The sequence below is a fragment of the Cnephaeus nilssonii genome (genome assembly GCF_951640355.1).
Source record: "Cnephaeus nilssonii genome assembly, chromosome: 2".
In the NCBI taxonomy this organism is placed as follows: domain Eukaryota; kingdom Metazoa; phylum Chordata; class Mammalia; order Chiroptera; family Vespertilionidae; genus Cnephaeus; species Cnephaeus nilssonii.
In genome coordinates, this window is record NC_137073.1 from 91,903,719 (window position 1) to 91,975,807 (window position 72,089).

Below are 72,089 nucleotides of genomic sequence, written 5' to 3' on the forward strand. Positions count from 1 at the left end.
TGATTTTGAGAGCAACTGATCAGGTATTTTCCAGAACATTTCTCAATTGAAACATTTGTGAAAATTTGATCATGAATGGGTATTGGATTTTTCAAATACTTTATCTGCATCAATGAATTTAATCATAAGATTTATTTTCCTTAACCTATTGATATGGTAGAGTACATATATAGAGTTTAAATGTTTTTGTTGTTGTTAATACTTGCCCAAGGATATTTTTTCCATTGATTTTTAGGGAGAATGGAAGAAAGAAAGACAGAGAAATATCAATGTGAGAGAAATACATCGATTGGTTGCCTCCTGCACTAGCCCAGAGCAGGGTCCAACCAGTGAGAGGCCTGCAACCTAGGTACTGGCCCTTGACCAGAATCTTACCCAGGATCCTTTTATCTGCAGGCCAATGATCTATTCACTGAGCCAAACTGGCCAGGGCTAGAGTATAAATGTTGAAACAGCCTTTTATGTTTAGAATAAATCCCACTCTGTCTTGGTAAATAATCCCTTTTATACATTGTCGGATTTGCTGAGGATTTTGCGTGTATTTTCCTAGAGAGTAAGGTCTGTAATCTTTCCTGTAGTATTTGTATCTGATTTTATAATCCAGATTATGCTGGCATCATTTCTTGAAGATATTTTGAACAATGAACTTTATTCCTTCCTTAAATGCTTCATAGAATTAATTAGTGAAATCACCTGTATATGATGCTTTCTTTTTGGAACGTTTTCAATTATTGATTTTATAGATAAAGGGCTTTCTATCCTTGTGTAGTTTCATAAACATGTCATTGGTCTATTACATCTAAATTTTCAAATTTGTATGCATCAAGTTATGTGTAATATTCCCTTATTAACATTTTTATTTCTGATATTTATAAGTTATATATTACTTTTTGTTATTTTTAAATACATTTTTATTGATTGTAGAAAGAAAGGGAGAGGGAGAGAAATATCAATGATGAGAGTCATCAATCAGCTGCCTCCTACACACCCCTTACTGAGGATCAAGACTGCAACCAGGCATGTGCCCTGACTGCAAATCAAACCTTGATCTCATAGTTCATAGGTTGGTGCTCAACCACTGTCATGGCTTTATACGGATTAAGTCAGATGACGCTATACTAACTGTGCCAGCTGCTTCCATTAACTGTTTTTTATTTGGAAGCACAGACATTGACCCACTAATACATAGGAATATAGGAGATCGAAATAAAAGTAAATATTTTTATATATTTGATTTAAAAATCAGTGTCATGAGTAACATTAGTTCTTTTGGTGTACTCTAGCCTGACATTACTTGAATATTTTTGTCCATAGATGTTTTGATAGTTAAAAATGGGCAACTTTCCTTGCTCTGCTTTCCTCAGGAAAAGATTTTTAAACTCATTTCCTTAGCAGCTAATCAATCATATCAGCTATGATTAGTCAAAGTCTTTGAAGATATATGTACACATAGACACACACACATAATTGTTCATAATTATAGGCTTTAATGAAATGATAATAGATGTGTGAGTTGTCTGCAAAGCCTGTAGATTGCAATTCTGTGACTTCTGTTCATTTTCAGTGTTCACAATATAAACGTAATTATAATGTACTGCTATGTGTACATTATGCTTGAGTATAATACTCCCAACAAAACTATCTGCAAAATCAAACCCAATGTATCCATGATTACAATAAGGTATTCTTTAAGAATGACTAGTGCCTCCAAGGAATAAAATGTTTAGGCAAGTGTGTGATTAAAAGGTTACATTCTTTGTGCATTCATTCTCCACAGGGTGCATAACCTAAGAGTAAAACAAATACTTTCTAGAGGTAAAAGGCTTCCATTTTGAAAGAAATGCTTATAATAACAAAGTGTGTTTGTTTTTACCATCATAATTTCTTGACATAGTGAAGAGTCATATTTCCTCATTACATTTCAATAATAAGCTTTTTTTGACTAAAATTACATTTTGTCACTGCAAGATATAATTGAACAGAAATATAAAATATAGAAACATTCTCAAACTAAAATACATGGATATAAAGGATTGAAATTGTCTTTTAACTTAATAGTTTATTTAGCAAATTAAGTAGATCTTAAATACTAGTATTTTTAATTCTAGTAGTTTGTCTTTTGTTGATTAACAGTCTAGATTTAACTCTGATTATCAAATGCATTGTCTCTTTACTATTCTTGTTGTCATTTCTGAAACAAATGTTCCATCTCTAACTTAGAGTATTCAAATAATTTATTAATCATATGCACATACTTTTCTCTCTCACCAAAACCTGTTATCTCTATTACATACACTGTCAGCATTATTATTTTCTTTATGTGGCTAAAGAGGAACACCATATTTGGGAGTATGCATTTCTATTTAATTATGGTTCTTAGAAATGGTTCATTCAATTTATTCACATATCTATTAATGTCAATGCTACATTTTAAATTGCTTTATATACATTTCCTCTGGGATTTCTTTTCTTTTAGCTGAAGTACATTTGTTTATGTTCATTCAACAAGATAGCATGTGTTTTAAGGTTTCAGATATTCTGTATCTTCAAGTACCATTGTTTTGCCGCTATTCATGAATGGTAAACTAGCTGGGTATGAAATTCTGGACTAATTAGCATTGCTCTTCTACATTTAAAATTATCACTTAATAGTCTGGTCTTGTTTCTTTGGAAAAGTTCATAAAGTTATTCATTTGTAGGTATTCTGCAATTTTAGTATTATAAGTGTCATTGTAAATTTTGTGGGCAAGAGTTGATTTTTAGTTATCCTGTTCACTCATTAGTTTGTTTCAAAGGTGAGGATTTGTACTTTTTTATAAATTTGGAAAATTCTAAGCAATATCCTTTTCAAATACTGCTGATGCTGTTTCTCCCACTTAATCTTGTTTCTGGAATTTCTATTAGGTAACTATTGAATTCTCCCATCTATGTTCCAAATTCCTTGTCAGTATTTTGTACACACATATTTGATAATGTGTAGAATTCTGGTGGTGTTGCTCAATATTACCTATTAATTTATTTAGCTTCCCAATTAACCATAATATAATAGATAGTTTATCCATTTTTAAAATTTTTTGAAGCTGTAGAAAACTAAGAACTTTGTTATAGTTGAAAATCACTAGTTTGATTTTGGATATGGAAATAATTATATCATAAATAGTGTCTAAAAATACCTGGACAATTTTGTGAATGCCTATTATGTAAAAATGAGGAGCTGCAATCTTACTGGTTAATGTAGTTATGAGGTGAGTGAGGGGCACAGGGGGAATATGAACCTAAGTATTTTATAAGGAGCCCTGGCAATTTTAACCTCTTCCATTATTTGTTTTTAAAGAATATTTTTCAACTTTATTGAGGTATAACTGAAAAATAGAGTTGTGAGATTTTAATGTGTAAATCATGATGACTTGATATACAACTATATTGTGAAGAATTCCTCCAATTTAGTTAATTAACCTATCTATCACTAAATATATGAACTACACCTTTATCTATTTATTTATTGGACTCAGGTTGTTTTCATATTTTGGCTATTGTGAATAATGGTGCAATAAATCTGGGAGTGCAGATATTTCTTCAATATCCTGTTTTTATTTCCTTTGAATATACCCAGAAGTAGAATTGCTGGATTATATGGTAGATTTATTTTTTTTTAATTTTGTGGAACCTTTATATTGCTTTCCATAGTGACTTAACCAATTTATTATTCCTCCAACGATGTAGAATGGTTCCATTTTCTTCATGTCCTTTCCAATGGTTTTTATCTCTTGTCTTTTTTATGGCAGCCATTTTGACAGCTGTAAGATAATATCTCATTGTATGTTTGATTTGTGTTTCCCTAATGATTAGTGATATGAGCATCTTTTCTTGTACCTGCTTGCCATTTGGATGTCTTCTTTGGAAAAAAAATATTTATTTAGTTTCTCAGTCTATTATTCACACAGCACTTTTTTTGTCATAGAGTTGTATCATTTCTTTAAATATTTTAAATATTAACCCCTTATCTGATATATGATTTCCAAATATTTTCTCCCATTCTATTGGTTCATATCTAGACTATCCAGCTCTGATTGTGATGTGAATTATTATATCCTATGTCAAAAGATGGGTATTTTTTTCTGATTAGGCCTGTTTTTTGTTGTTGTTGTTGTTGTTTTTGTTTTTGTCTTTTTTTTGCTGAGGTGTTGTTTATCAAAGGCATTGTGGGAGAATTGAAGAACTGAATTTGAAGTCAGAATACTTCATAGAAGGTGATGGTTCTTAACCCTGTTTTTAGATAAGAACTACTTCTAAAGCTTTAAATAAATCATAACTCCTAGATCTCACCTCCAGAGTTTCTGATTTAATTAGTCTAGGATAATGACTTGGCATTTTACATATGTAGTGCACTAAAGGTGATTTTAGTGTGCTGGTGGGCATGGGGAATAGTAGAGGCATGGAGAGAACCACGGGTATAAATGCTTGCCCCTAACTGGCAAAATTTAGATCTTGGGACCACACTCCTGCAAAACATGAGTTTCCTAATCTGTGAAATGAAGAAGATCAAAACCTATCTTATTACTTCACCTGATTTTGGTACAAAATAAACTAAATAATGTATTTACAACACATTTTACCAATTAGTACATACAGGCAAATAAGTTATTGTTCTTACATAGTGTCTAGATTCCTTTATCACAAAATATCATCATTTCTCCCAATTATATAATTCTAAAGCAATGAGATGTAATACTCAAAACACTGTCAAAGAAGATCAATACTATACTGGAGCAAGTGAATTTCAGCTCTGTTAGGCATTCCTCCCTATATCTTGGGCATAAAGATTGCAATAGTCCCTGTTGTGGCTCTACTTTTGTAACCTTTTTATTGTGCTTTTTACTGCAGACAAGAGTTGTCTTGCAAGTGTGAAGCTTCCACATATAAAATACAGTATCTGGAAGTAATGGGCAGATAATCGTATAATAGCTTTGTAGTTATTCTTAAACTTATTGCTGTGATTATGTGGAGCAATAATTTTCTAAATGTGACAGAAAATGTCAATGTCATAGTGATTATCACATATATACACTCATCTTTGTCAATGATTGACAATTAGGACACATTGGAGAAAATCGGAAAGGAGCTCTTATCTTTCAAAGATGATACTCTTGACTGGGCGTTTCTTTTATATTTTAAACAAAACATTGTTTTACTTTTAGCATTGCCTTTTTATTCCCTAATTTATGTTTAAGGTAGTTGATAAACAAGTTTTCAATATAGATTAATCAGCAATATATTATTTCCTGTTTCTTGGTCCATTGGACACACTCCTGAATTTTTGAGCAAAAAACAAATCTTTCCACTCATAAGATAATGCAAAAATTTTAATATCTATTTTATTATATATGGATGTACTAGAAATGACTATAAGTGCCCACAGATCTATTTTCTTTTAAGTATAGTGGTCACTTTATCTTCTTTTTAAACTCAAGTTATGGGATGTATCACTTGTAGTGTTTAGAAAGCCACCATCGCAGACGATGGAATTGGTTTTACTTAAATGTAAAGTATGCAGAGATACAATTGTCCATGTCAATATTTTGATAGAAAAGAGATATTTCATGTGTACTTTAGAATTTAAATTATCCAAATTTCTATCTGTATCTGGATCTTTGCATTTTGGGTAGAAGAGTTCACTCTCTTTTCCTCACTTTCTCAAAAATGCATTAGCTGCAAAATTTTGCAGAGCAGTCTAAGAGTGAAATAAGAGCTATCAACAATGTAGCTTCTACATCTGTCACCAGTTCATGCATGTACCAGATCATGTGTGTGCTAGTTCATGTATGTGCTAGTGGCAAACTTTACCACTTTTACCATCACAGCCTTAGTTCTTGATGTTTTGAAGGCTGACCTTTGTTTTTATAGCATAACAATTGCCATTATCAAAGCATATTTTCCTATTTTGGGAAATGCATTTTGTCTTGGTCTGTAGTCATATGCTCTTCCTGGGGTTAACTCAGGAAAAGTCCTTAACAAAATCTGATAGCTTATTGAGCTCATTTTATGAAAGAGGGTCATTCAGTGTGTGAAGTAGATCATACTGCTGGCCAATGGAAATGTGACCTTTGCTTTGCTTTCCTGAGCAAGCCAATGAAGAATGTTTCTGGGTGTTGCTCTTATTTTGTTTTGCTTTATAAAATGTTCTGATCATAACATTTCAGATAAGTAAATCAGTCAGATTTGACTAAATTGCTGTAAAGCAAATGGGAGATGGCAACAAACACATGAACATTTTGTGAACAAGATGCTCCCTGTTTTAAGCTATTTCCTATGTAAATTATTCTTCCTTGGCAGTATGATTCTGTTCAATTTTAAATTATTATGGTACTATGGAATTTTATAGTTGGCAGGGGCCTTTGAAAACCTTATTTTTAACAATAAGAAGCCCAATAGCCAAGAAAGTGAGCATTCAATTCACACACAAAAAATATAGTTTGTTAATAATGAACTCAGGACTAGTATTCAAGTCTTGTTATATTCTGTTTAGTTTCCTGCTTAAACTTTAAATGACCCATTCAGGTAAACTTTTTCAAAGGCCTATGTAAGAACACCTATCTTATAGTGACTGAAATTTCACATTTATTTTCTTGTTGCTGTTGCAAAGCACACATAAAAAAATAAAAATAAAACAAGTCCTGCCAGAGTGGTTCAATGGGTTGAGCATCATCCTGTGCATGGAACGGTTGCAGGTTCAATTCCTGGTCCGAAAACATACCCAGGTTGCAGGTTGTAGGTTCCATCCCTGTTGGGGCATGTGCAGAAGATAGTCAATCCATGTTTCTCTCTCATATCTCTCTCTTTCTCTTTCTCTCTCTCTCTCTGTCTCTCTCTCTCTCTCTCTCTCTCTCTCTTTCTCTCTCTCTCTCTCTTTCCCTTTCTCTGTCTCAGCATGTCCTTGATTGAGGAATAAAAAATAAAACACAAGATCAAATAAAAAAGTATTTTGCTAGCAAATACTGACATTTGGCTTAGGGCAAATGTTTATTATATTCTATTTCATCTAAAATAAACATCAACTTTGCTCTACTTTGTGTAATGGCATGTTTTTAACACATCAATAAAACTTTATTTAATTTATGTGGCACAGCTGTCAACTACATGCAAATCCTGTTAGTGCAGTGATACGGAAACCTTTCCCTGAAATCTCGTTAAAATCACCGCTGGGTATTCACATTTATATTCATTTAAGAGAGTGGATGAACAAAATCTGCCTAACGTAATTGGAGAAAAAAATCAATGAGATTCTCTTATCAACTGTCCTCATTGCTTTCTGGTTATTGTTAGCACCATAAATATAAAGAAGGAACACTTTCTGGTCTTTAATTTGTTCTATTTGTTATTAAAACTATATTTTAGTTCTTTTCAAAAATAAAGACAAATAATCTATGAATTTTAGATACAGGTCCATTACTTCAAGTGTTACTTGAAGGTTAAGTTAGTCAACTTTTTTCTTACACATTAGCCATTTTAAAAGTTATCTTGGTGATAAAATTAACCTATCATTTTATGGGATGCTGGAGGTTAGAGAAAGTAGGTCATTACTCAAGGCTGCTCATTTAGAGAGTAAGACAAAACTTTAACCTAGGGATTGGACAACTCAGTGCACTCTTTCTTTGATGACAAATGTCTTGACTACCTGCATATCTTTGATCCATTCAGAAATATTTTAGTACATAATAAATAATGTGGTTGGCTCAAAGTGAATGCATTTGTTGATGAAAATGGGTAATATATGTATTTTAAATAATTAGAGCTATTTTATAGACTGTGGGCTCTGTTAAATTCCAGTGATATAAAATTAAATTGCTGCTGTTTAAAATTCCGCAAATATTATTTTCTTAGTCAGCCTGGGTTTCTATAATAAAATACCATAAACTGGGTGGCTTATCAACAACAGAAATGTGTTTTTCACACACCTGGAGGCTGGGAATTCCAAGATCAAGGTGCAGGCTGATTTGGTGTCTATGTCCTCACCTGGCAGAAAGCCAGCTAGCTCTCTCACCTCTTCTTATAAGGATACCAATCCTATTCAGAGAGCTCCATTCTCATGACCCAATTATCTCCTTCTAGCCCCATCTCCAAGTACATTCCCACTGGGATCAGCGTTTTAACTTGTACATTGTGGGGGAGACACATTCCGTCTATAACATTATGGATAAAGCTGCAGGTGACATGTGTTCTTTACTGTCCCACTTAAAATAATTTACATGATCATTGAGAGGCACAGACAACATACCTATGGGAGGAATCAAATAGCTCCTCTCAGAAGTGTTGGTTTTCTGGTACTACAAGTCAGGAAGAAGGCACAGTGAGCTGAGCCAAAAGAGCGGGACACATAGTAATTATTTGAACTGAAAAGCAAAATAAATACCACTTATATAATCTAATACCATCTGTAGATGGAAATAACGTATGCTTTAACTATACTAAATTAAAATATTTGGTCCTAGCTGGTTTTGCTCAGTGGATAGAGCATTGGACTGCGGACTGGAAGGTCCTGGGTTCAATTCCGGTCAAGTGCACATGCTAGGGTTGTGGGCTTGATCCACAGTGGGGGGTGTTCAGGAGGCAGCCAATCAATGATGCTCTCTCATCATTGATGTTTCTATCTCTCTCTCTCCCTCTCCTTCCTCTCTAAAATCAATAAAAATATATTTTAAAAATAAATTTAAAAATAATAAAATATTTGAAATATTTAGAATTTTCATTGGCTACATTGAAAATCCCTAACCAAATAATGAGTTCAGTGGTCTATTTAAAATGGAAAGTAGTGCATTTATAATAGCAAACACTGAACTAAAGAAAATTTCAAATTTCAGGCATTAGGATAGGATTTGTAAAGTTTCAGAAGCCTCCAAAGTACTTTGATTCTATATCACTCTGATGCCAAAATAGCCACTAACTTTATTAAATGCAGAATCAAAGTTGATAAGACAGTTTTGATAGCAGGATTATAAAACCATTTACGTGTAGAAAAAAATGTCTTGAACTAATATTGTGAATATTGCTCATTTACAGTCTTTTGATTATAAATACTACTCAATGATTAAAAACAATAACAGCATAATCTTGTAGACAGAAACCTGCAGTGTGCTGTGTCCTGGTGTAATTTCTAGTAGCTTTGCTTACCTAAATTATATACTGCCTTCAAATAAATATATTCCATTTCAAATTACTTAATACAATATCCTTTCAAAAATAATGTAAAAGAACTGATCCTTTTAATGGGTACATAATTTCTGTCAATTAGATTGAAATAGATTATTTTTTTCATGGCAGCAAATACAGTTTTAAAGTTGTAATCCAGAATTGCAAAGTCTTAAATGCATTTCCATTAATTAAAAAAGTTAATGAATGTTGGCCTTTTTTTATGATTCTGCTGATGAGAAGGAAGAAAGTGCAGCTGAGTGATTGTACACTATGGAGGCATAAAATTTCAACTAATCAGTATGCTCAGTCATCTGTTCTCACTCTATGTCTAAAAATGTAAAGGCATTTCTGTAGTACTTCCTTCTCTGTTTAATCTGAAAGTTATATTCAAATTCTTAGCTTTCTAAAAATCAGATAACATCAAAAACTCAGAGGAATATTCTATCCATCACCACCAATATTATCTTCAATAATAACATGTATTTTTTCTAATAAGATATTCATGGGACCAGTTAAATTTACTTTGAATTCAAGATTACCTCAAAACAGAGCAGTAGAATTGAGTCATGCAGATGACTGCACCAAAGAATGAATGAATGATTTGAAGTCAAAGGTGCTATACTATCCTACGTTGCACATTTTAAGCAGAGAGAGAAATGCCATAATTTGTAATTTAATTCAATGAGCTTTTTAAGTAATGGTACATTCGTATTGCTATTTATGTTTCAAGCAATATATGCACAGAATTCTTATTTAACAGTGGTTTGGGTATCATCCCATTTCAGTTTAACAACAGATACACCCCTCTTAAGGAATGAAAACAATGAGGACAGTAGAAATGTTACTTGAGGAAATAATGTGTCAAAAAGCTCTCAAGTTAAAATTGTAAGATTTTATATTTGTTTTGTTTTGCTAAGTGCTATTTTTTAAAATGTTTTCAAGTCTCATAGAGGCAAAGAAGACTTTTAGTACCTAGGCATCCTGTTTAGAACTCCCTGGTTATACCGTGCACATAATGAATTGTCCCCCTTGATGTGATAAATTATGTATTAGAATAATGGACAGATCAATCAGTGGAGCTGTGTAAGTGAAACACACAGCTTTTGGCAAAGCAGAGTCTGCATGTTTACATTTATCACCCAGATGCCTTGACTTTGATGAAGACCTTTGAGAAGCATTTATTAATCATGATTTCATTAAAATTTTTTTGGCAAACTAATGACTTTTATTTGTCAGAAATATTGCTGATGATATACTGCTGGTATCCCAAGTCACTAATCTTCTTTTTGCTACTTCACCTTCTGTGAGATTGTTAAACAATAACTTGCATGAGACATCAAACTCTAGATTACTAGAAAGGTCTTGGTGTCAGAACTAATCAGATTGTGTATCTGCTGCTAGGGAACTCGGTGGATTTGTCAAGTTCAATTCTGGCTGGAGTTCACTTATTGCACCTCATCTGTTGAAGAATGAAAAGTTGTACTCCAGGGGAAAATTAATGCTTTTACTGATAATATGCATGGAATGATTAATGGTGCAAATTAATAGTATTTTAATATATTTCAATGATTATGAAAAACTGGGGTTTGAGTAAATGACTCAAAATAGTCAAGTGTATTTTCCTCTATGACCTCTTTTTAATTCTATATATATAAACATTTATTGTGATATAAACTCTAAGCAAGTTACTCTGTGGAGAAAGAAAATTGATCTTTTCCATAACCCCAAGGAATTTATAATCACTTGGCTAGACAAAAACTGTTACTATAAATGAGAGACTAATAAAAAGCACTATATATTAGTGAAATATCTATAAACAATAAATTGGGAAAAATGGAAAATGAATAATGCAAAAACATAGTAGTGTTCCTTTAAAAAAGGGGGAAATCTTTGTGATTTCTTTCTATAAATTATATTTAATATATACAACTTATAATTAGGCTAATAATTTAAAGTTACCTTGCAAAATCTGTCCTGGTATTTAAAAAATAATTATTGAATTATGTTCTTGAGTCAATGTTAGGGTAAGATATTAACTTTTCAAGCTTGTCCTATTTTTCTAAAAAGCTATAAATTAATATAACCTCTCCTTACTCAAAAGTACTTAGAGAATGATTGACTTAATTTTCTAGGTAAAAAATGTGCTTTGTGTGGTTTTGTTTGCTATTTAAAATCACCCAGGTGAACCAAGGTTCTTAGGCTCCATGTTGCCGATCTGAGAGTCCTCAATGTGATATTGGTAATCAGATATTTTCTGAATAAAAAAAAGTGAACTTGACCCAGTTACAAGACTATGGCTTTCACCACAGAGAGGCAAACCAAACCCTGAGCAACTGATCACTAAAATTCCTCAAAATTCGTCAGCCAGAAAAGAGGTGGAAAGTTTTGTGAGAGCAAAGTCTCTTCCTGGATACTGTCTGTTTTTCTCATTCATTCTCTGATTGTTGGTTTTCATAAAATGGAGTATTTCCTTAACTCAGTTTTCTTGATGTTACACATAGATTTAAACCACAGGGAACTGTTATAAAGTTGTACTGGGTTACCTCTGAAGGCAGGTCTTTGTTTACTTTGTTTACTTTATTAGTGATTTTTTAAAAGTAAATATGTCACTTGAAAAATGCCAGTGGAAGAAAAAGCCACTCAGAGGAAAGGGTACCAGAGGCAGGAATGCGTTTGGTATATTCAGGTAATTGTGGTGGGGTGAGGAAGTGATCACTGGAGCATTAAAAATGGAGACGAGATTACTAGTAAAAGGTGGAGCAATTAAATAATAGAAGACTATAAAAAGACTCTTGCAAGCAAAGTATATTTCTGCTTCAAGGTTGCTCTTCGAAATCAGTTATCTGGAGATGACTGGCTACCCCCATGTTCAATACACACTCAACATATATCTGACCCAATTGATTGCAAAGGCCATGTGAGAAAAATTATTATATATTTCATCTTTTTCCTAGGTCTTCCCTGTCCTAGCAAAGGATCTTAAGCATAGTAAATCCACAGAATATGTTTTGTTTTCTTTTTGTTAATTGGAGATTGCAGTGGCCTTAGTTTGTAGTTGCAACCCATAATTTTATAATCAAAAGCAGATGAAAGTAAGTAGTTAAAACACATCTCATTCAATAGAGCCAGGATTATAATTTATGATTCTAATCTCCTAATGCAGAGTTGCAACCTTACCTGAAATTGTTATTATAAGAGTCAAAGGGTAAAACCAAACTCTTCCTAATAAGGCACATACATTTTGGAAGGTCCAAGGAAATGTTAAAGCTCAGTAAGGGCTAAATGTAATATTAGAATTATTTTTATAATATAGATTAAAAACAGAAGGTTTTTTTTAAGTTAATTTAAAGATTATCAAATGAGAATCAGAGAAAGATGTGTTTTCCACTCAAATGAAATACATATCATCTTGACCCCATAATTCTAGTTTCCTTAAATTAATTTTGTATGTTTTGTGATGAAATATAAACTTGACAAGAAATTAAATAAAAGAAGCATTATAAAAAAAGATGCACAGATGGGGGTTCATTTGCCTTATTTGTCAAATTTTAGAAATAAGCTTATTGTAATATATATGAAGAAAAAATACATGTTTAAACATTGTAAGTGTTAAATTTCAGTGTATATACTATTTAACATTTTTACATAATCCTGTGTATAAATTTCAATCAAATGAATTTTAAAATAGTATTTTTTAACATTACCTCCATACTTGCCTCATGTACCCTACAGTGAAATTAATCACTCTACTGAGAAACATCTTCCTAACTAAATATCAAGTTTCCTTTAAGTGTAATGGTATAAGGATTATGAAATTAAATTGTTATAGGATAGCTTATATAAACTGTCTTCATGGAAAAATAATTAACATAGATTTGAACTATGCCTCAATAAGCTTCACATTATTTGAAAGAAAGTGATTTTCCTGAGGCAGAAAATGCACTTTATCACATCTCCAAGAAGCCTACATAATATTTATTTTTGGGACATCTCCCTAAAGAACCCTCTTTTGCTTCTGTTCCATTTTCTTAGTTTGATTTAATTGAAAAAAAAAGTTTCCCTTTTCAACACAGGTACTAATTTAACAACTCTCTTTAATATTTAGGAAGAGAAAAACAAACATCAGTTCAACTTGCTCTATGGCTTCTGTGGGGGAGAGATGAGCCTGTTAAAAATTCTTACAGTGATACCAAACATATATTTATTGTCAGGTGTTAGGGCAAGAGAAGGAAAGAAGACTGTATCTATAATGTGACAGTTGGCCATTAGATGAGGAGTCATATCATTATCAACCACATATTGTTGAAAGTGGAGATCTTGAGGATGAAGCCAGAACTTCTTTAGTATTGAAGCTGCCATAGAAATTGAACAGTAGAATCCCTCATTTTATAAGTAAGAAAATTGATGACCAGATTATGTATTTTTAACTGATGATTGTGCAAAGTAGTATACAACTCTGAATTTATAGAAACTTACCGTAAGCCCATTGCTCTTTCCTATTATCCATCAAATCACTTAAAATTTAAATGGCATTAATTAATCATGCATCTACTTTGTGGCATTAATTTCCTTGTTGAAAATATGACAATGAGCCACAAAAGACCGCATTCCTATAACAGAACTTACATTGTGTGAATTATTTTGATAGATACTTGTGTAGCTGCTATTAAATATGATTTACCATAGGATTTTCAAAAAAGGAACAGTTGTGTTTCATACACTTTAAAATACCATGGATTTTTTTGTTGTTGTTCAACCAGATGGCACACTAAATCATCAATAGTGGGAAACTCATTTATCCATTTTCTTCTAACCCTTAAGCTTCTTGAAAAGCAAACCTTTTGATAAAATTATGCTATTATATTTCAAGTTTTAAATTCTAAAAACTTCCATTTCTCAAGTAAGTTCAGGACTGTCTTCTAGTCAAATCATTATTAAAACCAATATAATAACTGGGGAATTGGTAAATGCCTTGACTTTATGGAAGTGTTTTCCCCATTGAGCATTAGACTCCCTTGCATAGAAGACAAAATTATAAGAAATGAGTAATAACATCTTTCTTTGGAGGATGTTGCAATGCTTGAGAGAAAATAGCACAAATTAAAGCACGACTCAATTTAAATTTCAAAAATTATGGTGGTGGGCACTAATTTCCTGGTTCCAAACAATGAAAATTTGGTCACTGTGACTCAAAAGAGGAATCAAAATATCCAAAGCTGCATTTTTAGTTAGGCAATTTTGTCGTTAAATGGTTCAAATTACATAGAAAGAATAATCTGAGTTGAAAGCCATGATTTTGTTGTGAATTTCTTTAATATTTAACTTAATTTTCTGTTCTACTTGTCCTCTAAAGATAGTTACAATGAACTTATTTTTTTGTCTACCCCTACTCTATTCTCACCACAAGAGAATATTGTCTTTTAACACTTTTTGTATTGTCTTATAACACTTTTTAACAGAAACCAAGCAAAGATTAATGACCCTAAGGAATGGTTTGTGTATAGCAATGGAAGGAACAGAAGCTTGAATTAGTTTCCCACTTTCCATTAACACGTTAGCCCAATGATACTGACCTCAGTTCAGATACCGGGTATGGCTTTGAATGTTCTGCTTTTGCGTATATTCTTAGACAATTAAACTAGGCTATTCCAAATGCTCCAAAGGAATACTCAGTAACATATTTATAGCATGTAGCCTGGATAATAATGTGAGCTTCTGAATAAGACAATGTCAAAGAATGATGCTATTATTGTAGACAAAAAATAGAGTTGATCATGGTCAGAACCAATGGATACTGCTAGAGAAGAGCCAGAGAAGTATGAAATGTGTGCCATGCTTTATTTCCTGTTGATGAGCATATATTATATAGGAACAAACTATTCGTTTTAATATTGCTTAGGCATTTTGGGTATTTCATTGAAAAAACAAGGAATTGCTTTGTATTGTCTTATAACACTTTTTAAAAATAATGTAAAAGATAAAATGTGTTAGTCATAAGATTAATTCTACACCTATGAAATATTATTTCACTTAAAAATCTTTAAACATCCTAGAGTGTAATGAACAGTGAACAATGATCTTCTTTAGTGTGCACCATTCACAGTATTGTTATGACCAATTTGCTAATATTATCCCAACAGCATATATCAGATGTGATCTACCAGATAACAATTAATAATATTTGGAATGCTTTTTAATGGCAAGGTTAATGAAAATGTTAAAATAGAGAACAACAGAGGTTATAATATGGAATACAATGTATATAAATTTTCCATAAATTGAGAAAAAAATCCCAACCTAAGAGTAATGGTAGGATCTAGATATTTTAATAAATCAATTACATAAGCACAAAAATTTAAATGATAGGCTATGTGGGTTGAAATATTACAATTTAATTTCCTCCTAACTATGGCATTTTAAAACTCAGCACTACTCACTCTGTTTCTCTTTTGTTTTGAATTTATCTTCTGTTACTGATCTTCTGTGCCCAATTCATGCTATTCATGTTCACATCCTCATGTTCTTGGCCGACCATACTCTTTAATTAGTATCCACATTACTATGTACAGAGAATTCTAAATCTCTAAATATTCAGAGTTTACAGTAATTACATATATTTATCGTACTTTTCAAAAAAGATTATTTTGCTCTAAACACCAGTAAAAAAAAATACTGTCACCAGTATTTGTGCTGTTAATTGGGATAATTCATAACAATTGCTCTAATAAACCCCCAAAAGCTCAGTGCCTTAAAACCATTTCTTGTTAACGGCATAGTTTAATGAGGGTCAGATGCCTCTCCTGGGCATCTGTTCCATCTCAGTTTTGGGATATTGCATTTCATCTCTCTTTCTCTATCATGATATGCCCTAACTTTTAAGAGTGACAATACAAAGTTTTATCATCCAATCTCCATAGATCAAATCCAGAAGCTCAGTTTAATCTGTATCATATAGTTCTCTTTTCAGGAAGGTGATCTACGAATAATTATAGATTATTTCAAACACACACACACACACACACACACACACACACACACACACACACACATCTTAAATATGCAATGATGGAACAGGAGAAAAAAAAAACAGGAATAAAATATCCTACTTGGAAAAGAGTAGAACAAAAGACATGCAAAGTATCTGCTCCATCTGATTCTTGAAATCTGCAGAATCAGAAGCAAAGCAAAGAATCTATTTGATTGGCTGTAAGTGAAATAGTTGCCTTATTTGGGAAAGTCTGGTCTTCTGTTTATGATTGGTTGTTCTCAAATTTCATTTTCCCCACTAAAGTGCATATACAGAATTGACTCTAGTTTAGGTTTTGATTTGGCATTATAGCCACCTCATTCTAATGTCCTCTTTGTTTAATTGGGCAAGGATCTAGGCACAATGTTAAAAAAATGAAATGAGCTCTTAATATTATTAAGTTGGTGCATATAATCACTGTGCTCACTATTTATGTCTAGTTCCTGAAACATTTAAATAATTATGATACCTTCTAAAATGCACACTCTTCTATATTAAAATGTAAAAATGAATAAGTATAATCTACTGAACCAAGAATAATTTATCCTTAAACAACAGACCAGGGGTCATTACTTGATGTCATTCAATTATATGCATTGTCTAACAGCTTTTTCTGAATTGAGCAGTTGTCCCATTTTTGAAGTAAGGAGTGTCAGGTTTGTTAATTGCTTTAAAAAATAAACACAACAAAGTAACAATAAGATGTCATTCGTATACCTAATTTGAGGTTAGAATTTTGGAGGATGCAATGTTTTCATTAAATTGTGTTCGGTATTCGGAACATAGACTCACAATTCTTAATGCTATGATAAAATTATCCACAGGGCTTTGAATGAAACACTTTGCTAAAAACACTGAACTAAAAATAAACCTCTAAATGATATAGTATTTAGATAGTGAAATAATAGCAAGGATAAGAAAGTTAAATTTACTTCTTTCTTTGTATCAATCCATCTGAACATTGTTTAAAATTCACATCTAATGTCCAACAGACAACCTCCACCAATTCTGAGTATCTCACTGAGCAAATATAAACTCTGGTAATAGCATGCGACAAATCGATTGTCTTAACTCACCATTTGAATAATATGGCCTTGAAATTTCTATACTTAAAAAATAGATCACCTATGATATTTATATACTTTCTATTTAGAAGTTTACAGTTTTATTTGAAGGAAATTAACTCAATAGTTAGCCTTATCCATTTTTTTACTTATTAAATCTATTTAGTCCCTAGAAAATTTAGTATTATAAAATTTGTTATTTAAAAATCTTTGTTTCAAGAAATAAAATTATCCATTAGACAAAGGAGGACAATATAAGGGATGGGACCAAGAAGGATGACACACTTGCTTTTGCATACACACACATGTGCACACACAAACATACATGTGCACACTTTCCTTTCTCAGTCAATAAAGGAACTTTTTCTACTTCCCAGTATGCACAATATACAAAAGACAACTCAAACCCTCACTATACATCAAATTAAAATAGAAAGAAAACAGTCACTTTAGTTTTCTATGGAAAGCTTGAAGAGCACTGTCAAAAGCATATCTAATTTTAGTCTTCAATCCTCCTTTCTCATAATACAAACTTTAGTTAAAAAGACTGCATGGATTTATTTATAGCTACACACATATGCAATCTTACATAGAAGCACACATACATGTCAGTTTTACTGGTTCTAGTTGAGAAGAGCTTTGAAGGAATTTTCCTGAGTGAGAAATAGAAAGTTTAGTTGGAATTAAAATGAAATAAAAGCAATGGATTAAATATATTCTGGGCATTTTCTTAGAAGTAGATTATGTATTTTATTGAAAAATGTCACATTGTAGCTCAACAGATTGTTTTCTGTTAATCTACCATATTATTTCAACTGAGGTACTGGTTTCAAAAAGTATTTCTCCATTTAAATGCTAATGTAGATACTGCTCCGGAATGGGTTCTGAATACTCTAATTTTAAAACAGTTGGCCTTTATAGATAAAATTTCTCTACTTCAGTTAAAAAGCTGTTTCTATAAAAGGAAAATGACTTTGTCACTTCCTTGGTTCCTAATATTTTTAAATATTTATTAAGATTCAACAGTACACTAAGCATTTATAAAGTAAGAATAGAATAATATTTACTTTAATTAACCTAGTATTTGAATACTTTTAAGGACATAAATGTGTAGTACTCAATACTCAATCTATTGCTTTTATGCGCATAGATTGGATTTAGCCTCCGTAGCTGAGATCTGTTGCCTTTTAATTTTATGGAATTAGGAAAAAAAGACACTTAAAATTTTTCTAAGTCCATGATAGTAAGCTTCTTAAAATGAAGATGGATATATCTTTGAGATTGCCCTTACTACTTAAGCATTTTTTATAATTTTGATTTTGATATTTATTCTACTAAATAATTTTGTTGTAAAAAATGATCAAAAACAGTATACATACTAAGGGTTCATATAAAGATGCTATAATTTTCCTGTAATACATTGAATCATGATTCTTTGTGCTTCATGAGACTTCTAGGGTACACTTATTCACTCACTTTGCCAGTAAAAACTTTAAATTCTCTTGCCAGAGAAATTAAGTCCTGTTGACAATCCAATACTTTTATCACCCTATCAATCATGGGGACAGACAGACCTTCAAACAGTTAAATTAGAGAGCTGTGCATCCAGCAAGATACAAAGGAGATATTATGAACTAGAAATAAAAGCCACTGTATTCAATAGCTGCAGGTAAATACGGTCCCTGATTGTAGAACTGTGGTTATCATGGTACTTTGTGTTTGATGAAAATAATGGTTCTAAGGCATTTTCTTTAGACTGGGCAAAAACCTCCCTCAAAATGGAGTCCTTCATGGTAAAGAGAAGATTTCATATATTTGTAGACAACACTTTGTCCCCCCCTCTCTCTACTGTATAGAGCAAGAAGAAGAAAACTCCTTTCTTGACAAGTGATTCTCCTCCTATTATTGAAATATTTCTTATATTTATATGGTATATAGCTCTACCTTTACTTTTTATTTTTATTTTTTTAATCCTCACTGGAGGATATTTTTTCCATTGATTTTTAGAAAAAGGGAAAGACAGAGAAATATCAGTGTAAGAGGAACACACTGATTGGTTGCCTCCTGCAAGCTCCCCAACAGGGCCTGGGCAAGGGAAGAGCCTGTAACCGAGGTACCTTCCCTTGACTGGAATCAGAATCAAACTCAGGACCCTTCAGTTCACAGGCCAATGCTCTGTCCACTGAGCTAAACTGGCTAGGGCAGCTCTGCCTCTAAAGTAGAACATTTCTCATTGAATTTTCAGGATTAAATGCTACTATTTTAATGTAAATAATACAAAAATACATGCATACAAAAGGCTAGGCATATATTCCAATGCTTAATATTTTAATCAAATAAGGGGAGTGTGGGAGTGACTCCTCAGTCTACCTGTGCCAAGAGGTGACTCAGTACTCTCCCAGCAGTCTTCTCTTTGAATTGCTATGAAGTCTTCAATGGTGCAATGGAGCATGATAGCATTTAGCTTCCACATGACAGAGAAGGATTATTTGCTTATTAAGTTAGCCTCTGTTCTTTTCTTATTAGCCTGTGACATACCCAGTGGGGCTACTTGCTATCCAAAGGCAAATACAGAGACTGAAATCACCTGTTATACTATTGTTGTGGTGGTGGTGGTAGTGATAATGATGATGATGACGATGATGATGATGGAGGTGTTAGTGGGAATGATGATCACTATGGACATGATTATTATATTTAACACTAGAGGCCCAGTGCATGATTGAATCATGCACGTGTAGGGTCCCCTACACGCTTTCGCTTTTCGCGGTGGAGTTGGGTGCCTGTCCACTGGTGCACCAGGCCTTTCAGAAGCCTCCGGCTCGGCGAAGGCTTCTGAAAGGCCTGGTGCAGGAGCAGACAGGCACCCAGCTCCCACGCTTTTGATGGTCCACGGCCACTGAGGGGGGCTACCCTGCTGTTGAGAGGCGCAGGGGGCAGGACTCCTGCCCCCTGCGCCTCTCAACGGCCGCTGAGGGGGGCTGCCCGCGGACACCTGGCTACCCTGCCGATGAGAGGCGCAGCTGGGTGTCCACGGCAGGCCCCCTCAGTGGCCGCGGATCTGGCCGTTGAGAGGCACAGGGGGCGGGAGTCCCGCCCCCTGCGCCTCTCAACAGCAGGGTAGCCCCCCTCAGTGGCAGCGGATCCGTGCCTCTCAATGGCCGGATAGGCCACCCCGAGTCCCGCCCCCCAGCCTCCCGCCGCCCAATCGTGGGCGTAGCAGAGTGATGGTAATTTACATGTTACTCAATTATTAGATAGGATTGTTCTAGGACCTTCTATATGCTAAGCATTGTTCTTATCACTTTAAATGTATTATCTCATTTCTTTACCACAGTAATCCTATGAAATAGGTAAAATGGTCATTCTCATTTTTAAATAAGAAAATTCATATATAGAGAGGTGGAGGTACCCATACTAATACCCTGCACATCACATTGTAACATCTTAGATCAATACATTTATAGAGTGTATACTCATATTTATTAATACTCTCATTAATATAATTGACATATTTTATTTTTATATATTTTATCTAGGTCATGTTTATTTACAAGATTTTACAATTAACCAGAACAACTCAAAAAATAGGTTATTGAATTTCAGTTTAAGATTCATCTCCATTTTTATATCATTGGTAGAGTATTTTATATACTGTCTTAAAGTGTTCACTCTGGATCATGTGTAGATGGTTCTCAAAAACTGTTTTTATGTGTCATAGGAGAAATCATTCTGTTTAATATAATATATCATGACTGCTCTAATTTCTTTATGCAAAGTAAGAAATAAAAGTCATGGTGAAATTTCCAATAATTTACACTTTCAGTCATTTTCTTTATTAGAAACATTACATTCACATGTTGAATTGTTTTGACTTAGTTCAGTTACTCAATCCATTTCACAATGTTAGAAAAAAATAGTTGTCTAAAATCCATATAAAAGTATATATTAATGTAACTGACGTGACCATCAGGCCATATTAAAATAGGAGGTTATTTGGAAATTTTCTAACATTTGTGTAGCTACGGTGAGTTGCACTTTATTTTTAAGGTAGCCTAAAATGAAAATTTGACATAGGGGGACTTAGGTATTTCAGGTTGTTCAAAGAGACAAGTTCAATGATTCAAACAACCATCTTTTCTCTTCTCCCCAGCAGGTGCATATACTTGCTCTAAATAAAAATCATGTTGCTTCTATTATGGATTTAATGTCTGTGCCCGTTTCAAATTTATATGATGAAGCCTTAACCCCCATTTTGGCTGAATTTTGCAATGGTGTTTCTAAGGAAGGTTAAATGAAGTCAGAAGGGTGGTTCCCCTATCGATGTGATTAGTGTCCTTTAAAGAAGAAATACCAGAGTTCCAGCTCTCACTCTCCTGCCTGCGCTTATCTCTCTCTCTACCCAACTCCAGTGTCCAAAGGAGACCATGTGAGGACACAAAAAGATGGCAGCTTCTGGGAAAGACCAGAAACTGATCATGCTGATGCCTTGATCTTGGACTTCCTGCCTTCAGAACTGTGAACAAAGTTCAGTTGTTTAAGCCATCCAGTCTGTAGCATTGTGTTGCCTCAGCCTGAGCAGACCAATGCAGTTCCTAAATATGATTTTTCCATATCCCTTTTCATATCATTGTACACCAAAGTATTTTTGTACTGAAATTATTGGGGCAGCGTGATACCTTGGGTTACACTTACATGCTGTCTTTAGGCATTTTAATTTAGCATCCAGTGTTATTACGTTTGACCTCAGCATCATTTTCAGGGGATGCAGGCATTGGCTGCAGCCTGAGAGTTGTACTTGGAGACACTGGTCTTTCTTTCTAGAACCTTGACTTATTTTTTAGTTGTTTGATCAAATCTTATCTAAGTCAAATGTGAGAAGTCGACTAACACTTAATTGTCCCCCAACCCTTGTAATAGAAAAATATGAATGAGAGATTTTTTACTTCCAGGCTTAAAATGGGATTTGAGATACTCAGAATTATTGGGTTATCTTTTCTAACAAATCAAATGCTTGAATGAATATCACTATCCCATGATTAATTTAGATAGTAAGATATTCTTAAATTCATTTATACCGCCACCTCTTCAGCTCCACTTTGAATTTTATTATTGTACTAGAGGCCCAGTGCACGAAATTAGTGCACTTAGGGGGGGTGGGTCTCTCAGCACAGCCTGCGCCCTATTGCAGTCTGGGAGCCCTGAAGGGATATCCGACTAATGGCTCAGCGGGCCTAAGCCGGCAGGAGAGGCTCCTGCCACCGCCACTGTGCTCTCCAACCGTGAGCCTGGCTCAGGGCTTCTGGCTGAGTAGTGCACCCCCTGTGGAAGCACACTGACCACCATGGGGCAGCTCCTGCATTGAGCATCTGCCCTCTGGTGGTCAGTGCACATCATAGCGACCAGTTGTTCTGCTGTTCGGTCGATTTGCATAGTAACCTTTTATTATATAGGATGTGGTCAACTAAGAACTTAATGCAGATCTCATCTGGCAAAGTTGCCTATTGGTTGTGAAACTAAATGTTAGACATTTCAATTAGAACATCCTATATAATAAAGATGTAATATGAAAATGGTCATTATGCCATGAAGCATAACAACCGACCACGTAACAACCGGATTACAGATCAGCAGGAGGGTGAGGCAGCAAGCTACAAGCGGGCGGCAGAGAGCTACAGGAGAGGGCAGGGAAGCAAGCTATGGGGGTGTGCCGGGGAGAGGGGGTTGGGGGGAGCTATAAGAGGGTGGGGCAGCGGGCAGAGAGCTACTGGAGGGCGGCAGTAAGCTACTGGTGAGCTACTGGTGCATGGATTCGTGCGCAGAGCTACTAGTAGTTTTATATTGTTACTGCTTAAGAAACAATTACTAAAAATATGTTCTATCTCTGAAGTAGTCTCATTTAAATATGAAGGAAGTAGGTCTTTGCTCTCACTAAGACACTGGCAAATATTAAGCAACCTAAATAATCTTGATAATCTATATGAATAATCTTCTTTAAGAATACCAATTTAGAGAGATTACAGTATTAAAAAGTTCCTAAAGAGGGTCATTAGATTATTAACCTATACTAGACAGAAAGCTGAGATAAGATTTCAATACATTGATTGGAGACTTCTAGGCTGTAAGTACCAATACTATAGCTGCAGTATTCAATGAGACCTTACTCTCTGTATTCATTGTTCTACTATTATTAGTACAGCTTACCATTAGAGGAGTAAGGATTGATTTACAAAGCAGGCTATGCACATGCTTTGTAAATAAACAATCACTTATTTATAGGTGTAGTTAATGTGATATTGATTCGCTAGCTCATTGTGGATCCAGTGTCAAGTCCTGACATTAGGCAAGTAAAGATTCTCTTCCTCAAGGATACAGCCGGAATTAGTGAATGGCTTCATGTTTTCTGATTTTGTACAAAACTACTTTTACAGAGTTTGAAGGATAATAATTTAGATTAAGCTGTATTTTAATGGATTCTGGAGGTGGAATTTTTTCATCTGTGGTTGAGGTTCTCTCTGGAAGTATCTGCCTCTGGAGAAATTAGTTTCCATTAACCGTCTGATTCATTTAACCTCCTGCAATTCTCAGAAAGCAAACAACACTGGCTGTCACCGGAGGCTTTCTGTTTGAAGAAGAGACCACTTTGGTCTTATAAGCTTGTGGATTCTTTTTCATCTGCTCAGTGTGCTAAGGTAAACGGTATCTAACTATTTACTCTGAGCCATAGGAGGACTGTAAAAATGCTTCCACTTTTTGGAACTTATTCTAATTAAAGAACTAAAGTTTTCATAGAAGTATAACTGACTTCAGTCAGCTCTGTCCCCACTACCTCTATGTTTTCTAAATTGTTCTCCATTCTAGATATGTTTTTATTCTCTGAAATACCTGTCTCCTTTAGGCATGCCATTACTTAGTGGTCATTTATTTTACCTGCCTGTCAAACACCACAGAGATAGGGTATGTACTCTCATTGCAACTTGCATAGGCAAATTTGGAGACTTTACAACTACGGTTGTGCACTTATTGAATACTCCCTGGCCTTCTGCATTTGCATATAGAAACTGCATGCTATATTCTATCCCCTAAAATAACTCAGCTTGGAGGGGGGAAGAAAAACAGATGCTGAATCGATACTAGCAACTTCAATGTATATTTCCTATCATTCCCAGTGAAGTCATTCTAAAAGTTTTCTAAAATTTCAAGGATTCTCAGAACTTTATGCAGGCATGTGGAGAAATGTTCCAGGTCCTTCTTGGTACCTTCTGCTTTCTGCTCTAAGTCAAAGGTGAAGAATATTAAAACATACACACACACACACACACACACACACACACACACACACACACACACATTGCTAAGAAAACAATTACCTATGTAAGAGTAACTTATGGAGTTGATCCAAATGAACTTTGTTCATTTATATTTGGTGAATTTCCACTAAAATTCTATTTTTATTGTTGAAAGTATTATTACAGCTGTCCCCTCTTGCCCCCCACTGGCCCCCTCTACACCCCTCCTGTCCCCTCCCCATGCCTTCCCCTCACTATTGTCTGTCCATGGGATATGCATATATGCATACAAGCTCATTGGTTAATCTTTTCTCATCCATGCTACTCCTTCCCTCTGAAATAAGTCAGTCTGTTACATGCTATGGATCTTTTTGTTCATCAGATTCCACATATAAATGAGATCGTGTGATGCTTGTCTTTCTCTGATTGGTTATTTTGCTTAGCATAATACTCTCCAGGTCCCTCCATTCTGTCTCAAAGGGTAAGATATTCTTCTTTTTATAGCTGCATAGTATTCCATAGTATAAATGTACCAGAGTTGTTTAATCCATTCATCTACTGATGGGCAATTGGGCAGTTTCCAGATCTTAGCTATTGTAAATTGCTCTGCTATGAACATAGGGGTGCATATGATCTTTCTGATTGGTGTTTCTGGCTTTTTAGGATATATTCCTAGAAGTGGGATCATTGGGTTATATTTGTAAATGTAGTAAAACATTTACTTGCATCCTGGAAAGACCTGGCTTTGTCATTTGGGAGGTTCCTCTTCACTAACCTCCATGGGTGCACTGCATAACCAGGTCAGATATACAATAGATATGAGGTACTTGACACCAAAAGAAAAAGAAAAAGAATCATTTTACCCATATTGTTTTCTTCATTTTCTTACATTTCTATAAGATTCTTTAAAATTACCACAAACTATGAAACTAAGAGTAGGCTCAAATATGAGAACTGCTAAGTCAAGATCATGATGCAAGAATGTCCATGGAGTTCACTACACAGGGACTATAAGGGTAAGATGAAGCCCCAAGTGGACTATGCCACGCAAGGTATTGCCTCCTTCAAGGTTTATTTTTTTTTTCATAAAACTCCTAAGCCCATTGAGACTGATCACTCATACTAAATTCACTCATGAATATTGTTGTTCTGACTTGGTAGTTACACATGGAAATTCCTGCAAATTACATAAGCTGTCTCATTAACAAAGTATATCTTCTCTGACAGCCACATGGTATTGTGACTATGAAATGATGAGATAGAAAAGTGTTTGTCTTCATATAGTAGGCAGGGAATTTTTTATAACAGCACCCTTTTCTGTGGTGATGAAAAATAGGACAAAACAAAAACTCAGGGCTGATTTTTGTTCATGATTTATTTATTTATTTTTGTATGATTATTATAATAGTTTTATTAGCTCAAAAGATTGTCACAGGAGCACAGTGCACTGAGGTACAGTTTCTTTTTTAAAAAAAAAAATCTTTATTGTTGAAAGTATTACATATGTCTCCTTTTTCCCCTATTGACCTCTCCTCAGCTGCTCCCACCCCCCAGCACATGCCCTCACCCCCCTACTGTCTGTGTCCATTAGTTATGCTTATATGCATGCATACAAGTCCTTTGGTTGATCTCTTACTCCTGTTCATGATTTATTGACTACAGTTTTATGAAAACAAGACAAACCTTTAACTTGTTTGAATTTTAGAGTTTTTTGTTGTTTTTGTTTTTCAATCCTCCCTTAAGGATATTATTATTGATTTTAGAGAGAGGGGAAAAAAGAAAGAGAGGCAGGAAGGGAGGGAGGGAGGGAGGGAGGGAGGGAGAGAGAGAGAGAGAGAGAGAGAGAGAGAGAGAGAGAGAGAGAGAGAGAAATCTATATGAGAGAGAACATGGATTGGTTGCCTTTCATATGTGCCCCAAGTGCCCTGAACGGGGATCGAACCTGCAACCTAGATATGTGCCCTGATCATGAATTCAACCACAACCAACTGAGTCACACTGGCCAGGGCGGGATTTCAGTTTTGCATAATATAAAATAGAAATTAAAATAGTTCCATTTTTCTTGATATTTCACAGGAATTTTGTAAGTAGTCAAAGTAGAAAAAATGTGTGTGTGTGAGAGAGAATTAAAACATTTTGAGAAATATAAACATCTATATATTAGATAAGAGAAATATGAAATAGCCCAGAATAAATATTTGTTCACTTTTCTTTTTGTAGGAGGGCCACTTCAATTTTACCACTTACTTCTTTATATTTTATATAGTACAGTACTTCCATTCTTTATGCCCAAGTTAGTAAAATTGAAATGTGATTTTATCGAGTGGTTACAGCATGTGGATACTGGACTAAGCTGACCCTTATAAAAATGTAATTTCTGCACTTACTCTGAAGTTATGCTTCTTAATTTGATGGAAATAAGATTCTCTTTGGAAACTATGACACTGGTATTTTGATCACATCGGGCTCCTAGCTTTTTGCTTTATCACACCAATATTTCCTTTTAAAATATGTTTCTCAGCCCTGCCCCCCAGCTGTATACTCCACTTGGTCTATCATTTCACCTCATTACAATTTAAAATACAGGGGCCCTTTGCACATCAATGCCTGAGATATGTTTCTTTTTTTCTCTTCTTTCTATTCTTGTATTCAAGTTCTCTTGAGTTTGGAAGCATAGAAAAATTCTCTTTCAGCCCCCTCCAAACATATCACAAGTTTTAGAAACTGTGGAGCGAATCAAAGGTGTTTTCTGTAGCAGTGACATTTTTGAGGCTGATAAGTGGCTTCCATTACTATCCTTGTCACTTGAATTCAATCTTAGAAAAGATGGAATACGTTTCTTTTTTAAAAAGATGGGTAAATGGTATCAAAATAGTAAACTGCTTTTAAAATATTTTCAAATACCATGCTCTAAATATTAAACACACACACACACACACTCACACACTCACACACGCATTGTGGCTATACTGAAGGTAGAAACTAATTGTATATATCACCATTAAAACTAGCACAGCTATAAAAATAAATATTGCCTCATATGCTATGGTAAAAATAATGTGTATAATTATTGAGGTAGTTATTCCTTGGAATAAAAGGTTTTAACATAGTAATCCTGATTTACATTGGAATTAACCTTGAAAAAATAATTTGTTAATAGCTGATGTGTTCATAAGATCGACTAGGGTATGCATTTAATAAATGGTTTCTATTTGTTCTGTACTCTCTTTAAGTGTTTTATAATGTTATATTAATCTAAGGTGTTATGTAAAAATAGGTTTAATTGTATAGCAAATAGCACATTTTAATAGCACTTATATCAATTGTTCAGTGTCAGAATGCTTGCTTTGTCCTATTCTATTTTTCTATTCCTTCCCCATCTAAAAGACTCAATGATTTCTTTAATAATGGCAATGGATGCAATTAATAATCCCAGAGGCTTAACTGCTATACTTGAGACTATTATACCGTGTATTTTTTTCTAATTATTTAATTGTGATTGTAACATTTTGCATGTTGGTATGGTACTGAAATCAGGAGTGATTGAATTAAGTAAACACTTACTCTAAAATATGTGCTTTCAGCCTTAGCTGGTTTAGGCTCAGTGGGTAGAGTGTCGGCCTGCGGAAAGGGTCCCAGGTTTGTTTTCTGTCAAGGGCACATACCTCGGTTGCATGCTCCTCCCTGGCCTGGGCCCAAGTCAAGGCTTGTGCAGGAGTCAACCATTTGATGTGCTTTTCTCACATCAATATTTCTCTCTGTCTTTCCCTTTCACTTCCACTCTCTCTCTTAAAATCAATGGAAAAATATCCTAGGGTGAGAATTAAAATAAATAAATAAATAAATAAATAAATAAATAAATAAATACTTTCATTGTAACACATATCTAACATTTTATAGACATATTAACCTCAAACAATATGTTATGTCACTAAGGTACCATATCTAACTGGTTCTTTATATCCAACTCACTGGATTATAGTACAGTGTTTCAAGGGGCCTAACTTTTGTCCAGTGCTTTCTTCTAAGACTAGAGGCCCAGCACGCAAGAAGGCACCCCACCTCCCGCCGTGTGAGGAGGCACCCCGCAGGGGGCTGGGACTCGCACCTGACTCACACAGCGCCACCCGCCGCGGGAATCAGGCCGGACCAGTGCCACCGGAGGCTGGGACCCGTGCTTGACTCTCAGTATCCCCCAGCCCCCTGCCTGTGTCTGCTCTGGGGCCACCCAAGCTGCCGTGCTGGCTCAGGCAGGTCCCCCTGTTTCTGTCTCCATCTCCCCTTCGGGCCTCACTGGCACGCGCAACCTCCTCCTGTCCAGTTGTGATCCATTACAGCATCCTGGCCTAATTTGCATATTACCTCTTTATATATATATATATAGATTCTAAGAAGCTGAGGTAGACCCATTTAACTGAAGTGGAAGCATATTCTTGTAAGGCTACCGTGGACAACAGATACTTTGGGATATGTGACTCTGCTCCAATGATGATTTATAACCTTGAGCAAAATACTTAAATTTTTGAAAATTAAGTTATCTCTAATAGAAGTCAAAATTTGTCTCAATTTGTCTCTGTGGGATTTCTGTTTCAGAATATAATGGCACCAGACTAGCTCTCCACCCTGCACGCCCCCCCCCCCCCCACCGATAAAGAGACATTTTCAGATGTTGGACATAAGCAACATTGCTTTATGATATCTGAAAACAAGAAAGTCACTAAGGTGATCCTAGCATTCTGACTAGAGGTGCTTTCCAGACTTCAGTGGAGTAGGAGACTGGTGCTGAAGTTAAGTACAGAAGTCTTGAAGAGGTTAGAATGTTCCTTGGCCAATTATTTCAGTTGGAGCATTGTCCCAATGCACCAGGTTTGGAGGTTCAATCCCTGGTCAGGGCATATACAAAAATAAACCAATGAATTTATAAAAAAGTGAAACAACAAACCTCTCTCTCCTTTTCAAATCAATTTTAATTTTTTTGAGTTGAGAATGTAGAAAATGGAGCTCATAGCTGCAAGGTTGCCTGGGATTTTTGTGACAAAATACCAGAGAGGAAGAAGGTCTTGAGCAGAGAAGAAAGCCCAATTTGTAGAGGAGTTTTCTTACGTTCTTGACCATATAATATATTGTAAATGAGCAGTGTAAATCTCCATGAGTTGACAGAGAAAAATTACTTGGGGCAATGGAAACTGCACAATATTCTGGGGCATGTAAGAATATCAAACAGATAGTCCAGAGACCTATTTAAACACAACAGGTATCCAGCTAACCCTTTGAAAGGCCATGCCTAGGAATTAAGGTAACTCAAATGAGAGGTCTTATAGGCCTACCCCAATTAAGCTAAAACCAAATATCCAACAGATAAAGCTAACCCATTATTAAATGAACTGACCCCCCAAAAAACCCCACTTAAGAATATTTAAAGGAAAACAATAAAATTTGTTCTCAACATTATAGAATTCACAATGTCCAGTATACAGTAAAAATTTGATAGATAAGAAGCAGAATAATAGGACTCATAACCAGGGAAAAGGTAGTCAAAAGAAACACAAGTAGAGATACAAAGTTGATGAAATTAGCATCAAGTGATTAAAAATGTTAAAGAGAGTATGAAAAAATTAGCATAATGAGAGAAGCAATGGGGAATTTTAGTAGAAAAGTTAAAACTCTAAAAATATATCAAATAAAAATTTGATTGGAAAAGGCAATATCTGAAATGAAGAATTCACTGGATGAGCTTAATAGTAGGTTACTAAAGATTAGTAAACTTGAAGACAGACCAAGAGAAATTCTCTAAATTAAAAACAGGGGGGAAATCAAAAAAATAAACAGACAATAAAAGCCTAAGTGATATCAAGCAATCTTCCATCTAGTATGCATTTGGGGTGGTTGTGGAAGACCAGAAAGGAAAAGAAAAATGGTTGAGGAAATAATAGCTAAAAATATTCCAGATTTCATGAAAATATCAACTCATGGATCCAAGAAGACTATCTGTCTAACAAAATACAAATAAAAGTCACCTATACCTAGGCACATCATAGGCAAATTGCTGACTACCAGAAAAAAAGTTATATTAAAAGCATCTAAGAAAAAAATACATATAAACACAGGGGCGAGTGTGAGAGAAAAGAAATACTATTGATTCTCTTTTGAAACTATGCTATAGACAAATAAATAAAATACTAAAATGCCAGAATAAATGTTTAAAAATTCAATCCAGTACTCTATATTTATTGAAAATAGCCTTCAAACATGGGGGAAAATAAAGAAATATTTTAGGTAAACCAGCGCTGAGAGATTTGCCAAAAGAGACCTATATCACAAGATGTACTTAAAAGAAGTTATTATGGCTAAAGAAATGTATAGCAAATAGAAACTCAGTTCCATGTAAGTTATCAAAGAGAATAGAAATGGGGAATATGTAAGTAAATATAAAAGGATATTTTTCTCTTTAAATTGTTTTTTAAAAGAATGACTGCCTAAAGAAAAATAGTAACTATGAATTTTAAGGTTTATAAGAGAAGTAGAATGTACATAACAAAATGCAGAGCAATGGAATCCTCATTCATTGCTGATGAGAATGCAAAATGGTGTCAATTTGGAAGACAGTTTGACAGTTTCTTACACAGCTAAGCATAGTTTTACCATGTGATCCAGCAATTATACTTGTAGATATTTATTCAACTGATTTGAAGACATATATATCCACATACACACAAAATAACTCCTTGGAACGTTTAGAGCACCTTTACTCAAAATTTCCAAATTTGGAGACAACCAAGATGTCCTTCAATAGGAGAATGAATAAACAAAACAAAAATTGAGTATCATTCAGCAATGAAAAGAAATGAGCTATCAAGTCATGAGGTATAGATAAGTGTAAATGCATATTGCTAAGTAAAAGAAGCTAGACTGACATGGTTACACACAATAGATTCCAATTATAAGAGATTCTGGGAAAGGCAAAACTATAATAAAGATAAAAAGATTGTGGTGGCTTGGGTTGATTGCATTGTGTCTTGAAAATGATATTCTAATATTGTAAATACTAGAGGCCTGGTGCACGAAATTCGTGCACGGGGGTCCCTCAGCCCAACCTGCACCCTCTGCAATCCAGGAGCTCTCAGAGGATATCCTACTGATGGCTTAGGCCCACTCCCCATGCTTCTCTGCTCTCTGTGGGGCCTGGAGGTTTCCCTGCAGCCATGGAGATGAAGCCCACATGCCCTGCTATCGCTCTCTGCCTGCTGCCACCATGTGCCATGTGAAGGAAGCCCCAATGCCCTGCAGTGTGCTCTGTCTGCTGGGCCTGGGGGCTTCCCAGACACTGACACACTAAGGAAGCCCCATGCCCTGTTGTCCAGGCTCTGTCTGCAGGGCCTGGGGGTGTTCCCACCGTCACTGCCCACTAAGGAAGCCCCCAAGCCCTGCTGTCTGGGCTCTGTCTGCCATGTCTGGGGACTTCCCTGCTACTGCCCCACTAAGGAGGCCACCATGCCCGGCTTTGCAGGGCCTGGTGGCTTCCCGGCTGCCGAGATCAGGAAGCCGCCATGCCCTGCTCTGATGGCATTGGAGTCTTCCCAATCGCCTTGGTGACCATCGGGAAAACGCCATGCCCTGCTTCTCCACCAGCTCCGTGTGCACAGGGCCTGGCATCTTCCCGATCGCCATGGCGACAGGCCCTGCTCCTCCGCCTGCTCCGTGTGTGCAGGGCCTAGTGGCTTCCTGCTGCCGCAGCACTAAGGAAGCCGCCATGCCCTGCTCTCAGTGCTCTGTTTGCTGGTGGGACAGGCCAGACACTCCAGCAGTGGGGCTGAGGGGACTGGGCACTGCCATCTTGAGGGTATGGGAGCCGCCATTTTGTCATGGAGTGACGCCTAATTTGCATATTACTCTATTATTAGATAGGATTAGAGAACTAGGTTATCCTAATATATATATATATATATATATATATATATATATATATATATATACACACACACATACATACACACACACACATACATACCCAGGGTGCATAATGTCCAAAACGACCAAATGCTCCACCAAACGCCAGGCTAGGGAGCTGAGGGAGCAGGAGGTGATCAATCAGTGGCAGTGGTGACTGGCGAGGGACTGGAAGGCCTACCTCTTGGTCCCTCCTCCTGGCCCTCAGACTCCAATCAATCGGGGGCAGAGGCGGGGCAGAACTGGGGACTGGGTCCCTTAGTAGGCCTGCAGGGTCAATCTCAAGACGACAAGCCAGGCACCAAGGGACCAGTGCTGCCAGCATGATCCCAACAGCACTGCTGGCCTCCTGGAACTCGGCCTTGGGCACTGAGGCCTCTTCCCCGCCCTAGATGCTCCACAAGGTCACTAGAGCCCGCCCTGCTCCAGAAGAAGTGTGATCACTGCACACGGAAGGCATGTAGTAAAAAAATAAAACCTGATGACCGAGCGACCAGAGGACGACCAAACACCAGGCCCACCATGCCCACTTACATAGCACTAGGCACTTGACTGTGAGCAGACAGAAGGAAAAAAGACCTTCCAGGCCTGTCCGTGCCCCAAGGCAGGTTTACATTTAAAACCAGGTGGGGATCTTGGTTCCAGGTATCCTGCACAGTAAGTTGTGTCTTCGCTGTTATTCTATCCCAACCATCCGCCTTTCTTGCGGCCTAAGCCACCCCTAGGGACTGAGACCTAAAGAGAGTTAGAGGCTTTATGTGGCCGCCCGGTTCCTACTCGACCCTGGGAATGGTGGCTTTGGTGTCTCCGGACAGAATGGGGTCTGCGATTGGTGTCCTGGCAAAAGCGGGGCAGAAGGGCCGCAGGCCGGGCTGTTAGTCCGGGGCTGGCGTGATGGGAGCCTTTGCGGTGTTGGGGGCTGCAGCGAAGTATGTCTGCTGTTGGGAACGGCTTCGGGATAACCCGTAGGAGGTTTAGGGGTCACGGCCTTGGAAATCTGCCCCCCCTTCCCCTCCACACACGCACACATCGTTCTTATTGTGATGAGTGTTTGTGGCTTAGGGCACCCTCTTTTCCCTCTTGATTCCCGAAAGTCGCCAAAGGGCGTCCTGCAGGTCCAGCCCAGGTGGCATGAACGGTGGGAGGGAGGCGGTTCAAAGAAGCGTCTGCAGCCTCCCATGGTCAGAGCCAGCCCGGGCTCCTCCCTCGGCGTGCAAAGGCAGTGCCGATTGCTGCCCATGTGGGATTGGAAATGTGGAATAAGATGAACCCCTGGGAGATGGGAGGTCTGCTCTCTGGAGTGAAGAGGAGCGTGAAAGAAGAAATGCCCAGTAAAGCCACAGAAGCCGTCCCTGCTACAGAGCACGAGTTGCCACAGCCCCAGGCTGAGACAGGGTCTGGAACAGAATCTCCGAGTGATGAGTCAGAACCAGAGCTCGAAGAACAGATTCCACACAGGCACCCACACAAGCCCAGCTGGCAGCGGCGGCTGAAATTGATGAAGAACCAGTCAGTAAAGCAAAACAGAACCCAGTGAAAAGAAGGCACGGGAGGCTGTGTCCAGACTGGGTCTTCGACAGGTTACAGGGGTTACTAGGGTCACCATACGGAAATCTAAGAATATCCTCTTTGTCATCACAAAACCAGATGTCTACAAGAGCCCTGCTTCCGATACCTACGTAGTTTTGGGGGAAGCCAAGATTGAGGCTTTATCTCAGCAAGCACAGCTAGTAGCTGCTGAGAAATTCAAAGTTCAAGGTGACGCTGTCTCAAACGTTCAAGAAAACACACAGACTCCAACTGTACAAGAGGAGAGGGAAGAGGCAGAGGCTGATGAAACAGGTGTGGACGTGAAGGACAGAGAATTGGTCATGTCACAAGCAAATGTGTCAAGAGCAGAGGCAGTCCGAGCCCTGAAGAACAACAGTAATGATATTGTAAATGCTATTATGGAATTAACAATGGAACCATCTAAATAGGTGCACCTTTTTTTGTGTGTGTTTCAATAGAGTTACTGCAGCTTGGTTATGGCTTAATTTGTACTGTTTCTATCATTAATAAAGTTATGGCTTCTTGTGGGATGAAAAAAAAAAAGTGGGGTGATACCGGAATTACCCAAGCACGCCCCCACCCCCTTCACCTGCCCAGACGCCTAGGGTCCCCTTACAGCTGGGCTGAGCTCTGCTCAATACTCCACCGCCCAATGCGTGGTGACAACATGCAACTCCACACCCAGCCCGAGCAGGACCCGTGGCTAGGCTCCTGCAAACCGCCCCTGAAAACTTCGGGTCCGCCTCAGCGCCCAGCCCCGGGCTCCGGGAAAACGGACCCATCTCTTGGCTCACCAGCCTGGGATCTGGGTGGCGCGGGGTTTGGGTGAAGTCACCCCAACAACGGAGGCTCAAGATGGCGTTCTGCCCTCTGGTCTCTCCTCCGTGGCAGCGCAGCACTGGCCCATGCATGGCTCTCCCTGCAGCCCGCAGCAAGGTTTGGATCAGCAGCTCCAAGGCAACAGACAACTCCATGGGGAGGGGTGCTCACGCCGGGAGCTCCCCCACTCCCTCTGTGATGGCTTTGTCCAACAGCAGCCCTGCCCCACACTAGGCGATGGTTTGGTCCAGCATAGGTGCACCTGGATGGCAGCTTGGATGGTGGTGGGGGCTGTGGGCTGCGACCGGGTGGAGGCCACAGTCAGGAAGTGGAGGGTTTGGGTTGGCCTCGCCACCAATCCGTTGCAGAGGAGCCCAGTGCTGCCCAGTGGCCTGGACACCAGGCCTGACCGCCTCTGTGGTTTGGCCCAAACATCTGAAGTTCACATTAGTTGCCAACTTAAGAAATGGGAGCATTCACGCAAAATCAGGATTCCCCACTTCTCTTTCCAAGGTGGCTGATTGGGCTACCAGCCAAGGGTGGTCGGTGTCACTTCAACCCTTAGAGGAACCCCCAGCTTGGGGTGTGGTGCGGAGGGAGCTATCTGTGCAGACAGCTCAGTTGTGTAAACTCCCGCTGACCGTGGCCCAGCCCAACAGTGTGGCCGCTCAACTGCGAGGCAGCACAGCCCTGAAACAGTGCGGCTATTAAACGAGGCCCCTCTCCAGCTTTTGGGGAGCTCCACCTGCTCCAACCCAGTGCACCCCACTCTGCCCTGAGCTGCCCAGTGCGCCCCACTCTGCCCCAGTGAGACAGTGTCAGTGTTTCAGCTCCAACAGACAGAACACATCCCAGTGGAAAGGGACAGTGTAGCCCTGGCTGGTGTTGCTCAGTGGATAGAGCCTCCACCTGAGGACTGAAGGGCCCAGAGTTTAATTCCTGGTCAGGGATCATGCCTGGGTTGTGGGCTTGATCCCCAGTGTTGAGCATGCAGGAGGCAGCCAATCAATGATTCTCTCTTATCATTGATGTTTCTATCTCCCTACCTCTCTGAAATCAATCTATACTAATAAAAGGGTAATCTGCTAATTGGACTGAACAACTTCCGGATGACCTTCCAGATGTCCTTTTGGACAAAGCCATGGTGTTGCAGCCGAAGCAGAGGCAGTTAGGGGCGATCAGGCCGGCAGGGAAGAGCAGTTAGGGGGATCAGGCTGGCAGGGGAGAGCAGTTAGGGAGATCAGGCCAGCAGGCAGGTGAGCGGTTAGGGGCCAGTGGTCCCAGATTACAAGAGGGATGTCTGATTGGAGAGGGTGCAGGCTGGGCTGAGGAACTCCCCGCCCCACCGTGCACAAATTTCATGCACCAGGCCACTAGTAAACAGATAATTAAATGTGAGAATTAATATTGTTTCATGAGGATCAATTACCTTCTTTGAACAGTACAAATTATGCAAGCTTTGTTGTTATAAACAACATGCATCCTCAAAAAGTCCAAGATAATGCTCTCTGAATAATAAGTAGATATATTTTTAGTCAAATTATCAACTACATAGAGAAGTGCTAATATTGCTTATCTTTACAATGAAATTCCAGTCCCAGGTCAAGTTGTTGCCAAGCATCTGCTGTGGCCATATGTCATCTCAGTAGACTGCCACCAGGTGAAATTTGTAATGTGGCATACCAAATTCTAAAAATTATCACAGAAGGTGCTAAAATACATAAGGTTTTCCCCGGCTCTCCCAGGCCCAGTGGGGGAGACAATTCCACATTTCAGCTAATGTTATTTTGGTTCCTTCCATGAACCTGGAAAATATTCCTTGCTGCTCTATCTCCCACTGGCATCCAGAAAGTGAGCAAACAATTAACAGACAGAGAAAGAATTTATTCACCTTAGGAAAATATTTTTGAAGACTGGAAACAAAAATCTAAAAGATGACAATATTTTCTATTTTTTTAATTAATCATGCTAAACTGACCCTAAGTTTCTCACTCTTAGAGACTTCCAAAGATTGATTAGTTTTTTCTGATATTTTGAGGCACCTATGGTCCTTTAGCTATTCTTTATAAAGCATGAGCATTTTTGATTAAGTAACATACATTTAATCCCTTAATTCTTAGAAGTTTTATATATCTCACTTAAGCTATTGTGTTCATTTTTCATTAACATGGATCTTTTTTTTATTTTTAAGCATAATGAAGTCTCAACGTTAAATATGTTAAAATATGTTAATTACATATAAAATTCAGCATTAAAATATTTACCACAAATTTTTTAAAAAATAAATGCAAGTATTTATTTTTCATACTTAAGTTGTTAAGAGACAGTTTGGCATAGACTAGGAATGGAAATATTCAATGGTGGAAACATCTGCAGAGGTAAAAGACACTGTTTTTTAGTAGACAAAATATATGTTAGCATTTTACATTTGAAAAGCACATGAAAAGCATGCAACTGGACATTAAAATTACACCCATTATTGCTGATTTTTAAGATTTAAATCCATTTTTAATAAGGTCACATGGATGAAGGAAGGTTTATAATGTTTGTATCAAATTTGAGAAAATGATCTGCGGTAGACAGAATTCTAAGACACCCCAAATTTCCTGCTCCTGATTGATGTACCCTGTGTGAAATGTTCTCCTCTTGAGTTTATGATGAGACGTCAGTCTTGTGATTAGGTCACTAATCAGTTCCCTTTGACTTAATCAAGAGGAAGATTTTCCGGGGGGGAGGGGGGGCTGACTTTAAAAGAAAGCGAAGCATCAGAAAGATGTTCCCCTGTTGGCCCAGAGAAAACCAGCTACCATGCTCTGAAGACCATGTGGGCCCAAAACAATGGGTAGCTTCTTAGAGCTGAGGACCTCTGGTGCTATAAAATTACAAGGAAATGAATGCTGCCAGTAATCAATGAGTTTGGAAAAGGACTTCCAGTCCCTGCCAATGCATTGATTTTAGCCTGGGGAGACTCTAAGCAGAGGGCCCAGCTAATCTAGTCTGGACTGTAAAATAAATGATGTTCTATCCTGCTAAATGTATGATACTTGGTTAAATCAATAGAAAACTAATATATGATCATATTGAGCTTGTATACTATACACTGAGTAAGAGTGATGGCAAGTATGCACATCCAGTCCCAATTCCCATAACACCAAGCCAGCCTCAGTAGATAGCCACCAGGTGAAATTTTTGTACTTTCTCAGCTGTGGATAGCTTATGTGCTGTATACATTTGGAAGGCATGTTGTCTTTATTATTTTGAGGTTGAAAATATAGTAGTTAGATGAATAACATACATATATTATATAGTATATCTTATATGTCATATATAATACTAGAGGCCCGGTGCATAAATTCGTGCACCAGTGGGATCCCTCAGCCTGGCCAACTATCGGGGCTGATCGGGGCCATCTCGTCTAGTCCCAATCGTGGCCTATGGGGCCCGGCTGGCTGGAGAGGGACTGCAGGAGGGCTACAGGGCGTGTATGGCCCATCTTACCCAGTCCCGATTGGCCAGACACCAGCGGCAAGCTAACCTACAGGTTGGAGTGTTTGCCCCCTGATGGTCAGTGTGGGTCATAGCAACTGGTGGAATGGTTGAACAAATGGTCTAATGAAAGGTTGGACACTTATCATACGACACATTTATTATATAGTACTAGAGGCCCGGTGCATGAAATTCATGCACGGGGGGGGGGGGGAGGGGATCTCTCAGCCCAGCCTGCACCCTCTGGGACCACTTGAGGGATGTCCGACTGCCCATTTAGGCCCGATCCCATGGGGCCTAAACGGGCAGTCGGACATCCCTCTCACAATCCAGGACTGCTGGCTCCCAACTGCTCGCCTGTCTGCCTTCCTGATTGCCCCTAACAACTTCTGCCTTCCAGCCTGATCACACCCTAACTACTCCCCTGCCAGCCTGATTGATGCCTAACTGCTCCCCTGCCAGACTGTTTGCCCCCAACTTCCCTTCTCTGCCGGCCTGGTCACCCCTAATTGCCCTCTCCTGCAGGGTTGATCGCCCCCAACTGCCCTCCCTTGCAGGCCTGGTCCATCTCAACTGCCCTCCCTTGCAGGCCATCTTGTGGTGGCCATCTTGTGTCCACATGGGGGCAGTCATCTTTGACCACATGGGGGCAGCCATCTTGTGTGTTGGAGTGATGGCCAATCTGCATATTACTCTTTTATTAGATAGGATAGAGGCCTGGTACAGGGGTGGGGGCCAGCTGGTTTGCCCTGAAGGGTGTTCCGGATCAGGTTGGGGGTTCCCTTGGGGCATGGGGTGGCCTGGCCGAGGGGCCTGTGATGGTTTGCAGGCCAGCCACGCCCCCTGGCGACCCAAGCAGAGGCCCTGGTATCTGGAATTTATTTATCTTCTACAATTGAAACTTTGTAGCCTGGAGCGGAGCCAAGCCTCCTGCTTGCTTCGTGGTGGCAGCCATTTCTGTTGGAATTTATGTATCTTCTATAATTGAAACTTTGTAGCCTGGAGTAAAGGCCTGAGTCGGCCAGGGCTGCAGAAGCTTGGCTTCCTCCATATCCCGGGGCAACCTTAGCCTCCTGCTCTTACAGCTCTGTTGCTGCCACCATTTCTGTTGGAATTTATTTACCTTCTATAATTGAAACTTTGTACCCTTGAGTGGAGGCCTGGGCCCACCAGGGTGTGTGGAAATCTTGCCTTCCTCCATTGCCAGGGAAACCCAAGCCTCCTTCCTGCTCTCTGTGGCTGCAGCCATCTTGGTTGGGGTTAATTTGCATAATCACTCTGATTGGCTGGTGGGTGTGGCTTGTGGGTGTAGTGGTGTGATGGTTAATTTGCATATTATTCTTTTATTAGATAGGATAGCATAGCTTATCTATATGATATATATCTGCAGAATAGCTGCTCAAAACTCAACAGCAGGAACTCTAAGCCACCTTACATATAAGAGGGAAAAGATTTGCATATGACCCACGTTAGAAGGCAGGAGAGTACCGCTTAGTAATTCAGGTTATGGAGCCAAGGTATGTAGGTTAGAAATACCAGATCTAATTTTTACTGCATTCCTAAATAAGTTATTTAATCGTTCTGTGCTTCAGTGTCTAAATCTATAAAATGGAGATAATATTGACTTCCTAATGTTAATTCTTTGGAGACTAAATGAATTCAAGTGTGTAAAATATTTGTTTCTCATACATAGTAAATGCTCCTAATTAGCTTATAATGAGCAGAAGACCTAAAATGTTGCTATACAAGGTTACTAGAAATGCTTACTTTTTATATATCTCTAGCAAAATAATATCTAAATTGAAGTGATTCTCAAAAATGAAAATTCTAAAACTGAAGTGTTGTGTTCATCTATTTCTTAGCTAGATGTGTGCTTTGTTAAGGTATTTAAAGAAGATAACATTGATTTTCCATATAAAATTAGCAACTGATTTATTTTGTTTGCCTGATTCAACATTGTGTTTAGTTTTCCTACATCCCCTTTAACTTACCTTAGTTGTGTGTCTTTAAACAACTCCCATTGGTTTTATCATGTGGCCATATTCAACATCTGCGTGGTTGTTTAGAAGACTGCCAAACTGAGTTCATCAAAGGAATCACGAATGCTGCATATAACATTCATTATTTTGTTTTTCAATAGAGTTAATCGTAACCACAGTTTGCTACTCATTGCACTTCAAAATGAAAGTTTTTCCAATAATGACTATCATTTCATTGACAGTACTCAGCCTCTTACATAAATATCAAGTAATCATTCCATTTTATATCCATTAGTGTAACTTTTTATCAAAAGGTGATATTTAGTTATTAAATTGATTATCCTTTCTATGAAAATCAGCATTGAACAGCACCACCTAAACAACACAGAAAGTAAACATTGTCCCTTCAAGAGACAGAATAATGCATATCCTCACCCCAAGATATCCACTTCCTAATCCCAGGAACCTGTGAGTATGATCTGTTACATGACAAAAGGCAACTAAAGTTGCAGGTGGAATCAAATTTGCCAAACAGCTGACCTTAACATGAGATTATTCTAGATTATGTGGGTGGGCCCAATGTTACCACTTAAACGAGGAAGAGCAATGTAGAAGAGGAAGTCAGATTCATATGAGAAGGATTCAATCTGCTCTTTTGACTTTGGAGAAAGGGGCCCTTGAGTCAGGACTTGAGGGTCGACTCTGAAAGCTGGAAATGACAAGGAAATGAATTCTCCCCCAGAACTTCCGGGCAAGAACACAGCCCTGCCAACCCCTTGCTGTTAGCTTGGTGAAACCTGTGTAGACTAGTCCTACATAACTCCAAGATACAAAATGTGCCTTGGTTTAAGCCTCTACATTTCTGGTAATTTTTATAGCAGCAATATAAAACTAATATGGCCCCAGCTTCTCGGGAATCCCCTCCTTGCGGATCCATAGTCCAAGCAGCCTGGGTGCAAATTGAACATCTATGGCCATAGACACACCTCATTTTCGGACAATGTATTTCACAGAGGAGGAACACTGCATGAGCCCCCATCAGAGAAATAGTACAAGTGTGACAATTCTACAGACAGGACTGCATACAGCAATTGATGCCAATTTCATAAATCCCCAAGCAACTTCCTTTGGAGAAAGAAAAGGTTAGCTTAATATATAACATACATCTATTTTATATACTTTAACATTATTCTGAGTAATTTTAAATTTTACTCCAATTATGACAAACATCATAATTTGAGCAGCTTAGAGGTAGGATCCCTAGATTCTTTATTCGCATTGCTTATTCAGGAGAAAAATATACATGTAAATATATGGTTAAACTATATATATATATATATATATATATATATATATATATATATATATATATATAGTCTTTTCAAAAAAGAATAAGGGGCAACACTTGGGACTGGCTTTAGAAATGTATGGCTATATTCACTCATGAGTTTGCCATAATGTGCTGGAATGTTCTTTTTTCCTCCTATGCTCTCAGAAGAACATTCCTGCTTTGCTTGCCAGCATTTGAGGAGGAATGAAAGAATTAGTTCATAAGGTATGAAGGAGTTGGAAATTCCTTCCGAAAGTTGTCATGTTATCTTTCTGGCCACCTGGCCTACATTCTGACACAAGACCAATTTAGTTTATTATTTAAAGCTGAACACATCAGGTCTTCAAGGGAAGGCTCTGGATCTAAAGGAAGTACTTCATTGCGGACAAGAACTTACTGTGACCTTGACTACATGTTTCATTAATAGTGAACTATGTTCATTTTCAATGTCTTTTTATATTAAAGCAGCAGGTGGTGTTGAACATAAAACCAGGGAGAGGAATTGTGACCTATTTAAAAATTGTTACTTTTCAACCTTATAACTATTGAGGTTTATTTGAATGACAAGGGGTACATATTAGAAACAGCAATCTAAAACGTGGCAATTTTTTAAAAAGATTTACTTTTAAAAAGTAAGTTTGTATCTGTCAGATAAAACACTGATTTAAGAGTAATTATTTAACATGTTCTCCTTTATCTCACTCCCCCACCTTAAAAAAGCACTGTTAACCGACTCCCATAAGAAAAGAAACTAGTACCATCACATGGACTCTATTGCTTCCTGCTGCATTAAAATGTGGCTTGTTATATGGAACTGACAATCAAATTTAAAATTCTTACACAATGAGGATGGTACAAACAAGAGTCAACACATATAATGCTTACTATGTAAATGCACTCTTTTAAGCATCTTACATGTATTTATTGGCTTAATTGCCACAAAAGGTAGGAATACTATTGCTTGCATTTTATATAAGACAGATTAAGGGATTTGCCCAGAGTCACACCGTGTATCTGGTAAGCATGTTGCTGTAGATAAATTTTATTTTCTAGGCTTTTATTCAAAGCTTAGATTACAACTAGCTTGCCCTCTTAGGTTGAAAATAACAGAGTAAATGCAAGAAAGTAAAGGCAAGATAGTAAAAAAATATATATTTTTTAAGGGCATAGTAGCATCTCATGGAACACAAAGACAAGGGGCACTAAGGAAGGGATTAGAGCCATGTGATTAAGAGCACTTAGAATTACATTTCCATCTTTTACTTCTTATCTTTCTCTTCTGCTGCTCTAGTCTTTCTTTTCTCCAGACTGACTACTCTTCTGATTATCTATATTCATAGTTGATAAAAGTTACCAGTACGTAGTTCTCATGGCTTTGTCTTTCATTCCATGACCAATCCATAAGAATCTCATCCTAGTCATACATTCTTAGGGTGAGAAATTAGATTGCTCAAACCTAGCTTAAGTATCCATCATTGTTAGAATAGTTCTCCTGTTAGTGACTTGACTTTCAAATACCCTGAATAAAAGAAGTGGAGCAGAAGCAATTCACTAGAAAATATCATACTTTTGGTAATTGGAATTTTCCAATGTAAACTAATTTGTTTGTTATATATTATTAATTTAAATTCCAAAGAACTTGTATTCATATATGCATAATCCGTGGACATAGACAATAGTGTAGTGAAAGCCTGGGATGGGGATTGGAGGTGGGGGCCCGCTAGAAGAGGTCAGTGGGGTAAAAAGGGGGACATACGTAATACTTTCAACAGTAAAGATGGAAAAAAAAACAACAAATTTATGTGATACCGCTAATGAGAGGCGATGATCTGCTGTGAAAATTATGTGACCAGACAGAAGAACATGAAAACTGAAATAACAAGCTATTATTTGACTCCCAACTAACCCCAAACACACACATACAAAAGGCTATAAAAGTATAGACAGACTCAGTAATATGACTATTTATATGATTATGTTAATACTAGAGGCCTGGTGCACAAAAATCATTCAAGGGGGGAGGAGTCCTTCAGTCCAGCCTGCATCCTCTTGCAATCTAGGACCACTGGCTCCTAACTTCTCGCCTGCCTACCTTCCTGATCACCCCTAACCCCTCTACCTTCCTGCATGATTGCCCCTAACCACTCATCTGCCTGCCTGATCGCCCCATAACCCCTCTGCTTTCCTGCCAGATTGCCCCTAACCATTCATCTGCCTACCTGATTACCCCTAACCACCTCTGCTTCAGCCCCGCCGCTGCTGCTTCATCCAGAATGACATCCAGAAGGTCGTTTGGCTGTCCGGTCTAATTAGCATATTATGCTTTTATTATTATAGATTTAAAAGTTCATGTAGTTTCCAAGAGTTGTGTATTTCTGTTTACTTGAATTCTCATTTGAAAAACCCAAGGGAATCATAACTAATTGAATTAAAAATGCACATCGCAAATCACAATTATAATTTACAAAAATGAAATTAAATCAATAATATTAGGTAGGAAGTAAAAAGGCAAGCATGTTTATGATGTTAATTTACACATTTTACAATGTCACTTTTTTTTTTCTAAGAAAGCTTGGAAGATATTATATGAGCTTTTCATGAAAAAAGTATTATAACTAATTCTGAAAATGTGACTAGTGTTTGGTATTCTTGAACAGTGTTGCAGCTCACAGCTTGTTACATATAAGATATTCATATTTACTTTTATGAATGAATGAAAAATGAAATAAATGAGCATATCTTTCAGGAATCTATTTTATATCTGTAGATCTGCTCTCTTTCAATGAAATATGTAATCCAGGATCCTAACTGTCAGGAACAAGTTGTCTTTTTTGCTCTATGACTGACTCTTTCATGCTTGCTTTTATCTCCTAGAGTTTCATGCTCAAATGCTTCTAAGAAGTGCATCTGGATATCCAAGGTGCCTTCTGAAGCCATGTCATCTCACTATTATACAATTAAGATTTTTAAAGTATAACAGCTTGTTTCCCTAGCCGGTTTGGCTAAGTGGATAGAGAGTCAGCCCTCACACGGAAGGGTCCCAGTTACGGTCAAGGGCACATACGCTGGTTGCATGCTCAATTCTCATCCCTGGTTGGACCCTTGTGTGAGGCAACCAATCAAGGTATCTCTCTCACATTGATGTTTCTCTCTCTGTGTCCCTCTCTCTCCCTTCCACTCTCTCTAAAAATCAATGGAAAAATATCCTCGGGTGAGGATTTAAAAAAAAAAAAGTTTAATAGCTTGTTAAGTTTGAGATTTTGTATATGACTCTAATGTACAATAGATTTGAAATTCCAAGATGAACCAGCATTTGTAGAATATGCATTGCAAATTTAAAATGATAAAAGTAAATGTATCTTAATGTTGTGGATCTTCTCACCTCAAGTATTTAAGAGATGAGAGAAAGGAAGGAGAGAAAGTTTGCAGGGAGAAGCTATTGCAAGGAAGACAATTTTTAATAAAAATGATATATCTTTTCCTTTCCCTTCTTCTTCCCACTACTCAAGCATTTTTGTGGGGTGCAGACTCTGACATGGATCTAAGGAGAGCTTAATATGTGATGCCTTCATTTGGGAGGTAGAGCAGACTAGGATCTGACTCCTATCTTGGAACTCTTGCAAAATAAATGACTCTTTGGAGAACGATGACTCTTTGGAGAATGATGCTACTTTGGGGTCAACCTATATATACTAGGGGCCCGGTGCATGAAATTTGTGCACTGGGGGTCGGGGGTCCCTCAGCCCAACCTGTCCCCTCTCACATACTGGGAGCCCTCAGGGGATGTCCTACTGACGGTGTAGGCCCGCGCCCCACAGGAAGCGTACCTAAGCCACAGTCTGGCCTCCCTTTGTGGGAGGCAACCGGGCTGGTCATGGGAAGGCACCAGCCCCATCACCCTACTGCTGCAGCCACTGTCAGTCACCGCAGCCACCAAGGTGTTTTCATCAACACGGACTCCAGTCCCTTCACCAAGAGAAAATGACAACTTTCTTTAGGAATTTTCAAGATGTGTCTTTCATAGGATATGGATTTCTTTATTTAATTTTTATCCTCACCTGAGGGTATGTTTCCAATGACTTTTAGAGAATGTGGAAGAGAAAGGGAAAGACAGAGAGAAACACTTTGACTGGTTGCCTCCTGCATGAGCCCTGATCTGGGCCCCGGCCATGGAGAAGCCTGCAACCTAGGTACATGCCTTTGATCAGAATCAAACCCAGACCCTGCTGTCTGCAGGCTGAGGCTCTATCCACTGAGTCAAACTGCCTACGGCAGGATATGATATTTCTTAGCCCCTCTAGCAGCAGACCTTTGTTTTTTTCTCCAGGAGTGTGGTGGAAAAACCCTAGATCACCTTTTTGGATTCTTATTACCCAAGTTACTAAGAATATTACCAGTGGCATACAGGAAGCTTAGCCAATGTGCAGTCAGAAAAGGTGTTTCCTCTATAGTTCACACCAATGGAGGGCTGGGCCCTGACCAGGCCTAAAGCCTCTGGCCGAAGCTTTAGGCCTGGGAAGGGGACCTCCAGCTCCCTCTGATCACCGGCTCAGCCCCTGCCCAGGCCTGCCCAGACCGAAAGCCTCTTGGGCAGGAGCAGACCCCCAGCTCCCTACAGTCAATCGCAGGGGGTCCGCTTTTGGCCTGGAGCCTGAGCAGACACCCAGCTCCCCACCTCCGATGGCAGGGGGTCCACTCGTGCACCAGGCCAAAAGCCGTCTGGGGCCTGAGCGGACACCCAGCTCCCTGCCTCCGATGGCAGGGGTCCGCTCGTGCACCAGGCCAAAAGCCGCCGCTGCCGGCTTTTGGCCTGGAGCCTGAGTGGACAATCAGCTCCCCGCCTCCGATGGCAGTGGTCAGCTCTGGGCACCTATGTATGCAAATTACCCACCATCTTGGTCGGGTTTATTTGCATACTCGTTCTGATTTAATGGTGGGCGTGTCTTGGCTGGTGGGCAGGGCTGGAGGGAGTGGCTTAGGCATAGCGAAGTTGCAGTCAATTTGCATAGTACTGTTTTATTAGGTAGGATACTCCTGGATATGTAGGGTTCTCTCCTAGCCAATGTGAACTATGTGGAGAAAGCTGTTCTGACTTTTGTCCAATAGCGCCACCTGGAGTCCTGGAGGGAATGCAGCAGCAAGAAGCAGAAGGTGCATATTCAAAGCTCAGAAAAGTGATAAAACAACAACAATAAAAACCACCTAGAATAGAAGTTAAGAGAAAAGCACGAGAGAGTTTACAAGCAGGGAACCTCGGGAGAAAACTTCCCCAAATATGTCAGATTCCTGGTTTGAATAATTGCTAAAGTAAGAACCATCTTTACCTTAAAAACAATATTTAAAAAAGAGGGTGGGAGAAACAGTTTATGAGAGTTTAGATGAGTAAATAGAAAAGCCAACTATACCCATAATTTTAATCCTAAAAGCTTCCAGCCTTAAACAAGCTGGTATTAATGTAAGTGGTAAAACTATGCTATTAAATCAAAGTTCAAGAGACATAATTAATATCTGAAACTAAACATTCTAATTACTGAATTGTGTCTAAAATAGTAAAAATGTAAAGTCTCCCTAGAACAAATTTTATCTGAGTGAGCAGAAGAGCCCTCACTAAGTATATTTTAAAGGGGCAATGGGTGACAAAAATAAATTCATTTGCATTTGGATGCATCAAAAAGAGTTGTTCAACCTCCAGGTTATATAAGAACATATAAAACTTTTCTTAGATGAGCTAATTTAGTTTTCTACTCGACATTGTCAAAATAATGAGCTATGTTCTTTGACAAGGTGTGTATGCCTTTACTTTTATTTCCTCTATTTCTTTTGGATTTATGATCCAAAACCTGTGTCTTGCCCAAAGCTGAGAAGTAAGGGCAAACATAACCAACACGAAAAAAAAATTTCTGTTTCTAAGGATAAATAAGAACTTTTAACAAACTTTTGTTATGAGTACTACTTAACATTTAAACATTTTACTATTTAAGTGTTAAAAGCTTAATGTTACAGGGAAGAACAGCAATTTCCACACTGTCACCTGCTAGATTTCTGTTGGATACCTATAGTACACATCTGAAATAGCATATAAGTGCCCCTTCAGCCGAGATCTGGTGAGGAGAAATTTTTTTCTCTTTAATAATGATTGTCTAAGATTAAGTCTTCTCTTTAACTTATGTATTTGGAGATACCGTCTATGGTGGGATGCAGTTTTATTTAAGCAATCTGAGAAGTTGAAGCTTACACACTGCTTGCAGAAGAGGCCTTCTGAGTGTGTTCCCAAGTAGATGTAAAGCTGTTGCTTTCAGCTGACTTTGTTTTTCATTTCTTTTATATTTGCTCCACTTGTTGCTTTACAAAATCACCTGAGTACTCAGCTTTAGGTGTAAAATTCAAACATGGAGACACTGAAATGGTGTTCAAGAAAACACAATTATCTGGATTTTCAGCTATGTTTTTGCTCTTATTACACACCCACCAATTTTAGTGATTAGCAGACATTTGACCCTGCAAAAAACATCCAGGGAAACATTTGGTCTATGCCAAGGAGTCCTTGATATTTGGTCCTGTTCAAAATGTTCATGGAGAGCCCCAGCTGGTTTGGCTCAGTGGATAGCGTGTCGGCCTGCAGACAGAAGGGTCTTGGGTTTGATTCCAGTCAAGGGCACACACCCAGGTTGCGGGCTTGACCCCCAGTAGGGGTTGTACAGGAGGCAGCTGATCAATGCTTCTCTCTTATCATTGATGTTTCTATCTCTCTCACTCTCTCCCTTCCTCTCTGAAATCAATAAAAATATATTTTTAATAAAAGGTCCATGGAGACATTTGGTCCACAGTTACAGAACTCCTTCTCTTCTGCAAGATTCAAACCAAGACCCATCTACTATCCCCATGTGCCATCACCAGCTGGGCTAACAAGCAAGAAGGGATATTATTGGAAAAACAGCCAATAAAAAAATGATAGTATTTTTATGTATTAATCCTGTAAACCAAAACTATAAATAAAAGCTATGGCTATTTGAACCCAGGGATGTTGTTAAGTATGGATGTTTTGGACAGGACCAAATATAAGGACCTTTGGCATTGACCAAATGTTTCTGCGGACATTTTGGACAGGACCAAATGTCTTGCAATGATTTTAGAATCTTCCCAGCCAAATATAGAGGGTTTTTATAATAGGTCTCATGTAAGAAATGTACATATTTTGAAGCCATATTAATATCATACTTTATCAGCAGTACACAGCAATTGAACAACTTCTTGTATAAGTGGAAATCATTTGTTAATGAGCTTGGCTATGTTAATACTGCTATTTGCAAAGGAACATATTTAAGGTATTTACTGATTAAGCAACCTTTTAACACTGTAATAGCAGCTATTACAACTTGCTTGAACCTTTTGTGTAAATATGATAAGATACTTACAATTTTTCCATGTTATGAGGGTTACTTAAGACTAAAATCTGTAATAATAAAAGCGTAATATGCTAATTAGATTGGACAGCCGAACAGCCTCTGGACGAGGCCGGGGCTGTGCATTGGGCCTCTAGTAATAATAATAATAATAATAGATTAGTTATCTGTTGGCTTACAAACAGTATTTTTATTTTATATTTTGTGACATAAATGTTTTATGAGTACATAACCAAATTATATAAACAAAACAATATGTCATATGCTTTTGATAATTAGATTTATTTCATTTTTAACATATTTATCTCATTGTTATGCCACCTAACTGATTTTCCATTCTATAAATATTTTTCAATCACATTGCTATGTTGTTATTTGAGCAACATTCTGTAATGTCTCATCAAGCAAGTAAAGCAGAAACTCAGTTAATTTTGTCATAAATCCATGATACTTGCAGTTCATAAAAAGTCTCATTTTCCATTTCTTAATATCCGATGTGAGCTAAATCCATACAGGGTTGGGCACTAGTAGGTTTATACTTACTCATATAGAAAAACAACAACATTCAGGTTCTGATTATTTTAGCTTTATTAACTCAAAAGAATGCCACAATGGCACAGTGTACTTCACTACAATCTCATTAAGTGCTCAAGTTGCCGGCCTTCTTTATTTACAAATTCTTGTAGTCTACTTGCTCTACTCAAGCACACTTTGGCACAGAGTTCTTACCTACTTTTACCCAACCCTGTGTAACTAACATTTTTGTGAAAGAATTTGTGTACTATAGTAATTTGAAAAAATATTGTGATAGAGCAGAGGAGCAAACACAAACAATGCTTTAGTGATGGAAAATTTCTGAGGCGGATATATTCTAACTTTGTCAAAAGAATGAGTGAGAGTTTTCCAGGCTAAAAGCTATAGAGCACTTTAAATGGTTTTGCCTCTGCTCTTTCTCCCTCCTTCCCTTCTTTCATTTCTTTTCTTTTTTTTAATGAACTATACCATTGGTTTATGTTTTCCAAAGGTCTTCCAGATATCCATGAATAAATAAGGTTATTAATTCATGATACTGACATGTATAATGAATATCAGGCACAATCCCTCCAAGAGAACATAGAGTATGCTCATTAACACATATAGTTTAAGCCTGTTAAAATAATCCATAGATTTCTTGCTTTGAGGCATGAGCTATCTTTGATATCTGACTTCCTAGTTCTTCATTTTAGATCCAGAATTATACCCATCTCCCTATTATCTTTCTCACATATTCTTTACAAAAGTTAACACTCTACTTTTCAATATCCTTTAAAGAACGTACTTATTTCTAAGAAGTCTTTCAGTATGAAGAAATGCAATAGACTCTTCCTCCATATCCTGTAATTTGTCTGTATTTTTAAAATACTAGAAGTTAATACATTTCCTTTCAATAAAACCAAAGTCACCTTGTTTTTCTATAGAACCATTAAAAGGTCTCCATCAGCATCTTTACCTGTCCTTGTAATCTGTGCTTAAAACATTTTGCTAATTGTGCATTCACTCAGGTGATATTTTGAGTCACATTTGTAGTAGATTTTTTACCTACCTTTATACAACGTATAAATCTGTTTCCCCCCTAAAAGTAAAACATTTTGAAAATGTTCACCCCAAACTCTCCTTGTCTCTGTTCCCTTTTCCACTCCCATTACATTGTGCCTCTAGAAAAGCAAAGGATTGAGTATATAAAACAATGACAAAGCATAGGAGTATAGATAAATTAAATCTCTAGGTTTTCAGGAAATTTATATTTCATGGGAAGAAATAGACTCTCCCAAAAATTAAATAAGCTCAAAGCAACGCATACCATGGAGTAGACTGACGATAGGTACTGGAGGATATTTGAAGCAGAAAGAACAATAAATAGTGCCACTGAGTTGCTATTTTTTGATCAAACTGACAAAGTAGTCCTGTATGATAAAGTGACTTTTGAACAAAGACCTGATGAGAGGGAGGGATAAGCTATGTGAATGTTTGAGGGACCAGCATTCCAAGTACAAGGAACAGTATGTACAAGGAACAGTATGTGCTCCTGAGTTAGGAGCATATATACAAATGTGTTCAAGATGCACAAGAAGATAATATATATGGAGCTGATTAACTAATAAGAACGATGGAGGCTAAGTCACAGAGTTACCCAGTGAGTAGAAGGGGTAGTACAGTGCTTCCTTATCTTGTTGAACTGAGTGCCTTTGCTTATGATTGATATGTATGCATATGTGTATGTATCTGTATACATACATATTGCAAGGGATGAAAACATAACATCCCTAAATATGCTATTTACTTTGAGCTGAAGACATTTGAGATTCAACAGCTGTATAAAGAGTTTTTCCTCCTTGACTAAAAGCAGAAACTTTTGATATATGAGGATCACTGTAAATCCCCTCTCTGGGGTGGTTTTATGGCCACAATGAAGACAGAAAGGCAGCACCGAGAAGATGAACCTTCACAAGCAAATCTTACTTTATTCACTTCTGGCATGTATTTACCTTCTCACAATTTGCCATGGTGGAAGCCTAAAACCTTTCTTTTGTCTTGTCACTTCTCTTCCCATGTAATGCTCTTTGTTAAGATGCTATCTATACAGGCCACACTTCTAACCACCCCTCCTAGCTTCTAGTCACTGAGGTTCTCCTGCATGTTTGCACACTACACAAATGAAAGAACTCTGTTCTTGTTTTTTTCTCTTGTTAATCTGTCTTTTGTTGGTCTCATTCATAGGCCCCCCAGCCAGATAAATTAGGATAGAGGAAACAGGTGTTTTTTTTTTCTCCTCTACAATATCATAGATTATTTAACCGATGCATGCATAGTGTTTTTAAAGGTAATATAATGTCCAAACAGTAATATGACGAAAACATAAAGTTATTTATAAAGTTACCACATTTTAATTCAAAGGCACCACTGCACTTTATGACACACCAAAGCTTCCAGATGCTCACCTCCCAGATGTTGAATTAAAGCGACTCTTGCAGCTATAGCTGCAGCCTGGATGGGCAAAGCAACACTTCAGACACTTTGGGTTATGGGAATGTGATTGCTCAAACAGTGAATGATGCTTGGCAAAGTTCTGATGAAAATACAGTTCTAACATCACCTGATTTGCCTAATGTCTGTCTTCTGAGAACTAGGAAAGTAATTTACATTTAAATTTAAAGCAGTGTGAGGGTCTGGGCCAGACAATGAAAAATACTGAAACATGCAGGGCAAGTCTTGGCTGTGTGCTTTGTCTTTGAACTTCAGAAGGTCCCACTGTCTGCACACACAAAATACTACTGTGTCACAGTTGGTGGGATAACCAAAGTACTTTGAAATTTTTTCAAAATTCTCCCGTGAATCTTGGTAAAGATATTAGTTTTATTCTAAGTGTAATGGGAAACCATTGTAGTCTTTTCAAGAAAAGTGACATAATCACATTTGTATCTTAAAATGAGCAATCTGCTGATTAAATATTAAGCTTTAGAGCATGGAAATTTCAAAAATCACAATCAAATCAAATAATTTTATTTATATACATTTGTGTTACTGTTTATATTCTAACCCGCTATGTGAAGTGGGCAACTAATTCTCTGCATTTAGAAATGTGAGTCTAAAATTGTATTCCACTTCTGAATGACCCCACATTAAAATTAACACTATAGCCCTTGCTGGTTTGGCTCAGTAGCTAGAGCTTTGGCCAGCATGTGGAAGGATCCCAGGTTCAATTCAGTAGATAGAGCATCAGCCTGGTAACTGAAGGGTCCCCGGTTCAATTCCAGTTAAGGATACATGCCTCGGTTGCAGGCTTGATCCCTGGTTCTGGTAGGGGCATGTGTGGGAAGCAACCAGTCAATGTGTCTCTCTCACATTTCCCACATTGATGTTTCTCTCTGTCTCTCCCCTTCCTTTCTACTCTCTCTAAAAATCAATTGAAAAAAATCCTTTGGTGAGGATTAACAAAAAATTAACACTATATTTTTGAGATAACACAGTTTCCTCTCTCATTTCAAGAAAATGCATAATCTAGCATTGAGGCAAAACAATGGGTATCATTTTGGCTTAAAAATGAATTTCTGTTTAGTCTCTCCCTATCCATGTGTATCTCCTGATAAAAGTTTCATCACCCCTTAATCCATCCTGAGAGTGAACTGATGAGGGTAGCCAGAAAGACTACTTAGATCAAGAGATGTGTGCTCCCAGTGGAGATGATACTCCTCTCTGAACCTTATATCAGACTCAATTGATTTAAAAAAATGGTAGTATAGGGGAGATGTTTTTCCCTAGGCCCAATTCATCAAGTATATTAGAAAACTTTTCACACTAAAAAACTTTGTGTAGCAATAAATCACTCAATAGTCTCTATAAAAGAGGATAAGAAAAGCTGCTTTATTTGTTTCAGCAGTTAAATTAGCCAAGAAGAAGATACCAATCTAGGATTTTCAGTCAAATTTCCTTTTTGAACCATCTGCTCAGTTCACCATTGAGTTTATCATCGATGATATGTATGAAGGCATTTGGTTTGATGTTCATGTCAAATATTAACACATACTAACATTAGTAAAATTGTGGGCCCCGTATCAAACATGATCTGTATAGTGTTGGAGGAGTGGGATATTTCATTGAAAAGCAGGGAATCTGAATCTAGCTCTCTGGGTTTACATGTTAGCTCCATCACTAACCAGATGTATCACCTCACCCACCTTATTTTCCTTTGCTAGACCTTGAGTCCCTGACCTGTGAAGGGATTGCTAACCTCACATTTGTTGTGACATGTAAATAAACAAGCCATGCCCTGAAAATACTTGAACTATACTTGGTGCACTGCAGTCTACAGATAAAAATTTGGCATTGTTGGTATAATTTAGATGATGAAATGTACTAAGTATTTATGCTTTGATTTAAAAAAGAAGAACAAAATTTTAACAGGGTGAATCAGGACATATAAGTATATGCTACATTGTACTTATGAAAAATGTTTCTCTTATTGCATAATGAACTGTGATACTTAAATAAGTTTCTCTCTCTGCAAATGGAAAAGTTCACATCTGAACCTTAATCTCTTCTTTCTGCGGAACAGGCAGTTTTTGTTGGATTAAGGACCAGATGTGTGTTTTGTGGACTGCACATAGATTCTTAAATATACTGCATACATGGCTTGAGTTCATGTCCTTCTGTGAGTTTTCTAATATTTAAAAAGTCCTGAAGTGGAATTGAGGAAGTAAAAAAAATACATTTGAGAAGCAGAGGAAATTACAGAAATTATGGGGATTATTTAGAAAATAGAACACCTCTGCCTTCACTCAAGCCAGTCAAACAAATGTACCCAAATTGCTTGTCTTCAACTTCAATGTTAATAAGTATGTTTTTGTAAAACATTAAAATTATCAAAGAAAGCAGAAAAAAGAAGAAATTAAAGACATTTTCAAATTCATAAAACAATCTCTTAATCTACATTTAGACTTTAACAAATATGCACTGTAGGTTTTCTTTTAAAAAAAGGTGGTAGAAAAAACACACAAAATCATTCAACTTTTTAAAGTTGACAAACTATGAAGAAACCCACAAAAAGATAAGAACATTGCAAAACATCTAGCATATGTTCAAAAATTTACTAATACCATGTTTGTGGTCCTTGAGAAACAAAGGCAAAGAAGATACGGCTCCTGGCCTCAAGTTCTTCCAGTGCATCGGAAAGCAAATGAAGAGTCACAAGAACATTGATGAGTGTTAAGGTGGAAGCACATACATGGAGGACTAACAGAACATTGAAGAGGGAAGAGTCTGATATGGAATAGGATTTAATGGAGAGATGAGGAACACTTGAAGTTTGAAGATACACAGTTGTTCCTCGGGACTCACAGGAGCCATGTACTATAAGCAGAGAAAATGGCAGGAAAATATTTGAATGTCTGCAGTGATACTTGAGAACTATATTAAACTGAAGTGAATAAATGATATGCTCTATGAGGTAGAGAGAAAAGGGAACCATAAGAGTATCTGGACTTAACGTTTCTTAGGAAGAGAAATTAGTACTGGAGTATTGATTCTTCATGCTGTTTTTTGTCCTAGTACAATTCTTAAAACTTTTTTTTGAGGCAATGTTTTCTGACTTTCTCTTGAAAAAGCTTTCCTTGAAACTCTTTAATAACTACCCCTCCTCTTAAGTTACTTAACTGAAATCTCATTAATAGAAAACAACTTATTTCATTTTGTAAAGATACGACTCAAAATGTAATCCCTTGGGAGACATATTTATTGCCTTCAATCACTTAGAATTATAAAGATACTTTTTCACTGAAGTACACTTTGATATACAAAGACGTATAAAGGATGCTAGGATGAGGATTTTCAGAAGGGAATTAAACAGACACTTTGAGTAAGGAGAGTAATCCTCACTTTTCCCATGTGGTCTCTGGGCTCATTGTGTTCCACGTAAAGCTGAGGGGAGAATCTGCCTTTTATTTTTTTAATTTTAGTTCATTCACACAAACAATTTTAGGTGGGGGAGAAATTTAAGCTAAATTTCATTTATAAAGTTAAATGTCATCCAAAGTAATGGCAGAAAGAAATACATAATAATAATCCTATATAATAAAAGCCTAATGTGCAAATTGACTGAACGGCAGAACGACCGGTCGCTATGATGCGCACTGACCATCGGGGCAGATGCTCAATGCAGGAGCTGCCCCCTGGTGGCCAGTGTGCTCCCACAGGGGGAGTGCTGCTCAGCCAGAAGCTGGGCTCACAGCTGGCGAGTGCAGCAGCGGTGGTGGGAGCCTCTCCTGCCTCTGCAGCAGCTCTAAGGAGCAGTGAGCAGGTGGGCGGTAAGGAGTGAGGGGTCCCGGACTGTGGGAGGGCACAGGCTGAGCTGAGGGACCCCCGCCCCTCCAGTGCACAGATTTTGTGCACCAGGCCTCTAGTAATAATAATAATAATAATAATAATAATAATAAAATTATTGGCAAAATAAATGGTGTTCTCTTTTCAAGCTTATGTTAACCCATGAATACAGGGGAAAATCCCAACCTGCTATTACATTATTAGAACTATAGCAACACTAACTATTCATCAAAGTTGTGAATTTTTTAGTGGAGGAGGGTGAAAGGAGGATGAGAGGACCACCTTATTAATTTTATAGTTAAATCCCCTGTTTTATGTTATTTGTCCATCAAATGTATAAGCCATTATGGTACTTCCTCCTTACTTGCCCAGGACGTAACTGCCCAGTAACGTCCATGGTTATTTTGTCTCTGGATTGTGTTCTCATCTGCGTCTGCCAATACAACTGTCAGTAGCAACAAGAGCAGCGGGATGACTGATGTTCTAGAAACGGTTGTAAAGACAGAAGTTGTGCAAGTCTCAAGAAGGGGGTTGAGGATTCTTTCTTGTTACCACTTACCCAGACAAGTATTTGGCAATATGTATTAGGTGCTTCCTACATATCAGGTGACTTCTTTAGGCAAAGGGGACGCAAAGCTGAGTGAACCAGAGTCACTGTTGCAGAAACACTCACCAAAGCCCCAGCAGCAGCTCCACCGTGGAGCAAATACAGGCCTCCAAGTGCGGCAGCTCAGGCTGCTGCTGTTCTCGAATCCTCCCCCCTGTTATCAGTGTTGGCAATGACTTTGAGCAAACACCTTCAATTCCATCTCAGAGTAAATGGGATGAGGTAGTGCTGGTTATGAAAGTGAAGATGAGGTTAGGGTACTATTAAACACAAACAAGCTCCCTATAAATTCATGTTTCAGTGAGAAAGAAATTTGCCTTTGATGGTGGCACATTTAAATATTTCTATTGGCAAGAATCTAAAATTCAGGATGGACCACGGTAGAGTCTTAATAGCTTTGAAACACAGTTTCAAAATAGCTAAGATCAGATTAGGAAATTTTACTGTGATTGGTCATTTCATTTTTCTGAGGATAACTGGTTTGTGTGCACACAGTGCCTTAAAACTAACCCACACATGTACATATTATATTTTAAATGACGTAACATAAAAGTCTCTTTTATCTTTCAAAATTTAAAAATTAAATATGTCTGGTACATATATAAATGTATTCAATAGCTGTGTACATGCAATAGTGCATAAAATAAAAGCACTCAGAATTTCTATAAGTGTAAGAATACAATTGGTGTAGTCTTTAAATATAACATGACGTATTTTTACAATTTTTCAGATAACTTGGTTTACCACATGAAAATAATCAACCTGTAAACATTCTGTATATTACAAAATGTCAAATATGTAAAAGGAAGTATCTGTTTAGTTTATTAAGAGTCAATTAAGCAGGCTTATGCTTAACCTTCTCTCAATGCTTCAATAAAACTGCACTGCATAAGGGACAGATTTCATTACCCAGACAGAAGTGGGAACCTGAAAGCTATTGAGCACCATAGATGTCCCAATATATCATAATTATAGAAACACCTGTGTTAAATATCTCTGAGTTGATCCACTCTAAAAATATAGAGTGCTTAATAGTTCTGAGAAGCAAACATATTGCCAGCAAGCCACAGGTGTTCACCACAGGAGGACATAAAAAATGTGGTGATGAAGGACGTGATGACATTTCCCAACCCATAGTGTACATATATATTCCAAAATGAATGTATGTATTAATAACTGAGTTGGTTTTTAAATATTTAATGTGGCATTTAGGGTACTTTTTAAAAGTGAAAAGCAGTACAATTTCCAAAATGCATATAATGTATCCGTTTATAAAATTGAATGCAAAGAGATAAAATCAGAATTTTAATTTTTTTTAAAAACGTTTATTCCTGATAACACTTGAATTGCCTATGCCCTAATTGAATCTAAAGTTTTATGCAGATAAGTAATTATGTGAATGAATCTTCATTACAATAAAATGCAGCTTTTGAATTTTATTAATTCAAGTAACAGCCTTCAGATAAACTATTTACTGCAATAAAAATTATAATGTTTTATCTAAGATTTTATTGTTATTATTCATATAAAAAGTTATATCTACAGGGAGCCATAATCAAATTGCCTCATATTTCTTTAACATGTACACTAATATTTCTATTTAATTCCATGCAACATAAAAATAATACTTAGTAAGGCATTTTGCAAGAGTTATTAATGCCTCCCAGATATTCACGTTTGTTAACTAAACTCAACACTTGATTATCTACACTGATGAAAGGGCAGAGAAGCGTGGATAATTGAAAATAGTAGGTAATTCAGAAAATTGCTATGCAGTCAAATGCACATACACAGAAACACAGTCACACATGTTTATGCAAATATATTCCTCCTTTGTTAGTCCTAGAAGTAAATGATTCGAAGAGGTTAGTAAAAGAGAAGTAGTTTCTGGCAAAGTACGTGCAGATACTAAAATATATGCACTACCATCTGAGAAAACACAGAAAAAGAATGTCTCTGTTTGTACCTAATCAGTGCTTTCAGTTTCCATATAGGTAATTTAAATCTTTTTTTTTTAAATATATTTTATTGATTTTTTACAGAGAGGAAGAGAGAGGGATAGAGAGTTAGAAACATTGATGAGAGAGAAACATCGATCAGCTGCCTCTTGCACACCCCCTACTGGGGATGTGCCTGCAACCAAGGTACATGCCCTTGACCAGAATCGAACCTGGGACCCTTCAGTCCACAGGCCGACACTCTATCCACTGAGCCAAACCGGTTTCGGCATAGGTAATTCAAATCTTTTTCTCTAGTTCAGTGCTATCTGAACTGCTTCAGTCTAAAGGGAAAGTATGGGTTAAGGTTTTACATCAGTTTAATTGGCAGATCTGACTTAGTAGACAAGAGTCAGCACAGTGGACTATAAAACTGAAATAACTAAATTTGGACATTTTTTGCAATAAACATAGTATTAAGGATGTTTGTTAAATTACTTCAAAAGAAACCGAATGCCAGTGGTGTGAATAAGATAGGAAGTTTATTTCTGTTCCATGTTAAGCATGACCTGCTAGGACTGCCAACGTGATAGTGTCTTTGCTCCATAAGGTCAGGTAGACATCCAAGCTCCTTGTGTTTTGTTGTTCCATCATCTGCTTCCACAGTGTCCTCATAACATGACCAGTGATCATTCACCACAACCATGTCTGCTTCTTAGCCCACAGGAGAGAGAAGAGATGGAGGACAAGCAGTTTCCATTCAGTGACCAGAGATAAGGAGCCAGCATCAGATTTTCCAGAACTTAAGTACATGTTCAAGGCTGGCTACTATGGAGACTGTGAGTATAATCTTCAATTTGAAACTCATTTACTCAAGTAAAACTTGGAAATGCAGTTTAAAAGACTAAAGAGAAAAATGAATATATGAAGATCATTATGGTGTCTTCCAGAAAAGATAACAAGGAGAAAAAATTACAGTAAATTATAATGAATAGCTAGGACTCCCCCCATCCCCTGCCAAAATAGTTGAAATCAGATCAGATTCTGAGGAAAGAAAATGAGATTAGACTTATTCATTACAAGCTCCCTGTGGAAAGAGTCTAGGAATTTTAAAAGGTCTCATCTTCACTATTGAGACATTAGCCATCATCATCCTATATAATAAAAGGCTAACATGCCAATCGACTGAATGGTGGAATGACCAGTCACTATGACATGCACTGACCACCAGGGGGCCGATGCTCAATGCAGGAACTGCCCCCTGGTGGGCAGTGCGCTCCCATAGCGGGAGTGCTGCTCAGCCAGAAGCCAGGCTCATGGCTGGCAAGCACAGCGGTGGTGGCAGGAGCCTCTCCTGACTCCTCGGCAGTATGCTAAAGGACCCCTTGGCGGATGTCCGACTGCCGGATTAGGCCCACTCTCCCTGGAGAACGGCCCTAATCCGGCAGTCGAACATCTCCCAAAGGGTCCCAGACTGCAAGAGGGTGCAGGCTGGGCTGAGGGATCCCCCCGCACCCCCAGTGCACAAATGTCATGCACCGGGCCTCTAGTTTTTTATAATTAAATCACTATATCCTGAACACAAAATTGTTTGCATATTATAAGTGGAAAATCAGAACTTAAAGAGATAGTAATGTTCATATTTGTTCTCTAAAATATATTCCCTTATATACTAGTCCTATAAGATAGTTCTGGGAACCTTTTTCTTGTCAAATAGGTTTGGGAGACATTGTTTACTGTATCTCTACTTTGATAATTATAAGGTAAATTAACATATTAATGAATATTGCTATACATATTCTAAATGCATTAATCACAAAATTCTTAGTAATGTATCTCGAAAAATATTTTCAGAAACTTGATGGAATTCAAATTTCTTATTTTATAAAAGAATATGACCAATGAAAACCAAGCATTTGTTATATCAGAGCTAAATAAGTCAAATGACCTAACATCGCATCCAGTGAATTCTCAACTTTTATATGGACAATGGTATTGATTTAATCCTGGGGTCAGTAAACTGTGGTTCCTGGACCAAATCAGATCTGCTGCCTATTTTTATAAGTAAAGTGTGATTGGAACACAGTCACACTCATTCATTTCTATATTGTCTAAGGCTCACTTCTCACTGCAACAGTGAGTTGAACAGTTGCAACAGAAACTGTATGGTCCACAAACCCTGAAATAGTTACTATTGCGCTCTTTACAGAAATACTGACCACTCCTGATTTAATCTATTCAGCAATATTGCCGAGGTCTTTCTCCAGCATCTAGAAGGGTTCAGGAATCTGGAGAAAGGCTGCGTGTAAATGAATAAAGAGACTAGAAATATAATATAAATTTGTAATCCGTGAGGGAGCCAGAGGAGCTCAACTGTGGGAACCAAGTTCACTGAGTCTCTGGACCCCTCGCTCTTTATTAACACAAATTGCCCTAAAGCAAAGTAGATATACATATCAAATGCTAAGGCAGTGATGGCGAACCTATGACACGCGTGTCAGCACTGACACGAATAGCCATTTCTGATGACACGCGACCGCTGAGGTGGCTGCATGCCAAGGATGAAACATTTGCTGCTCCTTGGAGTCTAACTCCAAGACTCTAGTCACAAATGTTTCATCCTCCCCTATTAGACACTCTGTGCCGGAGGTCTGTAGGCCAAAACAACAGAAGTCCGGCACAGAGCGTCTAGTTCTGGGACTTCTGGTTAAGCCAGGATCTTTGTCCTCACTTCCGCCGGCAGAGCAGGGAGCAGCGGAACGCAGTGGGGGACGCATCTCTGGGGGCCCTGCCATTACCAGTAACCAAATAACAGTTCACCACAGCAACCATTATCTACTGTTCTGGGGTGTCATGGATTTCTAATCCATCATTACTGAGATAAGTGAGGGGGAGGCTGGGAGAGGCGAGGGTTTGTGGCGTGCTATGGGTGCTGTTTCCCGCCATTAGAAATAGCGGCAGCCATTTTAATTCACATAAGGAACACCATCTTGCTCCATAGTGCAGACTCCATTTCACCACTATTACTGCTGTGCATCCTTATTAACCCCTATTTCTGCTTATTAACCCTGCCCTTTCCTAAAAGACAGTTATATGCACCATTTTGTGGTTAGTTAGGCTAGTTAACCCCTAATTGCCTGCAGGCCTAACAAGCTATCTATAATTCTATCTTTGTCACTGCCCCCCTGATGGACAACCCAAAAAATAAAAAACTAAGGTTAAGTAAAGGAAGTGGTAGTAGCAGTGCTCGACCCTTTCAAGAGACATGGACCGAGATGTATGGCTTTATAGAAAAAAATGGCAGATCATTTTGAGTTCTATGTACTGAAATGGTAGTAAGCAGAACGTGGAATATAAATAGACATTTTGAAACTAATCACCCCCAGCTCTTGGAAAAAAGTGAGGATGAAAGGAAGGAATACATTTCCAGGAAGCTACACCTTTATAAGAGCCAATCTAATTCCATCCTTAAATTTTTGAAAGGCTCTACAAATTTAACATATGCAAGTTTGAGCATTGCTCACTCTATAGCTCAGCATGGAAAAGCGCTGTGAGGGAGAATTTATTAAAGAAACTCTCCTAAGATGTGCACCAGTTCTATTTCACGATATGCAGAATAAAGATGCAATTATTAAGAGAATATCTGAGTTACCACTCAGTAGAAATATCATAAAAGACCGAATAATGAGACTGAACACAAACGTACAACATCAATTAAAGAGAGACATAAGGAAGTGTAAATATTTTTCGATCTCTCTTGATGAAACTACTGATGTTACATCATATGTTCAGTTGGCCATTATTGGTCGATATTCTGATGGTCTCACAATGAGAGAAGAGTTGATAAAGTTAGTATCAGTGTCAACAAGTAAATCAGGAAGCGAAATATGTAAGGTTGTTATACAAACATTTCGTGACCTAAGCATTGATATCTCTAAAGTTGTGTCAGTGACGACAGATGGGGCACCAAATATGGTGGGGAAAAAAGTCGGAATTGTCAAATTGTTTACAGAAGCTATTGGACATCCGATTGTGCCTTTTCATTGTATTATCCATCAGGAGGCTTTATGTGCCAAGGCAGGATTCACCGACTTAAACGACTTAATGTCAGTTGCTCCAAAAATAGTTAATTTAATAGCTGCTCGCCCCCTTCACAAGCGAGAATTTTCGGCACATTTACTGGAGGTTGATTCCACCTACAGTGGACTGTTGATGTACAATAATGTAAGATGGCTGAGCCGAGGCAAAGTTCTTGAGTGCTTTGTGGAGTGCTTTGAAGAAATTAAGGTATTTCTTGACAATAAGGATCTGGGAACCTTTCCTCAGCTTAATGATGATAAGTGGGTCAACACCCTGATGTTTTTTACAGATCTCTCTATTCATATTAATGAATTGAACTTAAAGTTACAAGGTTTTGGCAAAAGTATTGACGTTATGTTTGGATACATAAAAGCTTTTGAAAGTAAAGTTAAAATTTTCAAGCGAGATGTAGAAACTAAAACTTATAAGTATTGTCCTCGAGTAACAAAGTATTTTGAGAAGGCCAGTGCAGCTGGCCTTCTCAAAATGAAATGGAACTCTTGCATATGAAGTACCAGCATGTTTTAGACTCGTTACTTGACCAGTTTAGTGATAGATTTAGTCAATTTAGAAGTCTAGAACAGACCATGAAAATAATTAAGTATCCTGATGTAGTAGTCTATAGTAGTTTGGAATTAAATGGTTTCCAATGGATGCAAATTGATGATTTGGAGATGCAACTTGCAGAATTTCAAGACAGTATCTGGGCTCAGGTGTTTGTCGACTTGAGGTCAAAGCTTGAGAATCTGGAAAGGTGCCGCTCGGAGAATCAAGAGGAGTGCCACTACGAACAGGAAATTTGGAGTGCCTGGAACCGACTACCAGACACTTTTAGCACCCTGAAAAATATAGCAATGGCTTTACTCACAATTTTTCCCTCTACATACTTTTGTGAGTCCTTATTCTCAGCGTTAATTAATATTAAAACCAACAAAAGAAACAGATTGACAGATGAAGTTATTAGCGCTTGCTTGGGCCTGAAGTGTACAAAATACCAACCTTCAATTGAAGATTTAGCCAATGAAATTCAGCAACAAAAAAGTCACTAATAGGCAGGTTAGTTAAAGAATTCCCCCCCCCCGCCCTCACTTATCTTAGTTCACGGCACCCCACACAAGCTAAATAATATCAAGAACAAAAAAAGAAACGGACTGACGGATGAACAGAGAAGTCACTAAGCAGGTAAGTTAAATATTTAGTTTTTGGTTTATTAAATACAATTATATATAACAATTATACATTTATGTTATTTAAACTATAAATATCGCGAAATAATGTTTTTTTTCCTCAAAGTGACACACTACCCGAGTTATGCTCAGTTTTTTGGCGAAGTTTGACACACCAAGCTCAAATGGTTGCCAATCACTGGGCTAAGGTTTAGTATACAGAGGCACTGTCAGTTTGGGGGTAACTGCCTTGGGCTGTTCAGGTGTTTGGCCAGCAGGAGGCAATAACATGTAGATTAAAATGCCCTCAGCTGTCTGGTAACAGGCAATAATATATGCAGATCTCTAGGTGTGGGGAAATGCCCTTAGCTATTCCAACAGGCAATAATATGTATCCAACAGGCCCTGTTGAAGCCTCAAGGTTCCATCAACCTTTTGATGAAATTTCTTGCATTCATGACATGCTAGAATTAGCTTCCAGCACAATGTTATAGAACCTAAATATGAATCGGTATCTCAAGTACTCTAGCGTATCACAGGCCTACTTACAAAAGAAAACCAGTTTGATAAGAAATTGAATTAAGTGGCAAAAAAAGTTTTGGAAGCAATAATTATTCTTCTCTCAATGTAAGTGGTTTTTTACACAAAATGTATTGATGAACAATTCGGCTGAATGAAATTTAAGATAGCTCAACTGGGTTTTATGTGTTACTTGAAAACTACTGAACTCCATTGAAACCCTTATGTTAAGCATTGATTTTATGGAGATGAATGAGGTATTGTACTTGCTCTCGACTAGCTCACTATCCAGCAGAGAAGATAGAAAAGAAATCCATCACTTATTATATAGTGACAAGACCTCTAATAATGTTCACCGAACTCTAGGGGAAGGGTATGCCACTATTTAGATATAGTCTTTCCTTCTTTTTCTCTAAGTTATATATCCCATATATGTTAGACACTGTTTCAATCACATTACTCATATAGTCATCACAACAACTGTAAATATAATGCATCTCAGTCTGAGAAGGCAAGGTTGAAGGGGGTAAACAAGTATTATTTTATTAGTTGGAAATTTATTTATTTATTGTTGACAGTATTACAGATGTTACCCATTTTCCCCCTCTACCAAGGAACAAAATAGGTCCAGGGTCATGGATACATGGAACAGACTGACAGGGGAGGGACGGGAAGAGATTAACCAAAGAATATGCGTGCATATATGCACAGCCCGTGGACACAAACAAGTATTTTCCTTAGAGAGAACAGAATGTGTCAATAGAGTGCAAGAGAGGTACTGAAACAGAGAGAGTGAGCAAAACTTCTTAAGTCCTATACTTTGTTTCAAATACTTTATCTAGGAGGATAGGAAACAGGAGTGTATGGATCAGTTTGAGAGGACATCTTGGGTACAAGATCATATTACAATCAGAAGAATGATAATAAAAAAAAAAGTAAGTGTCAGATGTCAGACAAATTCAGAAACAGTGCTTAATTTTATGATTTTGCTTTAGTCCACTTCTGTTTCCTGGCACTGAACCTGGTGAGATCATATTGTGAAATTTCTGAGTGACTCCATGGTTTGGCTTACTTCACAAAACTCCCCAGAGTATAATGTACTCAAGCTATGTAATTTATGTACAATCTGGTACTACTAAGAATATTTTACATAGAATAATTGTTTAGGGAGTTATAGTTTATACATGTAAATAGACATTATTTGCATAGACTGGTACTGATAAAATCTATATAATAAAAGCCTAAGTGACCATTACGGCAGAACGAGCAGAACTACCAGTCACTATTGATGTGCACTGACCACAGGGGGAGCACAGTTCAGCCAGAAGCCAGGCTCATGGCTGGTGAGCACAGTGGCTGTGGGGATCTGATGTGGCGGGGGCCAGACATGGCGGGGATCTCCCTTTTCCGCGTCCCGCGTGGAAAGAGAGATGAACGAACCGGTTCTAAGTGGAGGCGGCCAGGGATTGAGAAATATTAGAAATAAAGAGAGGAGAGATAGATTTGAAAGCTGGGGCTGGGTGGATCTTTCTGTGCCTGGCTGAGGCCACAGAACAGATCCAGACTGCAAAGCTGAGGCTTTATTTATAATCAGGGACAAACAAGGCAATTAACAATGTTCTTGTAAGTTTCACTTGTTTTAGCAGCACTTGCTGCCCCTCCCACAGCCCACTAGCTACCCAGGAAAGATCTAGGGATCAGTTACAGGATCAGGCTTAATTATGCTGGGAGGGGTCTGCCCTCCAAACGAACTTGTTTGTGATCCTGCCACAGGTCAGTCTGAGGCTTAACCCTATAACCGCTTCCTACATGTGGCGGTGATGGGAGCCTCTCCTGCCTCCTAGGCAGCGCTAAGAATGTCTGTCAGTCGGACATCCCCCAAGGGCTCCCAGACTGCGAGAGGGCACAGGCTGGGCTGAGGGACCCCCCCTCGAGTGCATACTGGGCCTCTAGTAAAATATAATAACATTATATAGTAGTTACCTATACTTAGTTTACTCACAGAGGTCAGGCAAGTTTTATAAAGCTACACAGCTAATTCCATCATTATTATTTCCAAAATATTAGAAAAATCCTTGAACTACAAAGTGCTGACTTATCCTATATAATAAAAGCCCGGCTACCATTCCAGCGTGACGACCAGAATGACCAATGACAAGACCACCAGCCAGTAGCTAAGATGAGCACTGACCTAGACCTTGCTGTCGGCACCCTAACAGCTCCAAATGCCACTCACCCACACCCCAACCCTGACAGGAAGGAGGAGGGAGCCAGATACCTGCACCCCGGATCCTGACAGCAGGGAGGCGGGGAGCCCCATTCCGCCCGGAATTGGCCGTTGGTCAGGTTGCTCTTGGCGCCCTGACAGCCTCAAATCCCGTTCACCCGCACCCCAGACCCTGACAGCAGAGAGGCAGGAGCCGGATACCCACACCCCAGACCCTGACATCAGGGAGGCGGGAGCCCCATTCCTCCCAGAATCAGCCTTGGTCAGCTTTCTGTTGGCACCCTGACAGCCCTGAATCCCAGAAGATTCACTTCCCAAACCATGCCGTGAGAAAATAGGATTGGCCGTATCCGTCTGGGATAACATCTGATCCAGGGCCCATTATTCTGGAATGGACAGAGATGATGAATAGTGATGTAGCAAAATATAATGATATACCAAGGCATTTCTCACTAGAGAAGTCACCTCATACCTAATCTTTGTCATCAATACATTATCATTTTCCTGAGGGCAGAAAAAAAAACAACAACAAAAAACTATGTAATGTTCGTTTTCCATTGTTCAATGATCAAAACAAGTATCCTAGAACCAAATTGCCTAAGTTCAAATCCCAACTCCTCATTTTATTAGTTCTGTTACATTGGGAGAGTCAATTAATCCCTCTATTCCTCATTCTTAATATATTTAAAATGAAAAGAGTAATAGAATCTGTCTTTGATTTTTATATTAACTTTGAGATTTCATAGAAGACTACCTGACACAGATTAAACCTTACAAGTAAAATATCTCTATTGGCATGGATATAATATACAACTTTGTGAATGTTTATTTAATAAATTGAATTGATAGTAATAAAGAAGCAAGGTTGTTATCCAAAACTAAATCCTAAAGGCTTTAGTGCTTCTTATATAGTCCCTTGTTTATATTAATACTAGGGGCCCAGTGCACAAATTCGTGCACTTTGAAAGAACTGTGGGCCGCGAGGCTGCGGTGCACACAGGGGCAGGTCTTGGCTCATCCTCCGTGGCCCCGCCCAGCCCCTCCCACCACAGCCCCCGGTCCCCTGTCTGCCAGCAGCCCCGCTCCTGCTGCCACTGCTCCCACACACTGACAGCGTTGGCCCCGCTTGCACCCACGGCTGGCGCCGGCGCTCCACGCCATCAGCAGGTGCAAGTGCGCCCGATGCTGTCAGTGGGTGCAAGCAGCAGCTGCTGCCCCAATCGCCCCTCAGGAGCAGGGGGAGCTGGAAAAGCCCTCAGCGGCGTTTGGGACCAGCAACTGCCACTCGCACCCGCTCATGACACCGAGCGATCAGGACCAGCACCGGCTGCCAGCAGTGGATGCGAGCAGCAGCTCCAGTGCCAGCAGCGGGTGCAAGTGGGGCTATAGCTGGCAGCAGGTGTAAGAGGCGGCTGCCGGCCCCAATCACCCCTCAGGAGTAGGGGGAGGTGGAGAAGCCTTAAGGGGTGATTGGGACTGGCAGCCGCCACTTGCACCCACTGACGGTGCCAAGCGATCAGGACCGGCTCCAGGCACCGGCAACAGGTGCGAGCAGAGGCTCCGGCGCCAGCCGCAGTGTGAGCGGGGCCAGTGCCAGCAGCAGGTGCGAGCACAGGGCGGGACCATGGCACACAGGAGCAAAGAATTTGCAGTAACCAACAGAGGCTTGTCCCGATGACAGCGACCAGCACCCCACCTTGGTCTGGCACCCCCACTCACCTGCTCCACCATCCCACTACGGCAGACGCCCACCATGTTCTGCACTCTGCCGCCTCCAGCTGACACCCGCCATGTTCTGTGTGTGGCCCCTGGTGGCCAGCTCACGTCATAGCAACCGGTTGTTGGGTTGTTCCGCCATTCGATCTATTTGCATATTAGGGTTTTATAGAGAGAGAGCATAACCCAGATGATATTTCAGTGAAAGCATAGACCACAGTAAAATAGACACTTGCAAAGTACAGGGACTCTTTCAAGTTCTATAGTATACTTATTGCATTGAACGTTTTTTGGGGTGGAGGAGAAGGACCTTTAATCTAAATCTTAAATCTGCCACTTACTGTCATATATATTGTGGAATAAATAGCAAAAAATGTATCCTCTGTTGATAGCTAGGTAATTTTCTCAAACTCTTATCTGCTCTGTGTATAACCTTGGAGACTCCTTTATACCTTTTAGCATAAAAGGTAAATGAGAAGAAAACCTGATCTTAAAGAGCAAGGCCACATCCAAAAGCAAAGGTACCTATCTATCTCAGTTTATCATTAAAAAGTGACTGAAAAACAAGAGAGCCAAGAGATCTATAAACAGAAGAGAAACAATGTGTCTCTGCATAGTGATGCCTGAAGTTTCCTTTCTTCCTCAGAAATTCAACTTTCAAGACTGATGACCCTGGTTTTACCTTTGGGTATAAGACTAGACTTAATCTGATTTAAAAACAACAACCCAATAGCTTCTCTCTGATGTAAATACTGTCTGCAGGAATAGAATTTAGGCAGTCTGGAAGCCCAAGCAATGATATACCTGAAAAAAAAAATAGGCAGATGATTCACTCTAATTTATAGTAGTCCTTTAAAAATGGTCTGAAATTATTTGCAACACTTAATGAACTGTGGACAAGCAGACAGGTAACCAGAGTCCTCAGCATGTTAAAAGAAATCAAAATGGTTTAAAAACCCTGCCATCAAGTGAGAATCATAGTTTACTCCTCGAAAGATACAAAATTACTACTTTACAGCTGCGCGTCTTCTTGGGATTTCTGTACTAGTGCAGCTTATCCCCAGCCAGGAGGACTGCTCTCTATCAGAAAATAGTTTACCTCTACATGATCTCAAAAGTATCTTTCTTTACCCACTCTAAGGAACTCATTTATAGGCCTTTTGTCTGCTGGTGTCTTTCTGTCAGTTGCATCATCATGATGATTAGTGCAAAACAAGGGGAGGGAGAAAAAAAAAAGCCTCTAAAATTGGTCATTTGTACGCTGCAATTCTAGGTGGAGTAGTCAAGGAATATCTGTGTTTTAAGGTCCAAATCATGCATGCCCCCAAAACAATGTCCTTGCTGCTGAATGGTGCTCTTGTCTACATCTCGGCTTTCAGCTTCTCTGAATCAGTGGCACCAATCCTTCTGAGTCAACTAGGAGAATTGCCTTTTGTTCCTCCCCTCCTCTCACATCCCTGCATACTCCCTACTCCTTTACTTAGAAGTAAGACATGTAATAACACTCATGCTTCTACAAGGTCAGGCTCAATATTTGATTCAAAAGTTTCAGCAGCCATCATGGAATACATGCTAAAAGAATGTGGAATTGTTTTGGTTCTAATTTTAAATCATCAATATCTTGACACCCTTTCAGGAAGGCTTTTGCTATATTAACATGCCACCGAAAAGTTAGTAAATATAGGGAATAAAGGCCAGTTAGCTTGTCATATTTATAAACTAACTCACTAAACACATTTTATATTTACTTCTTAAGAAAATAATCTGATGAGAAGTAACCCTTTACCAAGAGCAAATTACTTCCTAATACTCTATATTTGGTTTTCTAACTTTACTATGTAATGACCATTTTTTCATGTTTTTTGGGCTGGGTACTTTTATAGTGTGAAAATGTGTTGGTTTTAATAATTTCCTTTCATCCTGTATTATTTTCCTATAACTTAGCCTGAGATCAAGTTCCTTTACAGATAGCAGTATGAGAATTCTGTATTTTTTCATTTATTAGTGGGTTTCCACAAAAATCTTCTAGAAGGTTCAGTTCATCTACATTACACCCATGACTCATTCAGCTCTGATATTTAGGGTTTATTCCTTCTATTGCAGACTTTCTGACTAAATGATAATTCAGTTTATAATGTTGATTCTGACAGAAGAAAACATGAATTATTTCTTGAGTTTTATAAGCACACACTTCTGCAGTGTGAAATAAAACATAAATATATTGTGCTTGGGACATTTTAAAACCTCAGGAATTAGAGCAGGCTTTATGATTATGTCAGATAAAAATGGTATTAATAGTCCTTTAAAATATTTTAATTTAAAATAATTTAGTCCTTTAAAATATTTTAATTTAAAATAAAAGATACCTTTGAAAACAATAATACAAAATGAATTGCTAACCGTTTAGGGTAGATATTTGGCAGTGAAATTAAGAATGTACACATTCTCATAATTAAATGATTCAATCTCGCCCTAAACGGTTTGGCTCAGTGGATAGAGCGTCGGCCTGCAGACTGAAAGGTCCCAGGTTCGATTCCTGTCAAGGGCATGTGCCTTGGTTGCAGGCACATCCCCAGTAGGAGGTGTGCAGGAGGCAGCTGATCGATGTTTCTCTCTCATGGATGTTTCTAACTCTCTATCCGTCTCCCTTCCTCTCTCTAAAAAATCAATAAAATATTTTTTTAAATAATTCAATCTCTGGAAATGTACACTAAGAAAATAACCCAAAATGGAAGTATGCATATACACACATATTGCATTCTAATAAAGATGGCATTATTAGCACCTATTTTAATTCTCTGGAGCTCTAAATAACATGTAGCAATGGTAAGTAAATATGAAAATATGTACAATGAAAATCATGGATATGTTCCAAAGATGACAAATTTTTCTGTAGTCCATAAGTAGAAAATTAACTCCCAATGTCATGAGGGGTCTAATCTTGTGAGGCTCATGATTTTCAAGCAAGAGCCTTGGATAATTTTTTAAAAATATATTTCTATTTATTTTCAGAGAGGAAGGGAGAGAGATAAAAAGATAAAAACATCAGTGATGAGAGAGAATTATTGATTGGCTGCCTCCTGCACGCCCCCTACTGGTGATCAAGTCCACAACCTGGGACCAGAATCAAACTCAGGACCCTTCAGTCTGCAAGCCTACGCTCTATCCACTGAGCCAAAGCAGCTAGGGCCTTGGAGAATTTGATTCCAGTTTGGTAACTAGGACCAAGTTTTCCTTTATGTCAGTGAAGACTCAGTGAGGACAATCATTTTATATCAGGATTTGGCAGCTTCTTAAACTCCCTTAAACTATAGAGATAAACTCTGACAGCTTCCCGGAGTTGACACTTTTTAAAAATTGAAGTATAATTGACCTGTATTATCATATTAATTTCAGGTATACAACATAGTGATCCAATATTTATATACATTATGAAGTGATCACCACAAATCAAGTTCCCTTCTGACACTATACAAAGATATTACAGTATTATTGACTATAATCCCTATGCTGTTTGTTAATTCCCTCATAACTCATTTACTTTATAACTGGTGGTACCACTTTTATAATATTATGCCAGCAATAAAATAGCAAGCCCTGGTCGGTGTGGTTCAGCATTGTCCATACACCTAAGGGTTGCCAGTTCAATTTTCTGTCAGGGCACATTACCTGGGTTGTGGGGTTCAAACCCTGGTCAGATTGCATCCCAGAAGCAGCCGATCAATATTTCTTTCTCTCTCTCTCTCTCTCTCTCTCTCTCTCTCTCTCTCTCTCTATTTCTCTCCCCTCCCTTCCTTTCTCTCTAAAATCAATAAAACATGTTAAAAATAAAAAATACATTAATAATAATAATCCTATCTAATAAAGAGGGAATATGCTAATTGACCCTCACACCATC

At 38.2% G+C, this 72,089-nt stretch overlaps 1 pseudogene across 1 annotated transcript; it reads left to right on the forward strand.

Moving 5' to 3' along the window:
- The first annotated feature begins 33,840 nt into the window (after positions 1-33,840).
- Positions 33,841-34,433, forward strand: LOC307111414 (nascent polypeptide-associated complex subunit alpha-like; annotated as a pseudogene). The gene has a single exon. The product of its transcript is annotated as a nascent polypeptide-associated complex subunit alpha-like (transcript).
- Positions 34,434-72,089: the final 37,656 nt, after the last annotated feature.